Raw genomic sequence first — 72,089 nt, forward strand, 5'->3', positions numbered from 1 at the left:
TGTTGCAGCGCTCACTGGGGCATCAAAGAGGAGAACTGGCACCTGGAGCTCCTCGCGCCTCCCCCCTCCCTTTGGGGATTGTCAGCCGCGGATCGCGCACCTCCCGGGAGGGACACCACATGGCTGCCGGCCGATGCGCGGCCGAAGCGAGGCTTCGCACTTGGAGCCGTCGCCCGCCTCACCTCCTACACTCTGAAGGTGCAGCCGGGACACCAGGCACTCCTCCACAGGCTCTGCCGAGGACAGGGTCGCACTCCGGGGCACGAGCGCCGCGAGCCGATGGCAGTGCTCGCTGTCACCTCACCGGAGGATAGATGCACGCGGCGAGGGCATGCCCACCCTTATCGCCAGCTGTTGTTTTCTCAAGTCTGCCCCGCTAATAGGGCTGGGGGACACAGTTGCGGAGCGCACTTTAAGGGACTGATGGTGATTGCCTTTAAATAATGCAGGGACACGGGAGTGCTTGTATGCTGGTCACCACACCGTCGCCAACTGGCGTAAGTGAGTGCTTAGACCTCTTTTATTATTCACAGGTCACATGGTGCTGACGTGTTACGCCTGTTACGCCACAGGCTAAAACACTACACCAGCCTGCTTACCCTACCACAATATTCACTGGAGCGTCAACGCATCCAAACGCCAGCATAATACGCCTTCACCCTGTCCCAAACCCCAGCACCCAAATGAAATCTGGCTCACAGGCTGCCCAGCCCTACTGGTGTCTCTGGAGAGCGACCTCAGCACTTCCATTACCTGTGTCAGAACGAACCACCCAGGGACGTTCTGGAGCGTGAAATGAAAACTTGTATTGCTCAAAGGGAAGAAATTCAGCTATGGGGGTAGAAAACGCCGATGTTATTTCAACTGCCAGTCCACCACTGCTCAGGCCCGTCAAAATTATGATGTATTTCCTCGGAAAACCTTTGCAAATGCTAAGCAACATAAATGTTGCAAGTAGAAATTACAACCAACACATTCTGTTAAGATAATTACCTAACAATTGGTCATAGAAGCCCATAAGAAGTCACAGGCCAAACTTTGAAATACTATTCCCAGACTCATCACCTGAACACATTTTCTTTATCCAAATACTCCTGATTACAACTAGCACCTAATTGAACAACCCGGTCAGTTTGGGATTCATACAGCTCCGCACTAGGACAAGACTCTCCCCTCCTAAAACCCTGAAGCTAAACAGGAAGAGATAAACAACGTCCCTTTATACTTGTGATGGTTCAAAGTTCACCATGTCTTGCATGATTTGCAATCTGGCTTCTGTGCTGGTAGCAGTACAAAAAACTACTAAAGTGCAAATCCTTTTCAAAGCCCTACAGGCCTGGAAACAGCCACCCTTTCTTATTGATTCTTCTTTATCAATTGGTGTCTTTTGCTCATTGATATCGTACTCTGAACTTTATGGATTTGCATGAGCTATGACGGCACAGGGGCATATTTATAAGCCCCTATCGCCATCACAACGTCACTTTCCACTTGCCTTATTTACAAGTCAGCATTAAGCCACTTAACGTTGCTTAATGCTGCCTTGTAAATAAGGCTCCCTTTCACTCTATGCTTAGCGTAAAAGGGGCGAGCAGTGGGTGTTGCTATGGGCGTTCCACTGCAACATTGATTGATTTTGACGCTATCCCCTATTTACATGGGCAAAGTAAATAGGAGACAGCACCAAAATTCAGACCAGGGAGAACCTTGTCTTAAACCGACAAAACAAGGATAAATGCTTTATTTTTCCTTGTTTTTGCTGTTTCCATGTGTGCTTCCTTGTGCAGCACACATAGAAACAGCAAATTACCTATGATTGTTTATGTGCAGGAAGGTCCCCCTTCCTGCACATAAACATTCATCTTAAAAAAATGTTGTTTTGCAACTTCTATATGTGCTGCATTAAGCAGCACACAAAGAAGTTACAAAACTGCATTTAACTATTATTTATGTTCAGGAAGGGGGACCTTCCTGCAAATAAACAATCTCCCTCTCAACGAAGATACCCTTGCACTACGGTGCAAGGGTGCTACATTGGCACTAGGCAGCTAAACTTAGCGCCAGCGCAGGGGGAAATGCAGGGCTGTACCAGATTCTAGTAAATATGGTGCAGCACTGCATTTCTAAAGCGACAAAGCGTGTCATTAGCCTTCTTGGCTTACCGACACGCTTTGCCACTTAATTGTAAATATGCCCCACAGTCCTGTAATGGGTTGGAGCCTACGTAACACATTCACAACAAGTTATGCTAAATGGTTCTTCTTAAGCCACACTCATTCACCACAAGAAGTCCTTGAATGATCAATATTCGAACATGTATGTTACTATATTTTGAAATCTATGAATGACTTCCAACTTTATTTTTAGGTGTCTTACCCTGGTGATATCTTCCATCTGGCCAAGACTCTAGAAAGCATTCACTCCTGGGTGGCATTCCAAGCTTCTCTTTTTCAGATACTACTCTACTGAATAGAGAAAATGATTCTTGATGTGTTAAGACAATTTGTATTTGATCGTGTGATTATGTACATTCCCTTTTGTAACACACCAGAAGACTGCATTTCTCCATGTTAAGCATACACTTTTGTTTCTGTCGAACTTAATGTATATTTTTCATGATTGATGACCGTGTGAACGTAATTATGGCCAGTATGACGTATCTTTGTAAACATAATGTGAGCATCGGATTTGAATAACTGAATTACTGTAGTCCAATCTTTCTCCCCTCTTACCCCCTAAACTGTTGGAGAAGGCTTTGATGAGACTAGTCCAATGGTGTATCGAGAGTAATCTATAACTGGACCAAGTCATCATCATCATCATCATCAACAACTTTATTAGGTTTACACAAGAAAACCATAAGGGTCAAACGACACCTTAAAAAAGACTACATAAAATATTTTAACACAAACAATACATAATACATACTTAAATAGCAAACACTTCTAATGGATCTATAATAAAAACAACTTCATATTACCACTGTAACCCAGATTAACCACAAAAATGAATCGCAGGTGAATCTAAGCTTAATTGCATAATACTGAGTTGCTTAGAAGCAGTTGTAAAAAGATAAAAGCCAGTCTACCTTCCTAAAATTGACTTTCTTAAGAATGAACAAAGTCATGAAAGGGTTTCAGATAAGTAACAACTGACTACTGCTATTGGATGATCTGAGGTGGCAAGCAGATGGCTGCCGTGTTGGGGAATTTGCCCTCTTGGACCTGTATAACGTTCTAAGCAACACTGACAGATTCTTTCTCTGGAAGCATCTGGAGCTAGTAGGCCTCATAGCACAGTACTGGAATGATTTACCTTCTTTCTGGCTGATAATACTTAAGTTGTGGTGCTGCCCCCTATATTTCTGACTCCAAGAGTTTGAATTAGTGTACCACAGGAATCCATCCTGTGCATCTGCATGTCTTGCATTCATTTGTGCATATTGGCTGTCTTGATATATGAGGTGGGGTCTAGGTTCTATTTAAATGCCCCACTCATTCTTAGGTAGTAAAAAACTTGGGCCAGATTACTGATGATACATTGTGTTTGGAAAATCAGGTCTCGAACGTCTCATCCCAGACTGGATGATGGCAATGGAATTTCCCTGACAGGGATGGAGAGGTTTATAAACTGGCTACAATTGGTTACAAATGTTGACTTTAGAGTAATTCTGCACCTCCACAAGGATGATCACATGCCTTTTTTCTTATGTAGGACTCACTGGTTATACTTGAGTCTTCGCACACTTAAGTATATGTTTTAGTACTAAATGTGGTAAGGACAGAGGGGAATGATTGCAAAATAGGAAATACTTACTATGAAAGAGGAGGGATTAAGGGGGTAAAGGAATGGACATATACCCACCCACAAAAGAGTAATCGCATTGCTCTTCACAAACTGCAAGTCTAAAGTTACTAGAGCCAAGAAGGGACCCAAAATAATAGTAACTCAATTCAGCTCAGAGCTGAATTAAGTCAAGCACCAAATATGCCAACAACTGGTACTGCAACCCCCTACTATAGAGGTAAACAGAGTTAATGACTTATAATAAAACTCCATATTCATTTAAAGTGTTAAAATAAAAATAATTTATAATTAAATGTTTTTAAAAAAAATATAAAAATACTGCATTTCAAATCTATTTTAATAACTGTTTAGCTAATAAATTCATATAGCCAAAGATTATATTAAATAAACTTAAGTTACTTTTAAATAATTTTAGACCTCAATGTTATAATAAATGAACATCTTTTTTTAACTTTAGGTCTGAATTTCTTTTCATCTAAACTGACAGAAATATGTTTGAATACAACACAAATATATATATATATATATATATATACATGAAGGTCCGTACACAAAATGACACACGCTCTCAGTGACAGCCAAAGTAACACCAACAGCAAAGGTCCAAGGGTGTTTAATCGTCTGCTACATGTTTCGGCTTCTCACAAGCCTTGATCACGCCTTGTTCGGCTTGTGAGAAGCCGAAACATGTAGCAGACGATTAAACACCCTTGGACCTTTGCTGTTGGTGTTACTTTGGCTGTCACTGAGAGCGTGTGTCATTTTGTGTACGGACCTTCATTGAATTTCCGGCGTGCTCGACCGGAGTACACGCCACCTCCCGAGGGGCCCCAGGCAATCTTCAGAGCAACTCGTGATTTTGAATATATATATATATATATATATATATATATATATATATATATATATATATATATATATATATATATATATACACACACATTCTATTGATATTTATTATAAAAAATGTTTTTTTAACTTTTTCAGAGTTCAAAAAACATATTTACTTTTATCTATACTTCACCATAGGAAGACTACAGTCGGAGCGGAGATCTTCACATGGTAAAGTATAAGGAAAAGTAAAACAGTTTATTACATTTGTAAAAATGGATTGTGAAATATTGTTGTGTTAAATTTTGTCATAGATTTATCTTAAATGTAGAGTTAAAGAAATAATAGGTAGACTCCTCCAATAAAAGGCTGTTTCATGTTTGAACCTGGGGAAATTAGTGTTTGCCATTCTTTATTACAACCAAATGCTTGACATGTACATTACAAGGATTACAACACTGGCAGCACACCTGGCAAAGAAATGAGTGATTGTTCTCTGATTTACCACCCATCTACAGATGAAGCTCATTTAACACAACAACCAATCACAGCCAGGCTAACTGCATAAGAACGGAACCAACACACCAAGTCTCTTTTCTAGCTTTCACTATGTCTTTGAATATCTTTGTAGGTTTGTCTGGTCTTTTGAGGAGAAATTATTTGAGGAGGTTGAGAGAGAGAGGATTGATAACAAAGAATCAACATCTTTAGTATGTCACATTACATTAATTCGACTACGATACTGACAAAAAATGTTCTTTGACTAGATATCAGCAGAGTCACAAAAACAAACAAACTAAAAAGGAAAGTTTATTTAACATAGTTTCCAAATGTTAAAATGCTACTGTACCAATCCATGATGCAATCACATGTAGCATAATCTTCCAATTGCAGATAACAAATTATTCAATTTTAACATGATACAGGCTTCAAATTTCGATTTAAACAGCCAACATATGTGTCACAGGAAACCATGCTTCTTCAGGCCTACAATGCAATCAATAACATTCAATTGGAAGATACAGATATGATTTGACCATATCAGATGTTACATTTCTAGTCTATTGAATCCCCATGTCATGTGCATTCCAGCTAGCTGTAAATTTTTAATTTAAATAGTAAGTAACTGAGAGTAGCTCAACTACTCCCCTATATCAGGTGGGTAAAATAGGATGCATTAGAGTGTGTCTTAATATTCTTAATATTGTAATTGAAATTGCATTTATCTAATGCTTACTACCCCTGATGAGGCATAATTGCGCTTTTCGGTGAGTAGCATGCAAGTCTGGAACCCAAAAAGGATAAATGGTGAATTAGTATAGTGAAATATGAAATTAATTTGAGCGGTGGGCATAGGAGTCTGTTATTAGGGTTAAAAAGGATAGTGGAGGGTTAGAAGAGGGAGGGCTTGCATTTATATAGTGCTTGGTACCCCTGATGAGTCATCAAAGTGATTTTTGAGGAATAGCATGCTACTCCTGAACCCAAACAGGATTAGTGGTGATTTAGTATAGGGAAATCTGAAATTAATTTGAGCGGTGGACAAGTGAGTCTTTCAGTTGGATTGGAAATTATAGTAGTGGGATAGGAGAGGGAATGGTCTAGAAAGAGTTTATTTGGAGATCATAGCAGCAGGAGTAGGTTTGGGATGAGTAGCAGGTAAGAGTCACAGGGAAGGGTTTAGAAAGGCTTGTTTTGGAGATCTAAATACCAAAAGAGGTTTGAGATGATGGAAGGGAGGGAGGGGTAGAGGTGGGGTAGAAAGGATTATTTTTACGGATCATAGTATTCAAGGAGTAGAGGTAGAGGTTATATTGAGAGAGGTATAGAGTGAGAAATAGAGTATTGAGTTGGAGAGAGTTGTAGATTGAGGTTTGGAATGAGTCAGAGTTGAGGTAGAGGATATTTCGAGAGGTATGGGGTGTGATATAGGGTAGTGGATTGGAAATGCTGAATTAGTAGTAAGGTAATAAATATAAAGATATACAAGTACATGGAAGGTATGTATTAGACCTGGCTTCCTGGGCACCAGGGTACTAAGGGGTAACTGCGCTCGAATCGCATCAACTGGAGTGTTCCCTCACTGGTGTCCTGGGGCCTCAGTACTAGTGGACCCAAAACTGGATAACTAAGTACTGCTCTCCAGCACTTGACTCTCTCAGGGTAGCGAGACAGAGCAGTCCAAGGCTTACTCAAGGAGGTGAGGTGGGGTTAGACATTCAGAATACAGTGTAAACCGTACCACCAGCTGATAAACTCAATGTCCAGTCAGTGCTTTACTTTTTCTAAAATAAAAGTACTTTAATATACACAAGATAATTATACTACACATAAAACTAGGATAGAACAGTGAAAACCAGATGTCTCTACTACCCTCTCGGACAGAGTTCTGACCCCAAACAGTATTATTGCGCCTACACGCCAACCACAATAAAAACACAGTTAACATGAAAACACACAGTAAGCATTGCATATTACAGATCATGTTACACAGGGCTGCTCTCATTCACTAAAGCCTTGATACCCATCTTTGGATTGAAAGGATATAGTTTCAGCATATGATGTGAAGTCAAATGTTCTTAATCAGCCCCATAACCCCCCACCCAAAGCAACAGAAGTGCCTTCCCGTTGTGAGTGAGGACACCACTCTAGTGGTGTCAGGGATCTGATCACAGGTGCCTGATGTCTTGGCACAGTTTACTGGAGTCCCACTAGTCCAGTAGCCACTGGCTAGCTGTAGGAGGGTAGTGGCTGGACAGAGTGCCAGTTCACCCTGATACCCTCAGAGATCACAAAAAGAAAGGTGGGGGCCTGCTTCACTGGCCTCTATTCCCAGTTACTGCTTGTACAGGCTCCCACAGCGCAAGGGAGGAGCCTAGAGGGGATTTGATCTCACCTTCAAAGACTAGAATCAAGCTTCCTCCTCTCTGGCTCTCGTCATGTGCTGCAAGCTTCTTTCCACCAGCTTTTCTTGATGTGCCGCAAGCTTCTTTCCACACCTTGGGTGATGTGCTGCAAGCTTCCTTTCCACACTTTGGGCAGCTGTCTGTAATTTCCTTGGTCCAAAGCGCAGGCTCCCCCAAGCCTCAGAGTACAGCTGGTCCTTAATGTTGCCGATGCCTACCTTTCAGACGCAGTGAACAGAGTCTTATCTCCTGTCTTCACACTGCGGGTCGCGTCTGGCTATCTTCTCCATCATAGACCAGTCTTTCAACAACAGCTGGCCACTCAGGCCAGACTTTTATCACCTCTGATTGATAGGCTCATCCAATCAGAGAGTCTGCTACTTTTGCATCCTGAATCCACCTCCAATCACAAACCATTCACCGCGTGTTCAAAGCATGGGTAAAGCACGTACCAGGTCCCTTCCTGGTATCATGCTGTGCAACTCCCTAGAGATGAATTTTAATTAACTCCAGCCCAGGAGGCCCTGACCAGTGGGGGAGGGTCTTCTCCACACAGTTGGTGCAGCTAAACCCAGATAAGAGCTGAGTGTCTCCCCCAGCCCACCAGGCCTTTCCAAGGAAATAGGGAGGGGCCCGGGGGAGCTGGGATGTCCAGCAGAACAGCTCTCATTCCTCACACTGGCTCAAATCACCATTCTTCCCCTGTACACCCATGGGCTCTCAACCATACATCAGTCAGACACAGGAAACAGGCCCACAGGCATGGCAAACTGCACAGACTTGGTCAGGAAGGTGCCTAGGGACTCACCCCTCCTGACTGTAGATTTATTGCTGCCACCACTGTCAGTTTACCACAGCCTTAATAGAGAGGGCAGTAGCCACTCTCTGAAAAATAGGGGTGCACTAGGCATGCCCCCTCGACCTCAGAGCCAAGCTCTAGGGTCTCAATCCATGTAAACAGGGAGACCCTCAGTGGACATGTATGATTGTCATGCTCACTGAGGTAGGGATCTTGAAACTATACAGTAGCTTTTGAGAGACTTGCCTAGAGATTAGCATAAGGCATGGGAAGCACTCTTTCCAGAGACATGCAGGAGACTTCCCGTCCCAACATATGCCCTCCCCAGATCAGAATGGCCGGTACTTACTTCCCATCGGGAGAAGACCTATCATCTGATTGGATAAACAGGCAGGAAAGTCAATCTGCATTACCGTGCTGTAAGCCTGCTTTATGTTCCACAGTAAAATCTAGTCCCTGCAGAGATATGGACCACCTGAGCAACTTTGGGTTCTCCCCCTTCATTGCCATGAGCCACTTGAGGGGCTTGTGATCTGTCTGAACCACAAACCTTGCACCAAATAAGTAAGGTCTGAATCTTCGAAGGGCCCACACTATGGCAAAGCATTCTTTTTCAACTGCAGACCAGTTCTGCTCCTGGGGAGTGATCGGCGGCTGATAAAGGCCACCGGATGCTCCCTTCCCTTTTTATTGAGCTGGGCAAGAACTGCCCCAACTCCCTTGTCTGAAGCATCTGTCTGCACAATGAAGGTCTGACTGTAATCAGGGGCATTGCATAGTGCAGCCTTCAATCCATCAAATGCCTTCTGACATTCTTCAGTCCAGATCACCTTCCTGGGCTGCTTCTGAGCAAGCAGGGTGTCCCCCGTGTCTGTGTCAAGCACACAGACAGGCGTCAGCCCAGGGGTAAGTGAAAAGAGATGGGACAGTCTCCCCAGCAGCTCTTTACACTCTACCTGCTGTTCAGGTATCAGTTCAGAGGCAAGATTAACTCCCTCAAATGAAACATCCTTCTCATCACCTTGCAATAAGTCAGGGAGGGACTCACTCTCCTCTTCCAACTCTTCAGCCATTGCAAGTAAAGAAACCGTGTCATTCCTGGGAAGACACACCACCCTCTCTAAGGGTACCTCCACGACTGGTAGGGGAACCAAGGGTGTCTTCATCGGGCCACCAGACATGCTGCTGGCCTGACAGACCAGACAGGTATGGAAAAACTTCTTCACATCCTGACCTACTCCAGGCCAGTAAAACAGAGGTGCTAACCTGTCCTTTGTCTTTTTGATGCCCAAGTGACCGGCTAGGGGTACCTTATGGGCTAGATGCAGCAGTAAATTCCTGTGCACCTGAGGAACCACCAACCTTTTGCTGGTTCCTGGCTCTGGGTCAGGAGGCATACTGTAAAGGAGCCCATCTTCCCAAGCCACCTTGTGCTTTCCGACTACTCCAGTGGAGACCTGCTCCTGAGTAGTCGTCCGCAGGCCAACAAGTGTAGGACACTCAGCCTGTGACTTATAAAACTCCTCACGGGACGGTCCACCTGCCACAAGCAGCTCCTGCAGCTCTGGCAGGGACCCAGACTCCAACACCTTATCCGCCTCTGGATGCTCACCCTCCTCTCCAACTGGAGCAAACGGTGCAGACACCAGGACAGGTGCCTTCTCAGAATCTGCCCTTAGTTCTTGTTCTGGCCTGTTCCCCTCTAGTGTCTCTTCCACTAGAGTGGTCCCCACTTCACTAGGAAGCAGTTTTTCAGTCTGTGCCCTAGTGAGCACTGCTGATGAAATCCAGGCCATATAGGCATCAGGGCCTGGTACTAACCCTGGTTTAACAAGATTATTCCCCAGAAAGCACCCAGCACCCTGCTTCTCTCGCACCCTGACATTGACCATGGCCTTCTTGCCATTCACCCCTACCTATACTCTAGCAAGAGGGTACTCCATGTCATCACCACTAGCTACAAGTCCATACCCCTTGGAACCAGGAATGATCTCTTCGGGTTTGAGATATTTGCGTTCAACAATAGTCCTGTGGGCACCAGTATCCCTCATGGTAGGAACCTTCCTTCTATTGATACTTGCCACACTCATATACCCCATTGAGTTAGGGGGAATATGCTTTGGGGCGTCTGGGTCAAGTTCCCAGATGTCCCTGGTGACTAATTTAAACAAGAAGGAGGAGTTTGCCGTATTTGATCTGCACATCAACATGTGTCTCTTTGTTAGCCAAGAACAACAATTGTGACAATATACCGATTTTGGAGTGCAACTAAGATGTAAAAATGCTCATCCTCCTAAAGCATTGACCATAGATAGTCTGCCCTCCTTCCGTGTTACAGAGTGTCACATCCATTAATCAACAAACACACATCTGTGCACATCATCAATAGTCTCTTTTATCCATGTGCATTAAGCATGTAAGTACATGACTTCTTAATCCAAAGGAATCATGTAGTGTAGACAACTTCCAGATTTTATTTCTTTTACAACAAGGTTCTTCCCAGCTGACGCGCGTTTCGCCCCCTATGGGGTTTCTCAAGGCTGTAAGTCATACATACACAAATAAATTACAGTCTTTTTTCCAAAAATATAATTTCTAATACATATTACTTTTATGATTATTCCATCAATTTCATTAGATGTAATAATCACCTCTTGCAATTTTGTGTAAAACCATCTATACAACACCCATCATTGGTTGCTTTAAAAACACCATGACGCTTGGTACCATGCCTCATGCGCTACAGTCAATAATTATGCTGCAACATATGACGCACGAGAGTGCAGAGAGAACAGCCACCACGCGAGACCACCAACACAAAAACCATGCATGTGACCTGGCTCTACCAAAACATAACCAAACCTGTTCCAAAAGAAGATAAGAAGATAAGAAATAAGAAGATAGCCCTGATTTGGAAATTCACCACGGCTCCAAAAGTCATGTGCTCAATACCCAACTCTGTGCACTGTGAAACACGTCTATAGGAAATGCTCACCTGAATCCAATTTATACAGTTCTCTATATATTGACGCCTATGCCATTCAAAACACTCCCTATGAAGAATAAAACACAATATTGTGTAAAATAATCAATTATTTTTGCATTATTTTAAAAAACATTTGTGTTATTTCCAACGTACATGCACACTGTCACCGTTTGCCCATGTTTCAGGATCTTACCTTAGAAGATGATCCTCACTTTCACACTATTAAAAATGACAGTTGTCCTCATTCATTGCAGTTGTGGAGCCATGATAAGTTCCAACTGCGATAAAAACAGAGTCAATGTATCAGCCCGACCTCAGTATAAAAACACGTAACCTGAGAACCCTCAGAGCGCCCAGTTTTCTATGGCTTCCCTTATATGTTCGATATTCAACATGCTCACCCCCTCATATGTCTAGATATTTATTCAGGATTCCCAATAGTATGTATACATCCAGTACAAAGACATCTGCAATTCAAGCCATTTAACCAACTTAATCCGTACGCTTCCTCTATATCCACAATGCATTTCCCAAATATGCCTCTAAACTAATTGCAAGTTCTTCCCGGAGGTTATATTAAGACTCCTTGTCGCATATTCATTGTAATTCATTTAGTGCCACAATAGACATTCCTGTTTTGCCTTCTTATGCTTCACATTTAATTGTACGCGGATTTTATTTCATCTCTTTAAACGCTCCTGACACTTGCTAAGGTACACTTTGCTATCCTCAGGGTCTGTGTATTAAACAAGTGCTTTTGGAATTCGACCAATACATGTTTGTAATAGTATGCATGATAAATGCACTAGACCACACACGTTAATCCACTGCCCCACACCACAAAGTTATCTTACCGCTCGTATTCTACTCACCATAGGTCCCAAAACGTGTCTCCGACCGATATATAAAAGCGCGACCGGGTTCCATCTTGTCCCTCTCCGTCGTGCATATTTATCTATGACCACTTCCTGTTATTGCGCTCAAAGTAGGACTATTTTTTCACCCGATATTGAAAGGGTCGAGTATTCCGCGGCCATCTTGGGCTGGCTAGTATAAGCATCTCGGGACATATGATATACATCCTTATCATTGATCCCTCTTCATAGCACGACATATTTTAAGGGCCCGTATACGTAGGCTTATATGTTGAGCATAGTACCCAGAGCTAAAGTCACACATAGATAACGTTCATCGTTTATGGCGACCTCACTATATATAACAAATCGAAAGGAGAGGGTATAGGCCAACTAATACCACTTATGGTGGCAGGTTGTTATCTTTTACTTCCAAATAAGGCAAAACATGGCACAATATATTGGCACTCACACCCGGTGGCTGCTCCATCTACCGAACATATCCCATACCGTAACTGAACATATCATTATCATATATCTTTTCATTTAGCATTTAAATTCTATGTCCCACCTGACCGTACATTGCTATTGCAAATTACGCATGTATCTAAAATATGTTTGTGTATCTAGTGATTAGTTATGTGCAAGCATCATTTTGCAGCTAATGACATATATTAAAACTTATGTTGTTATGGACATGTGTAGATTTTCTAATCATGATTTGTCCATTTTTTTAAAAAACAATAAAGAATATATATTTCATTTATACCTTATTCAATACTTGCTTTGTCCCTTTACACTTCATGGTATGTGTAAATCTAATGCAACAACTTATTCTTGTGTTTAGTATTCGAGAATGCCACCTCATCCCTGTTACCTAGCACTTTTTCCCTTTTATATGCTATTTAACTCTCATTGCTCTTGACACCTTATTCTCAATATGTATTTAGACATTTTTTTATATACATTTTGTTATGTTATTCAACCAACTCATTTGGATAGAAATCTACCCTTTTAGTTATTACCACAGATATCTTATGTTCTCAGTAAAGGGTTCTTACCATCTTAGTAGATAGTGCCCAAAATCAGAGATTTTGCGTGTTGTTTAAGCAAATCCTTCTATATACTATAGGAATTCAAACATCTCTTTATCTATATTGGTGCCCAGTACAACCGCCCATAGAGCAATAATCCATTTGCTCTCCATTTGGCGTAATTTCAGGATCCAATTGCCTCCTCTCATACCTGCCACTGCCACATCTATCCCATGGAATCCTATTCTATGCAGTTCATTATGGGCATGTTTTGTATTAAAATGTACCGCAAACGGATATTGCATGTTGTTGTTTCGTATTGCTCGGATATGCTCTTGTATTCTCTCTTTTAGTGGCCTTATTGTACTGCCTATGTATATTTGGTTACAAATACATTTAAGGCAGTAGACCGTATAAGTAGTATTACAGTTGATGAAATGATTTATGTTATATATTCTGAGACTGTTGTACTGAAATTTAGTGATTTTGTTCATCGCAAAACAGCAAATACTCCATCCTCCACATTTATAGAACCCCTTAGGGGCTATTGGTAACCATGTATTTGATCTTCTGGGAACAATGGAACTCAAGCATAATTCTTGTCTTAATGTCTTCCCTTTACTAAAGGTGATTGATGGTTTAACACCTATCTTATCATGTATACTAGTATCCTCGGTTAGGAGGTGCCAGTGCTTTTTCAATATCCTATACAGATCTGTACTTGCTGAGCGTATGGCGTGATGAATCGTATTTTGTTTATACTGGTTTTCTTCTTTTTACGTTTAAGTAGTGAATTCCTCTTTTTCTTTCCGATCAACTTTCGGGCCTTCGAAATAGGGGCTATCCCCTATGGGAAGATGATACGAACCAAGAGAAACTGCAGTGATGAGAGCATATTAAATGATGAACTACTACTGGTAGAAAAGATATTTTTAGCTATAGGATATAAGAGGACTCCTGATTCGAAGGCCCGAAAGTTGAGAAGAAGCAGTAATATCGAACTTTATCCCAAGATTGCTACATAAGGTGGTAGGGGTAAGTGGCGGGGGACTTACTTGGGCCAATCAATGGTCATTGTCCCAGCTGAACAGGGGACCCCCGAAGAGCAGAATTTCTGTCTTGTTAGTGTTGCATTGGAGGCCGCTATTCTGCATCGACTGAAACACAGATGTCAAGCAGGCCCAGAAGCTATGCAGTGCATTGGGTAAATTTCTATCGAGGTTGAGGAGCAGTTCCATATCACTTGCATAAGATACTGTTTATACTCGAAAAGATTTTATTAGGGATGCCAACTAGGTCAAACACACATTAAACAAAGTGGGGCCTAGTGCGGACCCTTAAGGGACCACATGTCCCAATGGTTTAAGATCAGAAGGCAAATGGGGCCCTCCAAACTGACTGGAACCTGTCTGTCAAAGAGGAGTGGAGACATGCCAGGGCTGAACCACAGACACCTATGGCTTCAAGGCTCTGCAGGAGTGTTGAATGTGAGAAATTGTCAAAATCCGCGGATAGATCAAACAGTATCAGTGCCCCCTGCTTCCCCTGATCCACCGCTAGCCTAATTGTGTCTGACACCTCTAGCAGTGTGGTCTTGGTGCTGACCCCTGTGCGAAAGACAAAATGGGTAGTGGTGAAGTAGCATAATATGGTCTAAGAAGGCAGAGACCTGCATATTTATGAGCCACTCTAAAATCTTGGTAAAGGATGGCAAGAGGGAGATGGAAGGGGAGTTGTCAAGAATGGTCTTATCTGCCGATGGTTTTTTAAAGGGGAATCAACATGGCCTGCCTCCAACTACTGGGCACAGTGACCACATGTATTGACTGATTCAGGAGCTGGTTTAGAGTAGCCATACAGTTGTCGTGAGAATATGAGGAGGACATGGGTCATCCGGCAACCCTAATTTGCAGGCTCTCAAAGCCTGGGCGGACTCCTCTAGTGAAATCAAGTCAAATTCCTGTAGCAATTGGCCATAGTGTACTATGTCCACCTGCAGTGCTGTGTAGTCAATAATCCTCTTCAAAGCTGCATGTGTATGATGTAGGGCATCCACGATGATTTGTATTTTAGCATTGAAGAAGTTGGAAAGTTGGGTGTATAATTTAAGAGAGGGTGTCAAAGGCTCAAGTAAGGCTTCAGGTGCATGAACATTTTCACAATTTTAAATATATCCCTGGGCTTGTTTTGAGACACGTCTATTCAAACTGTAAAAAAGTCAGACTGAGTTTTCCTAATTACACAATGATAGATATTTAAAGCCATTTTGTGGAGCAGTTTGTCAGTGGAAAGGTAATACCGTCTCCAATCCCTTTCCATTTTCTTACAGTGCTTACAAAGCCCCTTAAACTCCTCATTGAACCATGAGAATGACTTAGTTGAGGGATTAGCACCTCTGTGTTTAAGGAATGCAATGTAGTCAACGGACTGTATAAGCCAGGAGTCAACCAATCTAAAATAGACCCCCATGTCTCCGGTCGTAGTCAGGTATTGCTTGATCAAGGTGAGACTAAACTCTGTAGGAGAGATCGCGGCCCAATTGCAGTGAGGTAAGAGGCCCATAGTCTGAGTCCTGAGGGTCGTGGACCAATGACCAACGGAAGTGAATGCGAGCATAGTCGGACCGAGTCAGGGGACCAATGTCAAGTACCGAAACTTGAGTTTTAGAAAAAATGGTGTGTGGGGATGTAAGTGGCCTGAGTCACAAACTGCAACATGTCCCAAGATGACATTTACTCCATTAAAAGTTGACCATGCGGGTCACAGGAAGTGTCCACATGTAGATTAAAGTCCCCTAGGACCATCACATTTCAGTATTTCAACATGTACTTTTGATAGGAACTCATCCAGGAAGCCAAAACTCCCCTCCATGTCTGGAGGGGCAATAGATCAGCACCCCAGCCAGGATTTTATTAGGAAACAATGAGATGCAGAAATCCATAGACTCTGCCACAAAAAGCTCCTTCGTGCTAAAGGTAACACAACTAAGAGACTGGTTGTTCATAATAGCACTACCTCTCCCATTTTCCCTACTCTGTCAAGGTGAACACAGAGTAACTAACTGAGATGACCAAAACTACATCAGGCACTGAGCTTTCAGACATTCAAGATTCTGTCAAGAAAAATAAGTTGCATTTGTCCTTCCCAAAATGTCATGAATGTATATAGCATTTTATTGGAGTGACCAACTATTGCAGAGTGGAGTGTCACCTGACGCTTAAGGGGTTGTGAGGGCTGCAAAAGATTGGACCCTAGGAGACACACCTGGCCCCTGGAAGTCAACCGAACATTGCTGACAAGAACGGGGTAGGAGTCGAACCGGGGAGTTGGATCTGTCTGAGCAGAGTGGCTCCCATCTCAGGGAGAGAAGCTGCAAGTCCATATATGTGATATGTTGATCATGGTTATTTAGATGGGCATAATGGCTGGTGCATAGTGTCGGTCGAGCACAGAGGGTCGGAAAGGGCTTGCCTTAGGAACGCCAGTGGTGCATCCAGGCACCGGCCCACTTTAAAGGAAGTGCTGGCATTCAAACTGGCTCAATACTAGACCACTGACCGGCCCAAAATAACGGCACGAGAAGATAAAGGAATAGTTGAGCCCCCTCCAACGCCTTGGTAAACTGCAACAGGTTATTGCAATAAATTCAGCAATGTGTTCTAAAATGAGGCAAAATTCATAATTTTGGCAGCTTTCTAAGACAAGAGCAAATAATAGTACCCTACACAGTACTACACAGAATTTTAAAAAACAACTAAAAGATCCAAACAGAATTCTTTAAAAAAACAGTGCTCTTAGCGCTGTTCGGCAACGTTAAAAGAGAATCAGAACTTACTGCCTGTGCACCAGCCTGCCTTACCCGAAGTGCCAGCATTCAAACTGGCTTGGCACTAGACTGCGGAGTGGCCCAAAATGGTGCAGGAGCGGATAAAAGACTAAGGGGCATATTTACGAGCCCCTTGTGCCAACAGAGCATCACTTTTTGGGACGGCCTGCCTGCACAGATTACAAAATCATGACTATAAGGCCACGCAAAGCCACCATGCATGGTTTGAATCACCTCATAGATATGGAGTAAGGCAAGGAAGCATACATCGCTGCGTTGCCTAACTCTGCACTCAAGAAGCATTCCATGGGCATTGTGGTGGGTGTCCCTCACAACGCCCATATTTTTTTTAATTTATTTATGATTTTGGAACTCATAGAGATCCACATAAAAAGGCGACAACACAAATACATTTTCAATACAGTCACGAGTGAAAATTACAAAAAAGAATAAACATTAAAAACCATCTAATATATTTCTAGAAAACTTTTTAAAAAGTTACATTTTTTATAAAAGAACATTTCATTAGGGGGATTATAAATGGAATCTAACAGTGCAGGGGCTGAGAGAATACTTAATTGAAGACAGATTGGTCTCAGCCATTTGCGCCTATAAGGAATTAGGGCTGGACATACAAAGAGCACATGGGTGACATCCTGAGTAGGAACATTACAAAGATTACACCTAACAGAGGAGCCATACCATCTGGACAATAATTTATTCAGTGGGAGTAGATCCTGCCTTAATAAAAATATAAATCTACGCACACCATGGGGGAGATTCCAGGTAACATATGGTTGCGCTTTCTTTATTAGGCAGGTATCAATGATCATGGAGACATCTTTCTTCATGATACGAGTTTCCCTATCCATCTTAAAACTTAATTCCCAAGATGCCAACTTTAGGGTAGATTTCAGTTGGTATGCAGATAAGGAAAATAAAGTCGATTCATCAAGATGCAGAAGATCAACTGCAGTTCTGAAATTTTTCACAATTAAAGAATACTCTTTGAAATTTCCTAATAGTTCTTTTTGAATAAGGTATCTTAATGTGCCAGATTCTCCCCTTGCAAGGTTATAGACCCATCGCACTATCCCTGCTAGGCCCTGGACCCAGCTACTACGCAGGCTGAATTCCAACCTAAGGGCGGCTGTGGAACAAGCTGTATTGACTGTAGTTAAATACCGCAGAATTTTGCCTTCCGTAGTATTTAAGAAACCCCAATTACTTATATCAAGTAATTCAATTCCGTATAGTAATGATGCTGGGATTTTAGCGCGGTAGACTTCTAACAAAATAGCAAAATGTCTTTTACCTGTAGAGTTGTAGAGGGAGAATAAACTTTTACCTTGAGCAATTGCTTTCCGGGAGTTATTTGCTATGTGAGCCTTCTCACTTAAGTTACCAACAATAGTTTTTCCGAGGAAGACATAGGATTTTACCACTTCTAATCTTTGTCCACCTACAGACCAGGGAAAGCTCACATATTTTGGTTTTTTTCCTTACCGTCATGCACATTACTTTACTTTTTGATACATTTATCTTTAAATAATGTGCCTCAGCATATACATAGAGTCCTTGCAGGCGATTATTTAATCCTTTTGGAGTTAGATTCAGAATTAATATATCGTCTGCATATAACATACAAACAATTGATGAACCCCCCAAGATAGGTGCAATTCCTTCACTTGTGGACAAAACATAAGGTAGATCAGATATATAAAGGGAAAATAATAAAGGGGCCAGTAAACAGCCTTGTTTCAACCCATTGGCAGAAGGGATTACTTTGGATAGTCCTCTTTCCCCACCTAACAAGATTCTACACCAAGTGTTAGAGTGGAGAGCCTGAACTAAATCCAAAAGAATGGACGGCATACCAAGGTCCGATAGCTTCCTCCACAGCAATGACCGATCTACTTTGTCAAAAGCTGTGGAGAAATCTATGAATGCACCGTAAACTCTCCCTCCTCGAACCTTGATATATTTCTCACTTATAATTTGCAATGCCGTCAAATTGTCCATGGTGCCATGTCTTTGCCTAAAACCCGTTTGCTCAAGGGGCAAGATTTTCTCCTTAACCACCCAGTCAATAATCAACTTAAGCAGACATTTCGCAAAGACCTTACCTATGGCATCCAAAAGGGCAACTTGACGGTAATTGTTTGGAGCATCCCGTTTTCCCTTCTTATGAAGGGGAACCAATATGCTCCCCTTCCAGGAGGGAAGAACCAATCTACGGGTGAAACATACACTAAAGACCGGGAAGAGAATTTTGCTCCATAGCTCACTATTTTGTTTTATAACTGAGATAGGAAGCTCATCCGGACCCATTGCTCCAGAGGATCGCAAGCCCCTAATAGCCAATTCAATGTCCTTTTCAGATGGAGGACCATATAGGGAGTTAGCTGCTTTAATATTACTTGTAGGATAGGATTTTTTTGCCATGGAAATAACTCTAGTCATAAAATCAGTGAAGCACATAAATTCGGAGTCCTTCCAATAAATCAGATCCTCCACAGTAGCCTCTAAGATAGTTGCCAACCCCTTAACAGCCCTGAAATTCCAATAGCATTTTCCTGATTTGTCTCCAAAGCTTACCAGTTCACTATTTAATGACCACGAGCCTGTAGACAGTAAGTTCAAATTTACTGTAATAGTAAGTATCTTGTGATCACTAAATACGGTATTGGAGACCGACAAGTCCTTCAAAATGGAAAAATAAGAATTTCCTACTACCACATAATCAAGGATAGATTCACTATTATTGGACTTATGAGTATAATTAGCCGGGGTATCAGAGGCCATTCTTCCTTTAACTATAATACCATCTACTTCAGACAATTCTTCCAGAAATAGTTTCCCTCTCTTATTAGTTTTTATGTTGCCCGGAAAAATGGCTTGAGGTATCTGTAAAGACTCTTCCTTAAGCGCATTTCTAAAGAGCTCCAAACTGCAATTAGAGATTTTATAATTAAAATCCCCTGTTAAAATTATGCGGGGGGAAAGTTCAGAGTCAAGAATTTTCTTTATATAAGAGAAAACCTTCTTTAGGCCTACATTATAACAAGTTTCAGGGAGAATATAAACATTTATCACTATAATTTGTTTGCCTGGGTTGTCATTAGTGACGTTGCGCAGTGTTATTGCTTGAAAACTGGGATCTAAATAATGAGCAAAATTCCATTGTATCTTGTTAGACAACAAGCAAGCTACTCCACCCTTAGCATGGCCTCTCCTAGAGGAAGTTGCTCTACCATCTAGCGAATAATAGTCCTTACCCGCAAAAAATTTCACATCGCACCGGGGGCCAGATGTAGGAGGCCATTTACCGACCGGTAAATGGGTATTTGGGATGTAGGGGCATCATTTTACAGATTCGGTAAATTTACCGAATCGGTAAATTTACCGATTCTGTAAAATACCGAATCAGTATTTTTACCGATTCGGTAAATCCCAGATGTAGGTGGGACTCTTCTGAGTCCCAAAGGCCTTACAGATTCGGTATTTTACCACCCAATCCAATTGGGTGGTACAATACCGAATCCAGGTGTGCATGCACATGTGTGGATGCACACCTAGCCACCTAGCCATGTGGCTATGGGCATGTCTGTGTGCCACATGGCACACATGCCCGTCTTTGGGGTGCTAGAGGGTGTCAAAGTGACACCCCCTGCACCCTTGCTGGAATCGGTATTTACCGAATCGGTAAATACCGATTCGGTAATGCCCATTGATTCCTCTGGGCTTTAATGCCCATAGGAATCAATGGGCATTCCCGAATCGGTATTTACAGAATCGGTAAATACCGAATCTTAACGATTCTGTATTTACCGAGTCTGTGTTACCTACCTCCCCCCCTCTATTTTACCACTTCTTAAATACCGAATCGGTAAAATTCGGTATATAAAAGTGGTAAAATAGAATTACCTACATCTGGCTCCAGGTCTCTTGGAGACAGATCATTTTGGATTCTAGTGTATGCAGGTATTGTAATTTTTCTGGGCTGTTCTTTATTCCGGCCATATTCCAAGATATTATTTTTAGGTCAGTGCTAAAGATGACAGTACAATTTGGAATTGACCTTAGATTTACTTGACAAAACACCAGGCAACCAATTCCATTTAAGACACTCCTCTGTCATACTCAATTGACAGGGAGGGGGATTTAAGTATGTTACGTGCCTTACGTTTTGCGAAATACAGATTTTTAAATCATCGGTTACCCCAGCCTTTTTTATACTACTCCTTGGAGCCTCCGCGGCATTTCTATTTCGAGAATCCGCTAAATAAGGAATAACATCAATCCACCTACTTTGTAGACCTTCAGACCAATGTAAAATATAGTTTACAACCAATTTAAAGTAAAATCTAACCCTTGCTAGATTCCCAGTCTCTAGTTGTACAATGGTAACTATATCTATATCATTTATTTGAATGAGTTTCAAACTTTCAATCTCCCAGAAACATTTGAGGAGCGAGGATCTGTTTAATATGACATCCAGATCAAACAACGGGACAAAATCAAGATGAAAAGTGTCTATATTTTCCTTTCCAAAGACGGTATTTGACTGTAAAGTATCTATATTTTCCTTGTCACAAGCAGTATTCCTTAGCTTAATTACCTTCTCACGTTCTATCTTAGCGGGGAATGGTTTAGCTAGAGGGTTAAGAGCTGTTAGAAGAGGGCTAACTGGTGTTATTTGATCCACTAAACGAATACTATTAGAAAGCCCCTCTAGTTTGAATTGATCGACTAAACTAATACTGTTAGAAGGCCCCTCTGCTACGGAGATCATAAGTTCTGGATTTGATTTAGTTTGCCCGGTCGAATCGTATGATATATTAGGCAAAATGTTTAGAGTGGAGTTTTTTCTTATGGAGGTATCTAGGTTTTCTCCAAAGTTAATTTTTCTCAATCTTTTTTTTGCAATTCTTAGATTAGCTTTCCTCTTTTTTCCTCTAACCTTTATATTTTTCCCTTTTTCCCCCCTTTTACCCTCATATGAGGCATCCAGTGTACCCTCTATCTCTTCCTTTATTTGGGGTTTAAATATAGGAAATGGCTCCTTATCTATCATTTTTTCGGGGCCCGTCAGGATTTCGATTTCCTGATTAAGCTCAACAGCACAGTTGGTTACTGCTGTTTTTAATGTGATTGCCTGGGGATTCCCTAAAGTAGATCCTATCGATAGGAAGAGGAATCTCATTTTGTCCTATTTGTACTGATCCTAAATTTTGAGAAGTACTCTCAGGCTTGTTCTCTACCATCTGATCTTTCAATACATGCACCTCTACTGGAAGGGGATCTTGTTGTGCACTAGATTTAAATCCTGAATTACTTAACAGTAATACGTTGAGAATTTGTGTCACAGTTTCCAGCACACAATCTGAGCCACCAACAAATTTTTCCAATAAAAGTAAAATAGAAGAAAGTAGATGTTCTAGGGAGATCAAGGATTCAGAAAAAGGTTTGTCCTGCCTAATGGAATAGTTAGCATGCGTATCAACAATGTTAAACTCAGGACTTGTAGAGATGTTTGACTGAGACATAGAAAAATGAGATTTATTGGAAGGGGTACTGCTAAAAATTTGGAGCCCTTTCGGGACTGGGGCTACTGGAGTATTTTCTAGATCTATTACCTTGCTAGAAAGGACATCAACCTCTATTACATTTACCAAAGCAATAGAAGTGTCTTGATTGCTATTCTCTCCCCGTTATTATACTACCTTGTTCTATACTTTTTTTATTAGTGTTTGCTGCCATTAAATCCCTAGTCTGGACCATATCCTTACCTCTTTCCCATAAGTTATATAATTGACATTGTCCCTTTAACTGCATGACAGCAACGTCCTTATTTCGTAGGGGATTTGATTTGGTCTTAGAGCAAGTCTTACCCACCAATAACTGGCCCGACCTTCACTTTTTAGCCGTCATTTCAAAAGTCACAAAATCCAAGAATAAAGGGAGCTACAGCTTACACCTATTGGGTATTCCCTGCTTACAGTGGTATTACAAATCACAACTACCTCTAGGAAAAGCAGCCTTCAGTGCACATAGACCACAATACAATATTAATACAGTCACCAAAGAGGGTAACGTTAAAATGTAGATACTAAAGGGGAGAGCACCAGCCCAGCCGTCTTCAGCCTCGGAGGGCCTCAGAGGGCCCGCCCTTTGCCCGGGCTTAGCCCCGGGCTGAGTCCCGCGACGCGCGGTGGGAGAGACAGTTATGTACAGGAAGGGGGCGGGACACGCCCGGGAAGAGGCACCAGCTGTATATGATCAAAGGGATGCTGGTCCTCGCAGTCCCGGGCGCCCGCTGTGGTTCCTAGTTGTCAGGGTCCGCCACGAATTAACACCTCCTCATCAAGCACGGCCAGAGAAACAGCAGAGATGTCTCTGAACTCCAATATGGTCAGCAAAAGTCCGAAACCAGCAAAGTTCTACTGCGAGCGGCACAACGCCCATAGATTTTGATGCTTCCCCAGACTTACAAGACCATGTAAACCTATGGAAGTGTCAAATCATTACACCTACAGAGGTAAGGCGTAGCTAGGAGAAATACGTTTATTTCTCCTCATTTTTTCCTTTTTCTGTGTGTGCTGCACCCTGCAGCACACATAGACAGAGGAAATTGCCTCTTAGGATTGTTTATGTGCAGGAAGGGCCACCTTCCAACAACACAGGCACCCTTGCACCATGGTGCACTGGTGTCTGCATTGGCGCTAAGCTGCTGATTCGGCACCAGTAGAGGGGGAAAGGACAAGAATGCACTGTATTGCATAAATACAGTACAACCCTTCCCTTTCACTTTGGCGTATGGCATTGCAGTAAGCTGACTTTCTGCGCTCTCCATAAATGAGGGTTCTTGGTGAGCCCTCTTCACCCCCCTCAGTAATGAGCAACAGGTCAAAGTAAAGGGACGCCTACCCGTTTATGATGTGGGCGGACCTCAAATTTTACAATGGCGGTGACTGCTCCATCACCAGCATTGCAAAACTTCGTACTCTGTTAGGCCATCTGAGAAGTGGAAATACGTTCACCCGCCCAATCAGGATGGGCAGACAAATAGCCAGTTTTTTATTATTCATCTGGGACAGTAAAAGGGTAAAAATGCTCCTCTCACCAAGGTAGCTTTCTCCCATGGTGAGGGGTGCATTCAATTTTTTATTTAAAAACGATAAGAATTTTCTTTTTGAAAATAAAACAATAAAACTGTTTGTTGCAGGGCTCACACTGCCCTGCACCAAACAGTGAAATGCATTGGCAGGAACTGCCATGATGGCGATTCATGTTGCATGCATTATAAATCATCGCCAGCTTGGTGGTCGTTATGAATGTGGCGGACGGTCCACCCCATCAGGAGGATGGAGCAATTTGCTCTGACCCTCTGGCGGGGCAGGGGGCGGTCTGACCATATATAAATGTGCCCCTAAGTGAGCAGATACTGTTATCCTAGTTAGCATGTGCTGAAAACATTAATGCAGCCCTATAATTTCAATCTTTTCCCGTTTCTAGAATGTCAGCCTGATCTGTGGAGGAAGTTAGGAGGAAGGCAACGAGGTGTTTTGTGCAACATTTGAACATTTTCTCTGAAATGCAAAATGTAAACATCTTTCTTTTTGTCCATATGCTAGCACAAAAGTTACCTCTGAGTGAAAAAGTCTCATATTTTTGTCAGATTTCTAAAAAAGTCAATGTGATGCATTATTGGGAATCTATTTAACATAATTTCATACATGTTGCGATTGGGTTCAACGAATACGGGGGCAAATGCATTATTAGCAAGCTCATACATTCAGGAGCTCTATTTGCAACTCTTCTGTAACACAGTCAAATCTTTGCACTGTGAAGGGTGTATGAATCCGGCAAGAACACAAATGATCTATTGACAGGCTGTAACAGACATCCTGCACTATGAACATAAATGAGGTACCATGAGTTCCAATAAAAATTATTAATGGTTGCAACTGAAGAGAAGGAGGCCTGCAAGGGACAGCGTACCTCCATCTCCGCATTTGCGTTAGCAAATTGATTGCATCATAATTCGGTCCAACACCAAAGAGCAGAGCCACGTAGCAAGATTAACATCAGAGGGGCTGATTTACAAGAAACTGACGCATCTCTGCTACATACATTGGAACATGCTAGTATAACAACTACAATGTAGGACTTTATCATTTGTCAGCAAAGGGAGGGCAAGAAAAAGGAATAAAGAGCAAGTACGAATTTATTCAAAGCAAGGAAATGGAGAATGCAAAAATGGTTCCCTCAGATTTATATTTACCTAGAACGGTGTGGAGACCAACCCTGGCCACAGGTCAGTCAAGGACAGGAGAAACCCCAAGGAAGGACAGTCGCCAGTAGGCCAGCAGGTGCAGAATGGACACCCCAGGACAGGGCAGGAAAACCAGAGTAGGATCAGGACAGGACCACCAAGATAAGACCAGCACCCGCAGTTCGGGAGCAACGCCTGGACTCCACCCTCTCTGCAGCTATCAGTCAGAACCCCGATTGGGTTATCGAGTTTCCCAGCAAAGCGCTCCGCCAGCACTTAAGGTTCTCAAAACCCCGCTTGGGTCTGTGGAAATTTCGGACAGAGTGCTCCGCAGCTCTCTATATCAGTCACCTATTGAGTGCGTTGGGTCAGTGACAGGTCAGCTATTCGGACAAGTTGGACAATTTCTCTAGCTAAACCTAGGCTAGTTATACTGTTTTTGGGTCAGTGTACCACCCCCCAAATGTTGCAAGTGTATGAATCCCCAATTTCGATTGGTCCTCAAGTAGGACAGGTCAACACACCAACCAGGATTAAACTTCTACAAGCCCCAATTTGCATCTTCTGGGACCGCCTATTGAATTTGGGGTTCCCATGACATATTCTACAAAATACAATGGAGAATGCAAAGATTATATACAATTGTGTCAACTGCAGGACCGTTCAGCTTCTTCTACTAGGCGAAGGTGCATCTTCCCAGGCGCATCTTGGCGGGGACCTCTGGGTTGGCACACGTTCAATGTCACAGAGTTCATCCTCTGGCAGAAACTGTCATGCGCAGAAAGGCTGTTCAATATGGAGTATTCCCATCCCTCATGCCCAAGGATTATGATACATGAAAAGTAAAGGAAAACAATTTAGAACACCGAAATAAATGAATACACTGTATACCAGGAATCCCTATATGACTCCCCTTACTTTATATTAACTATAGTATTAATATTAATGCAAAACTAACAGCAATGCAGAAAGCGGCAGGGCAAGCTTCAGCATGTGAGAACTCAAAGCGGCCATTTTGAAGCTAGTGCGCAAGCGCAAAGATTCCCACCAGAACTGCGAGTACGTCACGTCACGTGAGTGTGACCAACGCATGCGCAGAAGAAATTCCCGCTAAGCAGCGGCCCTTTTAGTGGCAAGCTTATTACGGTTAGTAAATACATATGCAAGCTTCTCTGGGACACCCCAAATGTCAGAATAAATGGGAAATTAGTGAGACAAACAGATTGATTTAGTTCATTAAAGTTATTCGAGGTTCTTGAATACAAGCAAGCCGCTTTACGTGCAAATCTTGCTCCATCAATCCCCTCTTTGATGATATTTTATATCATCACAAATCAAAAATAGAACCAGATGCCAACTTTTCACAATTTGCCCAATTCAATTTCTTCAAACATTCGATTCAGCTTTTCCTTTGTCTCTTTATTAGGGTGAGAATTTTTCCCCCTTTTATAAATCTGATTAATCATTTCCTCTAATTCAAGTTCATCCACATTTCTCTTCACTCCTCTCTGGTTTACAGTGTACTTCTTTTGGTGCTTTCGACATTTACAACAGATGAATATGATGAATATCACTAAACCTATTCCCGCAATTGGCATCAGTACAGTAATCAACAAACTTTTACCTAAATTAGCAAACCAATGACCTACTCGCGGAGAGACCATCAGTAAGTCTCTTCCAGGCACTGTCAACCTCCAGTGGTTTGAGTTCCTTCGCCAAATTAGTAATGTTCCTCACATACCCTTTGATTTCCACACTTTTATCAGGTATGTAAGTGCAACAATGTTGCGCTTTCAGCATTCTGCAGACTCCGCCCTCTTTTACCAATAGGGTGTCAAGAGCAAGTCTATTCTGTAAAACCATTGATCTGACCGCAACCATTTCGGTATTGACCATCAGGAAACCTCCAGCAGTGTCAGTAGATAACCGATCCACTACTGTTGACAATTTGCAGATTCTGTGTGTATTCAGAAGCACTCCCACTGCAGGTATCATTGCACTGAAAATATCTCCTACAATTTCACCAGCACATTCTCTTTTAGTACGCACTAATTGGTTAGTCTTTTCAGTGCTTCCAGTGATTTTCCCCACATAGTATATCTTTGGGAAGACAATACCAAGATAACAACTCCCGTACCAATGGTCGGGCAATTTGAAGTAAGCCTTATTCCCACAAATAAAACAAATTCCAGGAAACACAGGCTCTGTCCCATCTTTGAAACCCCAACCTCCAATTACCTTGTAATTATGTTCGCATTCACTGGAACCAATGAAAATATTGTTATAATAACTAGTCATTTCTCTTTTAAGACAGAGTTTCCCTTTCTTTTCGAAATCCAGAAGCATCGCAGCATTAGCTCCACCATTTGAGGTGCTCCCTATACTTTCTGCCCACTTAGGAACCTTCTGGTTCTTGTCTTTGGCTTTCTTTTGGAAACCTTCTCTTCTCTTTTCTACCATGTCTAGAAATTCTTTCTCTTTTTCATGTAAAGAACAGGTCAAGTTATTTTTGTGTGCATCATCTATAATAATTTTTCCTACAGTTAGAAAATAATCACTCATGTATTTAGCTACATCTCTAGTCGTATGTACAGGGTTCAGGTTTCTTCGGACAGGAAGTTCGGAAAATGTCACTTCAAAGTTTAAGTAATAATACTGTAACGGTCCTCTTTTATAAAATAAACTAGTTAGTATACTACAGGAAATTCCATAAGTTAAGGGCAAGTGGTGGTAAGTCACACCTTCAGCTACGGAAGTGGGTAGCTTCATACAGACATAACAGTCGTCTATTTCCATAGTTTCTACATAATGCAATAACAGGTTTGCAAAAACATTTAAATGCGTTTTGTTCTTAATTTTGTTAAAGTGTAATCCTTCCTCATCTGATGCTTCTAAATCTAATTGTCTCCGTTTCAGGCTAAGTGGTTTGTCCAACGCGTCTACTCTTTGTGGTGTAATCCTAGTGTGTGTTTCTACAGTGTCGTCAGGTAGGTTATTATTTGGGTATAGGCTAGGGTTTTTACTCATCATAGAAGGAATAGTTATTGTTAGTCCTATCCAAAGGATCAGTACTATGGCTACACTACATAAACATACTTGGCAGCATGTTTTACAACAACTTCGTCTCGGTCTCCCATTCTCAGAAGAATCAGACATTTTTGGCTCAAAAGAAGCTTCAACCCCTCTTTGTAACTCTGCACAGCTTGCTTATTCGAGTAACCTTTCAGGTTGGGTTTGCTTCTTCACTGGTCTGTTCAGCAATCAATTCTTCAGCACTTTCATCACTTTCGTCACTTATTTCCAGATTCTCGAATTCTTCCAATACAAAGTGAGTCCACTCAGGACTGGCGTATTTGTTGTTAAGTTTCTTGATACGAGCACTTCTTCTCTTTTGTTTTGTCACCACTGGGTCAGTTTGACTCGAGACCTCATTTATTTGTACAGGCTCCTCGGTTATTGTCTTCAGACGCAATCTCAGCCTTTTCACAAATCTAGGTACTGAGTCACCTTTCTTTAGTCTTTTAACTGGCACTGTGTCCTGGCCTTCTTCAAACACTCTTTTGTTTTCATTCAGTTGAGGCACATTGGGATCAAGTTCGTCCTCTGTATTGTTCCCTAACTGACTAGGTCCAGGTCTTTCATCTGTTTCTTCTGCCTGGTCCCTAAACTGGCCTTGTTCAGGTGTATGCTGATTTTGGCTTTGATCTGTTTCGATCTCTTCTTCCTGAACACAATTGTCTAATTCTACCTGTTCCTGTTCAAGCTCTTTGAGCTCTTGATTTTCTTCCGCTTGAACTTCCGCCCTAGTTTCTATCTGTCCCTTTTCAGGTGCAGGTGTCCTTGGTGGAGTGTCAATTACCTGCTCTTTCCCTATCTGGTCCTCCTCAGAATCAGATTTAATGTGGATTTTGATGATCTGAGTAGCTTCTTCTTCTCCTGTCTCGTCCTCACTATCCCACTGTCTATCTAACTGGGCTTGTCTTCTAGTTCGTATGGGGTCGATTGTTAGATCGATTAATGGTACCCACTCTTCTTGACTGGAGCTCGGTTGAACTTCTTCAGCTACTTCAGGACCGATGTCTTGGGATCCTTCAGCTATGCAACCTTCAGCCTCAGTTTTGTCAGGTTCAGTCACTTTCTTCATGTGGCTGGCATGGATCCAGCGAGGTACTCCTGCACACTTTACAGCTGTGGTGGTTACCAGAATCACCTGTCGTGGCTTTCCCCACCTGGGTTCAAGGCAACTTTTCCGAGTGTGCTTCTTTATTACGACCTAGTCACCTGGATTCAGGGCATGTGCTGGAGTCATTGGCCTGGCGACGTCTTCTCCCCCAACCTGGCGAGAGATAGAACGTACTTGGTCAGCCAGATCTTTACAGTATTCCAGTACCAAATCATCAGATATGCTTATTATTTTGTATCCTGGCACCCATGCTTGCCGCATTGCTCTTCCCATCAGGATTTCATGGGGACTCAAGCCCGTGTTCCGATCTGGAATACTTCTGAGTCCCATCAACACAAGAGGCAGAGCATCTGGCCATTCCAGTTGAGTGTATTCACACATCTTTCCCAATCTTGATTTGATTGTGCCATTTATCTGTTCTACCACTCCAGAAGCCTCTGGACGATATGCACAGTGCAGTTTTTGCGTGATTTTGAATGCTTCACAGATTTGACTTATTATTTCATTCTGGAAATGACTTCCTCTGTCAGATTCAATTAAGACTGGGAAACCGTAACGAGGTATAAGTTCCCTAAGTAACAATTTGGCTACTGTGATGCTGTCATTTCTTCGTGCAGGGAAAGCTTCCACCCATTTTGAAAACAGTCAGACAATGACAAGTAGGTATTTCATTCCTCGACAAGGGGGTAACTGAATGAAGTCAAGTTGTAGTCTAATAAAAGGGCCTTCTGCCTTTCCAATTTTCCCTGGCAAGACTATTGTCTTCATTCCAGGGTTAAATTGCTGACAGGTCAAACACCTCTGGCAGAGTGCCTCTGCTACTCTTCTGAACTTCGAATTGAACCATGTCTGGCGGAACATGCGAATCATCGCATCTCTGCCTACATGTGCATTTCCATGGATTAGCCTAGCCATAGGAGCAAGCATACAGTCTGGTAACACAGGCATATCATCAAGGTAAACAATGACACCATCTGCACCCCTCCTACGACAACCGAAGCTTCTCCATCTTTGTTTTTCCTGTGGCTCGTCTGCTTCCTGTAAATCTCTCACTTCCTCCCATGTATTCACTCCCTCTAGCATCAAAAGTTGGCAGCTGTTTCTGTTTCCCCCCACCTTTATATTGATTGAAATTCTGTATTTTGCACAATGTTGGGCTAACTGGTCAGCATATTGATTACCTGCTGTCACATTGTCATTGTCAGATTCGTGAGCAGCACACTTGACCACAGCCAATTCTTTTGGTAACTGGATTGATTCCAGTAAATCCTGCACATATTTTCCATTTCGGATAGGAGTGCCTGAAGAAGTCATGAACTCCCTTTGTAGCCACAACTGGCCAAAGTCATGCACAACCCCATAACCATACTGGCTATCAGTATATATGGTTATTCTCAAATTTCTTACAAATTTACAAGCTTTTGTTAATGCAATTAATTCGGCTATTTGTGCAGACTTGACTCCATACAAGTAGGATGCTTCCACTGGACGATCTAGGGTGCACACGGAGTAGGCAGCACTTAGGCCACCATCCTCATGTCTCATGCATGAGCCATCTACAAACAGTTCATGATCTTCACTGTACAGAGGGTCCTCTCTGATGTCTGGGCGTGGTTTGGTACTGAATTCAGTCAAGTCAATGCAATCATGTGCAAATTCTTCCCTCACTTCTGCTGCAAATGAATTTGGTAGTAAGGTAGCTGGATTCAGAATGTTACATCGTTCAAGGGTCACGTTTCCTACACCTACAAGGATTCTCTCGTACTTAGTCAGCCGACTAGGCATGAGATACTGGGTTTTTGTTCTTGTCAGTAAAATTACAACAGAATGTGGAACATACACAGTTACCGGATGTCCCATAACAATGGACTCACTCTGTTCAAGACTCATGCAAGTTGCAGCTACAGCTTTCAAACATCCAGGTAATCCAGCTGCTACTGGGTCCAATGTGGAAGAAAAATATGCCACTGGACGTCGAGTCAAACCATGAATTTGGGTCAGGACTGAAAGTGCACAATTATCTCGTGTGTCACAAAACAGTGCAAATTCTTTTGAACAATCAGGCATTCCTAATGCAGGAGCAGTACACAGGCATTTTCGTAATTTGGTAAAGGCTGTCATGCTTTCGTCATCCCACTCCACTGGGTCACTTGCTCCTTTCTTTGTCATTTTTATCAATGGTCTAGCTAGGACTGCAAATCCCACAATCCACTGCCTACAGTACCCTACAACTCCAAGGAACATTCAGATTTCCTTCTGGGTATTGGGCAATTCCATGTTTCGAATTATCCTGATTCTTTCCGAGGTGACTTTTCTGATACCTCTCTCTATCTGGTGCCCCAGATATTTTACTGATGTGGTACAGAATTGCAGCTTTTCTGGTGATACTTTATGTCCTCCTTCACCTAAATGGTTCAGCAAGGCAATGGTGTCAGTTACACAGTCTCTTCGACTTTTAGACGCCACCGATAGGTCGTGTATGTATTGCACCAAAACTGATTTTCCGGGCAAAATTAGGGTTTCAAGGCACTTTTTCCGAATCTGATTAAAGATTGAGGGGCTTTCTGTATACCCCTGAGGGACGCGATTCCTGACGTACACGTGACTGTCAAATTCAAATGAGAAAAGAAATTTGCTATTTGGATGCAATGGAATTGAAAAGAATGCATGACATAAGTCAATGACGGTAAACCATCCAGCATTCCATGGAATTTGGTACAAAATCACAGCAGGGTTTGGCACGACAGGACGACAAGGAACCACAATTTTGTTAACCTTGCGCAGGTCCTGTACTACCCTGTACTTACCACTAGGTTTCTTGATTCCAATTATGGGTGAATTACATGGGCTGCTCATCACTTCCTGAATGATTTTTGCTTCTAACAATCTGTTTATTTCAATGGCGACTCCTGCTTTTACTTCTGCACTCATTTTGTACTGTTTAATATTTGGGTATACTGCATTTTCTTTTATGGCTATTTTAATTGGGTCAACATTTTCCATCAATCCTACATCTTTTCCAGTAAAATCCCATAATTCTGGTTTCGCTGTTTCTTGGAGCTCTTCAGGTAAGTCTTGTATTGTCAGTCTTTTAATTTCTGAGTCAGGTCTTGCTAACATTAATTTGTAAATTCCATCTTCGTCTGGGGTTTGAATTTCAACGCCATTTGGTGTGCAAAAGATAGTGCAGTTCATTTTACACAACAAATCTCGTCCTAGCAAGTTTACAGGACTGGAATCACAGACAACAAACCTATGCATTTCTTTAAAATTCCCAATTTTAATCTCCATAGGTTTTGTAACTGGGGTACTAATTAGCTGATTTGAAACGCCCACTACTTGGATCGCTTCTCCCGAGAGGGGCAGGTTTGGAACGTCTGCTGTTCTCACAGTAGAACGGGTAGCACCAGTATCCAACAGAAAGGTGACGTCATTTCCTTCAACCTTTCCTTCAATGTATGGCCCTGACTGGTCCACCGGCAAGGAGGCGCCAAGCACGCACTCCTCGTCCTCCCCCCTCAGGCACCGTCAGTAGGTGTCATCACAGAGAAACGTGTCATTCAACAGAAATTGTGAAGTTGCTGCATTTCTATTCTCCCTTCCTTCCCATACCTCGGTATCTTCACCCTGTTGTGATTTGCTCCTATAATTTTGTCTAGGTGCACGGGGCAACTGATTCTGCTTTACCTGTTGCTGGGTCTTTCGTGGTTTCTCATTCTGCGTCTGTGGATTTAAATCAGTTATTTGAACATTACCATTCTGTACATGTGGACACTCGTCTCTCCAGTGACCTATCTGTCCGCACCCGTGACAGGGAAATTTCTTTTTGGCTTCTTCTCTGCTCATTTTTACTCTGGGTTTTCCTCCACCCCCGGGGCCTTGATTCTGATTACTGGTCAATTTATTTAGCTGCTGTTCTTGGTGTTCGGCTAATTTCACCTGAGCCCACATGACTTTTTCCTTTAACTCTTTTCGTTTATCTGCCAATTCATCCTCACTATACTTGGCATACTTCAGGACTTCATCAATTGGTTTAGACTGCCAGCAGATTTTATTGTCTTTGATCCACTGTGAAATTTCAGGTCTTAATCCTAGCTCAAATCTATGAATGAAATGGGTCATGTCTTTCATTTCAATGTTGTCTTGACCACTGTACGTCTTGAACACCTGTAACAGTCGTTCATAATAGGAGTGCACAGTTTCATCTCTATTCTGGGTAGTTCTGTCTATTCGGGTCCAATCAGTTTCTTTTGCAGGCACTTTTCCTTTTAAATGTAATATTACCTGATTGTACTTTTTCATTACTTCTGCAGAAGGAGCTTTTGTGTTTGGGTCTCTCGGGTATTCCTCACTAGGCCAATCAATAGCAATTTTACATTCTGTCCACAAATCTACGGGAACTACAATGTCAAAGAACCCATCTAAATCTTTCCACAGACACTTCTGGACCTTCACAAATCTCTCGACCTGTCGGTACCAATCTACAGGTTTTTCTCTTAATTTTGGGAAGTCATTTGTAAAGGACACAATATCCTGTCGGGACCATGGAACATGGACATACTTTCCACCTGGCACTTCTCTCATAGGATAACATTTTTCTGTCTTGTCTGCTTCTTTTAACACGTACTCAGAAGTCATTTGTTTTGATCTAATTTCCTCCTTTTTCTTTGCCCACCTGACTTTCCATTTTTCTAATTCTCCCCATTTTTGCAACAGGTTCAATAACTCTCTGATCTGTACCTTTTTCCCTGACACATTCACGTTTTCTAAGTCTCTGTCTGAGAACTCTGCTCTGTAGGGTTTCTGCAATATTTTAGATTTTCCAATATGTATTCCCATACTAGCCGCGGTGTCCATTAATTTCTCATGGAACACTCTGGTATTACGGGTGATACTTTTGCAAATAAACAGCAATTCTTCTTCAGTAAAGGTATTCAAACCCCACATTTCCAGCCATCAGTTCTTCCAATTCTATTCTTAATTTGTAAATATCCAATGGTTTCGTCTGGGGATTTTGGGGCATATTACCAACAACTAGCGATAATTATCACTATGTCGGCTTAGCGGCAATATTTTTATCGCCGAGCTGCGGCGTTTTTTATCGCTTAGGAACATTGCTATTATCAAGGTTTATCTCCTAAGAGATAAAAATTGGCCTAAATGCATGAATATCGCTGAAAAGTCAGCGATATTCATGCATTACCGAGCTAATGCTCTTAGCCATGTTATCCACCTACCATTGGATAACATGGCTAAGAACTGCTCAGGGGCAGGTGTTAGCTTTTGGAGATATTTGCGCTTAGCGTGAATATCTCCAAAAGTTGGTAATAGGAGATAGCGATGTTAGCGACTGTTTCCAGTCGCTAACATCTTGGCACGCCCACTTTGCATGTCATTAGTGATAAATTTCACTGACATGCAAAGCGGGGCCCAAGATGGTCGCTATCTCCTACTAGCTGTCGCTAACTGGTGTTAGCGACAGCTAGGTAATAGGGAGATAATTTTATCTCCGCTTTCTTGGCTTTTAAAGCCAAAAAAGCGGAGATAAACCCCCTTGATAATATGCCCCTTTGTTTCTCTAATTCTTGACTCTATCTTTCAATTTCTTCAGGAGTCACTATTGTGGCACTACTAGTACCCGTACAGGACTCAATCTGCACTTCTCTTGAAGTGAAAGGAGTATTATTTCTCTGTGAACCCCTCTCTGGCTCCCTCAATGGTAAATCCATTAAAGAAATCACGGATTCACATTCACTTGCCTGATCATCTACAATTAATGGCTCTTTTCTCGGCTGTACTACAGATGGGGTAATAATTGGAGTCTTTGGATTTCCCTGTTTATCCCCATACAAAGGAACAACTGGTCCGATAGTTACTGGGATTGTCAAGGCTTCAGGACTTGTATTTAGTTGGGAGATTTTCTGAATTAACTCTGTTCTCTGTTTAACTAGAGCCTCTCGCTCACTATCCTGTAGAACTCTTTCCATATTGGTTTCATGCAATATTTGCGGAGTTAGGGTTGGAGTATAATTCGGGGCAGTCGGATTTGTCATACTTGGTCCTTCACCATAATTTGGTTTTAGGAATGGATTTCCTGTACTTAAAGGTCTTATCTTCTCCCGATAAGGAGGTCGTAGACAGGTATCTCTCGCTTCTAGGGATATTGATCCCTCCTGGTAAGCTGGTCTAAGGCAGGTATCTCCTACACTTGAGGATCTGGGTCCCTCATTATAAGGAGGAGGATTCTTCATTAATAATTCCTCCAAATAATCATCATCTGAATCCCCACAGGTCATCAAATGTTTTGTTTTCTCTGTCTTTTTCTCTCCCAGGGGTGCTTCTGGGGCTATCACAGGGTACAATCCTTCTACTATCATATTCTGTCTCCATTTTTTCATTTTGCTTTCTCTGGTTTCTTTATTTACTTTAGGATACCATTTTGTCAACCCCTTGTCTATTCTAGGTATGTCTCGCTCAAAAGCCTCTATCTCCCATTCTTCTAAGACCTCATATTGCGTTAGTGTGGGTCTGGGATGTAAATCATTAATCCGGGTTCTCAAATTGAACAGAATCCTACTATTAAATGTACCGTCTAACGGAAATGCCAAAATTCCGTCATTCTTTGTATATTCCACCCAATTTTCCAACCACACGCAAGCATGGTAGCCTCTGTCAAACATCATAAATGATGCGGGAGTATTTGGTGGTGGAATGACAACTCCTTCTCTAGTTTTGATAGGGTGTCTCTCTTGAAATAATTTTTTACTTTGCTTACTAAGGTCATTTTCCTTTTTTCTCCGTACATAACACTTTTATGACCTTTCCACTTATCTTTTCCGAAATCTATATATTTTGGATCAGGTCTTGTCTCTGGATTAGACGGATGCCACATATACTTTTCCACAAGCGACTTTGTTTACAAAATCCCTTCCAATCCAAATGCGTCTCTTATTTTTCTGCAACTAATCAAATGCGCGATTTCAAAATAATTCAACCAATGGGAGCGCGGCGTTTCTCGTGGACGAGTTCTCACACTCTTGTGCTCACCCCTCCTTTACAATTCCATCTCTGCTACACGCCCGCTGTCTTGACCAATACCAGCGCTGCACTGAGTGACGTCAGCGCAGCTCCGCAACTGACTCCCTCCTTCACAAGGTAAGAAACGCTTCAATTTCTACCTTTTAAAGTGCAAGTGCTTTATTTAATTTACAACGTAAACACATTCGCCACTGTACTCGAGTGTCTAGATGTGGTAAATAAAAATATTAAACTGGCATAATTTCTAGGCATTAACAATTAGCATGTATCAAATGAGAGGCAGAGAGTCCGTGGTGTCCAAGTTAAAAGGGCTTTATTCCAATAACTCGAGTTAAGGGAGAATCTGTTCCATCACCACTGAGGTTCAGGAAGGGTCTTCTAACATTATTTACAGAGAACAACACATATATACATTTCTCCTTGTACATAGGGAGGAGCGCTCCAGGCAGAGCATGAAAGAAAGAGATAAGAGCATGTGGGCGTACATGTGGGTGTACACTTTATGAGTCATAGGTAGGTGATAGGTAGGTGTCATAGGTGGGTGGTACACAGAGGAGGAGTTTGCATGACCAGCTGGAACTTTGCCCTACTTGTGTGCAACTTGGTCATGACGTGCAATTGACGTGTAACTGGGAGGAGAGCTGACTTTAAGTCTAGTAGAGAAACCTTCAGTGTCAGGGCGACCAGCACGTCTTGTACTATCTGATATCTTAGAGATATCTAGAGTCGGGGATGTATTATCTGAAGTAAAGGTTGCTCGTCACTAGGAATCAGAAAAAGCATATATTTCTTCGTTCATTGCGTGGGGGCTGTGAGCAAGCACTGTGATTTCATTGAAACGGAGACAGGAAAGCTAGGCCCTATCTTTACAGACGGGTTCTGTTTACTTTTTTCACCGGGCATGCAGATAACTGTTAAGCAAAATATACTGTCTTGGCAACCCTTGCTCAGCTGAGCTAGAAGTATGCGAGGTCAGAGATACGTAACTGCAGTTTTCAGTGTGTCAGGAGTCAGGAAAACCCTGATTCAGAAAGTGGTTCATTACGATATTTATTTAAAAGTGCACAATGCAAATACATGGGCCTTCATGTTAGCTTAACGTTTGGGAAACTTGATGACAGGCACCTTAATACAGGACTTGATTGCAGAGGCCTTGTGATTCAGGCCACTGAGAGAAATATGCATGGGTGACATGCACACATATGTAACATAGGGTACACGTAGGGGGCATCTTGGTCAGGCAAAATTTCATTTTCCTCATTCCCTCCTTGTCCCCTACGTAACCCTTTAGGATACATCTATATTCATGAGACCGTATAGTTGATCATACAGCATCATTTGTTCGTCCTTAACCCTTTGTATACTTGGATGTGGAACACATGCTGTTGCACACAGGCCGCAAATGGCCGGGCCACACTGCAGACAGAGACAGCAACCAAATATCATAAGTAGGATCATTCCTAGGAAGGACAACACTTTCCATCCCCAAGCAGATATCACACCCCAGAGCCAACTGGACCAAGTCCATGTGCCTGGGTCTTGATGTATATCATGAGCGATCTTGTGGAGCCTTGTTATCGCTGCATACACAGATGGCGCGTTATTTGGGATGAAAACGCAACAACTAGATCGGATCACGCTACATGCTCTGCCCCTATCCGCCAAGATGACGTCTAGAACGAGACGATTTTGAAGAACAACAAGTCTCATAGCAGACTGTTCCTGGTTCAAGTTCGCCAGGGCAGATGCAGTCACATTCACTACTGCTTCAAGAGTCCTTGTTAACTTGCGTATCAGTTTACTGTTTTGGACAGGACCTATGAAGAAAAAGAATCCTTTGTTGAAATCTGTATATTGCTCCCAAGCTGTTTCAGTCTGATCAATCCCTGAGGCATCTGTCTCTCTCCTTACTCTAACATGTTCTAGTCGTGAATCTCTATGATAATGGGATGGGGCCAAGAATACAGGTGGCAATAAGAATGCTATATAACAAGTCCCACCCCAGTCTAAGGGCAGATGTACATAGGCTGTCTGACCGCAAATGAAATAGGTATGGCGTGATGTTTTGAAAGAAGAAAGTCCTTCATCATTAAACTCTACTACAACTTTACACTCGCTGTGTCCCATATGTACTGAACCTTTCTTTCTAACACATAAATCACCTTTTGCTGGTAGAACTGAAATAAACGGTGGACCTGTATTTTGCTTGGGCTGAACATTTAACATTATAAAATTAACGGATGCATTTCCCTGCTCGTACTCTTCATTCTCTAGATCGGTTCCCTTCCTTTGAGGAAATCCGTCTTTTTCTGGAAAACATGCTTCATTCATTACTTTATTCAGGTTTCCATATATCCAGCCACCTGGATAAGCTATGTACTTTCTATCTATTGAGGTCATTAAGGCAAACCATGCTCCACATGAACCATTGTGTGAGAACGGCAGAGGATAGAAGGGCGGAACTCCCTTCGCCTTTTGATAAGGTGGCAGTTGGCCACATACCCAGCAATTAGTCGCATTGCTGGTCTGATGAGAATGGTGTAACATTTGAATAAAAGTATTGTTACGCAATGCAAGTCGATATGACAATTCATGAGGTGGCAGTTCACTAAATGTATGCTCTATGGTGCTGTTACTGGAAGAGTGTATATGTAAGGAAATAGGAAAGAAAACATGTAGTAATAAACTGACACAGATTATAACAATGCACAGAATAAAAAGAATGATCAAAGTAACTATACATCTACTGCGTAATAACTTGCAGTACTTTTCTCTCATTTTGCTCTTCTTACTATTCTCGTATGTGATCTTATACATGTCAGAAATCTAGTCTAACCGATTCACCACCGAGTGGACTTAGACAATTAAACTACGTCTGACTTACTAGATCTTAACTTAGATTTATACTCCTGCTGTGGAGTCTTTTCTAGCAAAGGCGGCGCAAGCGGCGCAAGCGGCGCAAAGTCTGTATTTTCCAAAGTTCCAGATTGTCCAAAGTGTCTTTTACAGTGTTGAGCATGAAGTTTCCCTTGCGTCCTTCGACTTTCAGCGCGGTCCTCGTGGTCAGTAGCACCAACTTCGGCGTCTTCCAACGTGGCTCAAGGGGGCTTGATCGATCAAAGTTCCGGACACAAACGAAGTCCCCAGGGACTATGGCGTGTTCCTTGACCTGGGTGTTGTCAGGGAAGGCGGCAGCAACCTGTGAACGACAAGAGAGTAGTGCAGACATCAAGGAAGCCAGGTAATCTGTCAGCATGTTACTGTCAACATCAGTTATTTTTTTTGGCATAGGCGTACCCCACATATTTGGCGGTCTACCGAAGACTACTTCATACGGGGATAGGCCTGTACTGGAATGAGCTACCATACGCATGTAAAAGAGGGCAACCGGTACCATCCAATCCACGCCTTTTTCTGCACATATCTTAGCAAGTTTTGTTTTGATTGTCTGATTATGTCTTTCTACAAGGCCTGCTGCTTCAGGGTGTCTTACACAATGGAATTTCCAAGTATATCCTAACAGAAGAGACACTTGTTTCATTAATTCAGAGGAGAATGGCTGACCGTTATCAGAATAGACGACCTGAGGTAATCCATACCTGGGGAAGTACTCGCGCACTAATTGCCTGGCTGTTGTCACAGCAGTATAATCTGGAAATGGATATGCTTCTGTCCATCTAGATAGTGCACACACAACTACCAAGACATACTTGTAACCTCTACATCTGTTCATTTGGATATAATCCATCTGGAGGACCTCAAAAGGGTGGTCAGGAGGATGAAATCCGCCTTGTTCCACCGGAATGCCTTTACCTGGATTGAACTGGCAACAGATCATACATGTTCGTACTTTCTGTCTAGCTGCTGCACGCATGTGCTTGTTAAACCAGATATTCTGTAAGCTGTCTATCATTGCCTTTTCTCCCAAGTGTGCTGGACTATGTGCTGTGTTTATGATTACTTGTACCATAGAATCTGGAAGAAACCATGTACCTTTTCCCTTAGTCATCCAACCTTGTTCAGTCTAGACCCCTCCTTGTTCAGTCCATTTCTTTATCTCATCTGCAGTGGCATGTGTCTGTATGTCGAGTACATCTTGAGTGGGATCCCTGACTGTCATACATGGTGTCAGTAATGGTACCTCTGTCCTTGTCGTGTCTGTTGGTGTCTGGGCTGTCTGGGCTGTAAGTTTAGCTGTTCGGTCTGCCAGGTCATTACCCTGGGAAATGGTGTCTGTAACTTTGGTGTGAGCTTTGCACTTCAGGATAGAAATAGCTGTAGGTAAATGTATTGCTTCCAACAGGGCTTGAATGAGCGGGCCGTGCTGGATCTTGGTCCCATGGGAGGTCAAGAAACCTCTTTCCCTCCAAAGTACCCCGAAATCATGAACAACGCCAAAAGCATATTGTGAATCGGTATAAATGTTTACTTTCAAGTGCTTAGCTCTTATGCAGGCTTGTGTCAGAGTGATGAGCTCTGCTGCTTGTGCTGATAGTGTGTCTATTTTCTGTGTCTCTATGACTTTAGTAGCAGTGGTCACAGCATAGGCTGCTACTAACTCTCCTGCACTCGTTCTCATGCATGATCCATCTACATAGAGCGTTAAGTCAGGGTCTGGAAGTGCAATATCTGTCAGGTCTTGTCTTGGTTTTGTCACTATATTCATTACTTCCACACAGTTATGTGGTGGTACATTTACTGTACTTGAGGGCAAAAGTGTTGCAGGATTTAGAATATTACAACGTCTGATCTCTATGTGTGGTTGAAATAATGTCAGTTCATATCCTGTCAGTCTTGCTACAGTCAAATGTTGTGTCTGTGTCCTGTTTAAGAGAACTTCCACTGCATGTGGTACACTAAAACATGTGGTCGCTAAAACTGGCGCTTGACATAATGCTCTTTTTAATTCCTCAAATGCCAAGGTATGTTCTTGTGTCCAAGGGAGGACAGTCGAAGTGGCTGCCTCCTGTGTTGTCAATTGTATGAGTGGTTTGGCTAGATAGGCATACTGGGGAATCCATTGCCTACAGTATGAAGTGAGGCCAATGAATGCACGTACTTCTTTCTGTGTCTTGGGCTGTGAAAGGCTAGAAATTAACTGAATGAAAGGCTTGTGTTAGCTGTCTACCCTCCTTGGAAAGTAAGTGTCCAAGGTACACCACTTGCTTTTCACAGAATTGCAACTTTGAAGGGGACACCTTGTGCCCCTTGTCAGCCAGAAAATATAAAACTGTCAGTGATGCATTTGCGCATTCTGGTTCTGAACGTGCTGTAATTAGGATGTCATCTACGTACTGTAGTAGGGCAGTGTTGGCAGGTATATAAATACTGTCTGCGTAACGAGACTGAGCATGTGTGAGACCGCACTACAGGACGCACGGCTCTAACTGAGTGAGCTGCAGAGCGGGGGGGCGAGACTGATGCACCTCACACAGGGCTCTACCTGAGACTGAGCTCCAGGGCTGAAGGGTGTGTGAGACTGGGCTGCAGGGCCCTGGCTGTGCATCTTCCCAGCTGTGCATCCAAGGGGCAGGTCCCAGCTGTCTTTTTTAATGCCTGACTGTAAATACTAGGGCTCATTGCAAGAGCGAAACTCCTGCCAATTATTCTGTTTACACTACGAGGGAAAAACTATTCATTTGCAAGCATGCTCTTATCTGAAGTCAATGAAGCTTTCTGTGCTGGCTGTAAGGAAGAGCAACTTGACCCCCACCTTTTATAAACATTTTCTCCGCGGCTCATCAAGTTTTTTCTCTACACTGCCTTCCCCTTCACCATGATGTCACCCACAGGGCGGTTCCTCCACCCTTTTAAAACTCTGAGAGCTAAGAACAGCTGCCAAGTTACTGACGAGAGACCTTAGTCAAATTGCAAGCATTCTTTATCTGCATGCGAAGGAAGCCTGAGTCAGTTGGAGGACTGCCAATAACTGTCCGCGGAAGAGAATTGGGGAATGGCCAATAATAACAAGACAGGCACTGCTCGGTGCTCCAAGAGGGAAAAGCCCTCCCTTTACAAAATATCTTTCCCTGCGAGTCAGGCAACCTCAAGGTCGAAAAACACATTCTCTGTAATTCAAAACATATCTGTACCCATGCCAGGGAGCTAATCAACATTCTCTAACTTAACTGAAACAAATTAAAAACGTGATAAAAAGCATCCTAAAATCAGTAATTAATAAGGACATATTTTATTTTTGTAACCTAGACACATGCTAGCATTTTAAAATAATTATATCATAAAATATTGTTACTAGCTGCAAAGGAAAAAAAGAAACAGAACATGACATGGAAACACATCACATTTTACTTTTTGAAAATAACATGTGAAAACTCCATAATTTTGCATTGCAGAACCAAGATTTTCATAATTAAGTGTGCAAGCTCTTCTATTCTACCTATTAAAAGGGCCAGATTCATCATTTTTCAAAGAACCATGTTTTCTAATTGAGGTAAAAAAAAAAAAACATGTTGTCTAATTGAGTGGATTAACTGTCACACGCTATACTAAAGGGCAGCTTGCATTGGGAAATAATAATAATGTGTATTTTGTAGAACACATTTCTATTTAAAAAACAACACACGGTTGCATTACACTAATTAAAAGCACATTCTATGATGGGTCTGTTTTATATTTCCTTCTCAACCGTGAAAACATTAAAGCACCCTCCGTGCAAACCCTTATCTCAATCCGACTGGTTTATTTACAGCTTACCGACCTCTGAGTCAAAACACATTAAATCAAGTGTTCCAAGGCAAACCTACACAAATACACGGACACATTTGAAATAGAATGTTAAATGAACACTTCTTTACTCTCCATGCAAGATGTTACCATTCAGTCAGCAAACTGACAAAGCACATAGGCAGACCCAGCAACCAATGAAAAAAGTTAAATCAAACCATCAATCACTGACTTTTAGTGTCAGCTCACATAACCATGCATGTGAGCTACACAGCCATGAAATCGTGCCAAAACGCACTTCCAAACTACGCCAAAAAGACACCTTCCCCTCCACCAATTTCCTTCAAACTACTTTGCCGCAAAACTAGACACTCCCAAGTTTCAGCCGATCCCGCAGACTCAGTTAAGAACTACTTAGCACACCACGAAATCTCGGCCTAAAAGCACGCACAAATAAAAACAGCTCCATTTTCCAAAAATACACATTAGCCAAACACACCCTTCCGCCCAAGCCAAAAATCCCCAAAATTCAGCACACCTGGCCATCCACCTCCTCTACCGCTGATCCAACCCCCGGGCCGCTAGCGCACCTGGAACACCCCCAAAATAATTTCTCAATTTTCAGAAAAACGCCCATTGGATAACATGGCAAATCGCACCTCCGTGCAAAACATGCTTTTTCCACCACTTCCACAGCTCAGATCCTTTTCAAATTTGGCATCACAGTAGTCCAAGCGATTCCCTAAATCCTCACCAAAAAACAACCAAATCCCTCCACTGGAACGGGTACGAATTTCCGCTCAAAAACACACCCCCCCAAACACCAAAAACGGCCATAAATCGGCCAAATCTCGACCAAAAAACGCCAAAATCCCTCAACACTTTGTTAAACAGCATGTTAAAACAAATACTGCCTTCTCAATACAAGATATTAACTCTTTGGCAGCTGAAGCACAATCTTTCCCCAATGACTGCAGTACATGGGAAAGTCATGAACTCATCTCTCCACGTTATCACATAACACGTACGCACATCTTCAAAACGTTTTCTCCAAGCACTTGAAAGAGATCCAGCTCTCTCCTGCCTAACATAATGATAACAAGCTCTGCACAAACCATAACCACATGGCGCTATTCACAAGCCATATTCACAAGAAACTCAACAAGTTATAATAATGACATGCTCTTCATAAACCATATTTACAAGGAGCTATTTACAAGGAACTCTGATGCTGTCAGCTTCTTTCTACATACTCTAAAGGGTACAGGTGGTGGCGTTCGCGACCTACGGGGTGTTTCTGAGGGGGTCACTCTAGCTAGTTCTTTTTCTTTCGCTTTTTCCGCTGCTTGTTTAGTTCTCTCTACTTTATTAAATTCTTTCTCTATTCTCCTATGTGACTCTTTGCGCCACAATTCAATGGCATTTTTCTGAGAGGGTCTTGACTTCCTTTTCCATAGCGCTTCCTCTACTCTCATAATGCATTCTGAATCCCATGTTCCTGAGATAGGCCATCTATACTTTTCCTCCAGGTCCTTTGTATAGTCTACCCATAAATCTAAAAACAAGATGGCGTCTAATCCATGCTTATTATACATATAATGACCAGGTGTGTCTCTAGGCGGGATGTTAACTGACTCTTCTAGTATACCTTTTCTGGTCCCTATCTGACGCAATTTTGAAAACAGTGGCATGTTGAAACCAACACAATGGAAATACAATACACAAAAATAGACTGAAACAATCAACAATCATTCACACTAAAACATCATAACATTAAAACAGTTACAACCTAAACTGATACAGAGAGCTAAACATGTACTTGAAAAACTATATGCACTGGAATACAGTACAACCATACCGGTCTCAAAAATGAGACACGTCTTGACCGTGCTCGTGTGAACAAACCCGTCTTTACCGTTTTCACGAATAACGTGAACCCGTCTTTACCGTTTCCAAGAATAACGTGGACCCGTCTTGACCGTGTTCATATAAAATGAACCCGTCTTGAAACTTTATGCATTCCCCACAGTGGTACTCACCGGGAAGCAGGACTTGAAGGCCTCGGAAACTTGATACTGGATACTTCTACTTCTACGCATGCGCCTTGGAACAGGTGGACCTCTGGAAACCTCGGACCTTGCTCTCTCACGGGTTGGGCTCTGGTTGGGATGATCCGCGATCCTCACCGCCTTGTGTGGACGCCTGGTCGCAGTCCGTCTCCTCCGTGGGCCTGAGGGAGTAAGCAGGAAATCCCGCTGCGTGCACTTCGGAGTCCGTCACGGCTGTAGAAGGGGGCAAATGCTTGACCTACGTCGCCGGCGTGTGGGGAAAGGGATAGTCCCTGTTCGGGCGCCAAATTAATGTGGTAAATAAAAATATTACCCTGGCGTAATTTCTAGGCATTAACAATTAGCATGTATCAAATGAGAGGCAGAGAGTCCGTGGTGTCCAAGTTAAAAGGGCTTTATTCCAATAACTCGAGTTAAGGGAGAATCTGTTCCATCACCACTGAGGTTCAGGAAGGGTCTTCTAACATTATTTACAGAGAACAACACATATATATACATTTCTCCTTGTACATAGGGAGGAGCGCTCCAGGCAGAGCATGAAAGAAAGAGATAAGAGCATGTGGGCGTACATGTGGGTGTACACTTTCTGAGTCATAGGTAGGTGATAGGTAGGTGTCATAGGTGGGTGGTACACAGAGGAGGAGTTTGCATGACCAGCTGGAACTTTGCCCTACTTGTGTGCAACTTGTTCATGACGTGCAATTGACGTGTAACTGGGAGGAGAGCTGACTTTAAGTCTAGTAGAGAAACCTTCAGTGTCAGGGCGACCAGAACGTCTTGTACTATCTGATATCTTAGAGATATCTAGAGTCGGGGATGTATTATCTGAAGTAAAGGTTGCTCGTCACTAGGAATCAGAAAAAGCATATATTTCTTCGTTCATTGCGTGGGGCCTGTGAGCAAGCACTGTGATTTCATTTAAACGGAGACAGGAAAGCTAGGCCCTATCTTTACAGACGGGTTCTGTTTACTTTTTTCACCGGGCATGCAGATAACTGTTAAGCAAAATATACTGTCTTGGCAACCCTTGCTCAGCTGAGCTAGAAGTATGCGAGGTCAGAGATACGTAACTGCAGTTTTCAGTGTGTCAGGAGTCAGGAAAACCCTGATTCAGAAAGTGGTTCATTACGATATTTATTTAAAAGTGCACAATGCAAATACATGGGCCTTCATGTTAGCTTAATGTTTGGGAAACTTGATGACAGGCACCTTAATACAGGACGTGATTGCAGAGGCCTTGTGATTCAGGCCACTGAGAGAAATATGCATGGGTGACATGCACACATATGTAACATAGGGTACACGTAGGGGGCATCTTGGTCAGGCAAAATTTCATTTTCCTCATAGAAAGAAAAGATTTGTTTCACTGCAAGTAAACCTCTTCTATTTACTTTTCAAATACTATGAGTAGATCCCTTCTGCCTACTCTTCACACAAGCATTAGTGAACCTGCTACTCCTTCGACTCATCCACTTTGGGATATATACTAAGCCAAAGGTGTCACTAGTGAACTCCTGTGCTACCAATCAAGCTTAGACGAACCTGCTACTCCTTCCGTTTGACCCTTACTAGGTTATATCACAATAGAAGTTTTGCCAGCGAACTCTTTGCTACCATTTATTCAAACATTTATTCAGAAAACCCTAATTAGTGTTTCCAGTTCTGCCTAACCTGCACCAATTTTCCCCGAGCCACTGACCTCACTGCGACGTGAATTCTCCTCACCACCCGCTATTCTGCCCCCGGGGATTCCAGACAAACATATAACAGATCACTAACGAGTTTTGTTACAACACGTATCAATATATCAACAAGAAAAACAATTTAAAACATTTCATAATTTTCAAAGCAATAAGCAACAATTGTACAGTCGATCGATCGATTTAGCAACAAATACATTTTCACAGTTAGCAGCAAATAACCTACCTACCTATCCTAACTAGTCCTACCTAACTTTAACTAGTCCCTAACCATCACCTCTGCTACCAGAAAATTACTGATAGAGCGCGCAGGTCACCCGACTCACAATTTTACCACAAGCGCATCGGGCCCATAAATTCAATTCACCATATTTATTAATCGGGTAACCTTACACTCTACTACCAGTAACCCTATTCCTTCCTATTTAATTCCAATGTACCCGACTTACCAATCCACTGTCACGGGTACCTATGATCACAATGGATCAGGGAGCTAACTGTAAAAGAAAGGCAGACACCAAAATACAAAAATCATATATTATAATTTGCACTCATGTAATAACCACAGACTCGGGAAGTTTTAAAATCTTTATCTAGTTTTCATCATCTTCAGTAAGCATAAGGTTCACAGTAAGCAAACTGTCTATAACTAAGATTATAAAGAGCACATATCCATATAGAAAGTAGATGAGACCAACCATTTATGAGTCTAAAGGGAAGGTAACAACAGGGCACATACTAATATAGGTTTCAGAATTTAGACTCAGTATGATGTCTAAAGGACGGGAAAAATAAGGAACATACTAGAATTTCACAGTGAAATATTTCCCCTTGAAGAGGAACTATCGATAAAGTAAGAATGGACCATACTAATAAGACAGTGTAATTACTTGAGTCGACTAAAGGATGGGTAAAGAAAAGGAACATCTATATTGTATGAGCAGTATATAGAACAGTACTTATAGGATGGGGAAAAAATTGGAACATGCTAGTATAACAACTACAATGTAGGACTTTATCATTTGTCAGCAAAGGGAGGGCAAGAAAAAGGAATAAAGAGCAAGTACGAATTTATTCAAAGCAAGGAAATGGAGAATGCAAAAATGGGTTCCCTCAGATTTATATTTACCTAGAACGGTGTGGAGACCAACCCTGGCCACAGGTCAGTCAAGGACAGGAGAAACCCCAAGGAAGGACAGTCGCCAGTAGGCCAGCAGGTGCAGAATGGACACCCCAGGACAGGGCAGGAAAACCAGTTTAGGATCAGGACAGGACCACCAAGGTAAGACCAGCACCCGCAGTTCGGAAGCAACGCCTGCGCTCCACCCTCTCTGCAGCTGTCAGTCAGAACCCCGATTGGGTTATCAAATTTCCCAGCAAAGTGCTCCGCCAGCACTTAAGGTTCTCAAAACCCCGCTTGGGTCTGTGGAAATTGCGTACAGAGTGCTCCGCAGCTCTCTGTATCAGTCACCTATTGAGTGCGTTGGGTCAGTGACAGGTCAGCTATTCGGACAAGCCGGACAATTTCTCTAGCTAAACCTAGGCTAGTTATACTGTTTTCGGGTCAGTGTACCACCCCCCAAATGTTGCAAGTGTAAGAATCCCCAATTTTGATTGGTCCTCAAGTAGGACAGGTCAACACACCAACCAGGATTAAAACTTCTACAAGCCCCAATTTGCATCTTCTGGGACGGCCTATTGAATTTGGGGTTCCCATGACATATTCTACAAAATACAACGGAGAATACAAAGATTATATACAATTGTGTCAACTGCAGGACAGTTCAGCTTCTTCTACTAGGCGAAGGTGCATCTTCCCAGGCGCATCTTGGCGGGGACCGCTGGGTTGGCGCACGTTCAATGTCACAGAGTTCATCCTCTGGCGGAAACTGTCATGCGCAGAAAGGCTGTTCAATATGGAGTATTCTCATCCCTCATGCCCAAGGTTTCCGATACATGAAAAGTAAAGGAAAACAATTTAGAACACCGAAATAAATGAATACACTGTATACCAGGAATCCCTATATGACTCCCCTTACTTTATATTAACTATAGTATTAATATTAATGCAAAACGAACAGCAATGCAGAAAGCGGCAGGGCAAGCTTCAGCATGTGAGAACACAAAGCGGCCATTTTGAAGCTAGTGCGCAAGCGCAAAGATTCCCACCAGAACTGCGAGCACGTCACGTCACGTGAGTGTGACCAACGCATGCGCAGAAGAAATTCCCGCTAAGCAGCGGCCCTTTTAGTGGCAAGCTTATTACGGTTAGTAAACACATATGCAAGCTTCTCTGGGACACCCCAAATGTCAAAATAAATGGGAAATTAGTGGGACAAACAGATTGATTTAGTTCATTAAAGTTATCCGAGGTTCTTGAATACAAGCAAGCCGCTTTACGTGCAAATTCTTGCTCCATCACCGCCAAAGCCTTTCACATTGCAGAAGAGCCTGTTTATCCTTTCTTAATTCTTCCGTCTACCATGGGGCACCCTTAGATCTATCGATTATCTTTTCCCGCCGGGCAGGTGCCATCCTGTCGATGGCTGTCCTCAGCCAATGAGTGAGTTTTCCATACTCCAGATCCACGTCACCGGACAGCGTCCCTGGGTGGGTTATCTCATTCAATGCTACCCTTAAGCTGGCGTTGTCTATCTTATGCCAATTCTGTACCAATCTCCACACAGAAGGTGGTGGTCAGGTCGGCTGCACAACGGGATTTTAAAGCTGATCAGATGGTGATCTGACCAGCTACAAGGACTACACTTTATTGGTATCGTGGCTGAGGATGTGGTCCATATAAGGTCTAAGGTGTGGCCCTTCTCATGAGTGGGGGTCTCCACAAATTGTTTCATCCCCAACATGGTCATAGCCTCTACATAGCCAATACAGAAGCAACCTCCAGGCAATTACTGGATACATGCAGTATACATATATATATATATATTCACTGAAAAAAACATAGGTTTCACACTTGTTATAGTTAGGAATTAGCATTTAAAAAACCTTTCAAATTCACTGAAAAAAACATAGGTTTCACACCAGTTATAGTTAGCTGAACATTTTACTCATACAAAACCATTGAAATTCCCACGTTATAGTTAGTTGGACTCACTATAACTCGCGCGCCCGCAATCCACTGCTGATGATGTCACATATTACATCATTCATGACATGGTCAGTGACATCACTGATGACATCACTGATGACATCTCAAATGACATCACTGATGACATCACTGATGACATCTCTAATGACATCACTGATGACATCACTGATGACATCATCCATGTATAATACGATGCACCTCCCCACACTCTAATCTAACCTTTGATACACCCAGTGTTAAATACAAACTACTATTCCTGAAATTATTGACACACCAATACCCGTAACTACATACGCACTCACTGATTCCTAGGTCTACACAAACATCCACTCATTCACCCATACAATCACTCATACATACAGTCACTCATCAATAGAACACTATCATATCCACTCATACACCTATACAGACACTTACATGCTGACACTCATCCACAAAGTTACTCAAACACCTAGTCAGTTATGCAAAGAACCAATCACACTCCCATTTCCTCAACTACAAAGTTATACACACTAAACCTTAATTATTCAAACATATACTAACACATACTTACTCTCTTTTACAATTACTGATACAAGTACACATTGATCCATACAGTCACTTACGCAATCACAGGCTCTCATGTTTAGTCATTTATATATGCCAACTCTCACATGCACTGTGTTTTACATATGCACTTACTTGGACATGGCGCACTGAGATAGCTATTCACTCACCAACACACCCATGTAGACAGTCAACCACCCATACAGCTCTTTCCACATGCACTGTTGAACACATATACCAAGTGAATCAACTCCTCACACATATTTGCACAGAGTCACACACCTCCCAGCCACCCACACACACACTCACCCTCACATACAAATACTTGGACAACCAATCAATAACCCATATAGCCACTCATATAGTTACTGATCAACACATGCAGCAGCTTACACAACAACAGACATAATGATGCACACATTCAGACAGTTTAGTCACTAACCCATGCATTCAGTAAGACACATTTAATATCCAACTCATACAGTCAGTCACGCCCCTACTAAATCCATTATCCAAACACTCATACATACACTCATTCTACAATATGTTAAACACATTTTTAATTTTTAATTTACAGGAACACACATTTACTGGATGATGTCATCAGTGATGTCATTTGAGATGTCGTCAGTGATGTCATCAGTGATGTCATTTGAGATGTCATCAGTGATGTCATCAGTGATGTCACTGACCATGTCATGAATGATGTAATATGTGACATCATCAGCAGTGGATTGAGGGCGCGCGAGTTATAGTGAGTCCAACTAACTATAACGTGGGAATTTCAATGGTTTTGTTTGAGTAAAATGTTCAGCTAACTATAACTGGTGTGAAACCTATGGTTTTTTCAGTGAATTTGAAAGGTTTTTTAAATGCTAATTCCTAACTATAACGAGTGTGAAACCTATGGTTTTTTCAGTGAATTTCAATGGTTTTTTAAATGCTAATTCCTAACTATAACGATTGTGAAACCTATGTTTTTTTTAGTGAATTTCAAAGGTTTTTTAAAAACGAATTCCTAACTATACCGTTTGTGAAGCCTATGGTTTTTTCAGTGAATTTCATAGTTTTTTAAAAGCTAATTCCTTTGTATATCGACTTTGTAACCTACGATCTTTTTTTTTTATTAGCTGTTTTTTACAACAATTAATTATATTTTTTTAAAAAAAAGAAATTATTTCTTCAATGTATATATATATTTTTTAAATTTTTTCCTGGTGCGCTCAGGGTGCGCGCACCTGTAAGCTCTCCCGGGAGCGCACTGAGAGCGCTATTTCTGCATTCGTAAAACAAAATACGTATGAAAAGTAAATATAAAATGCAAGACGTTTAGTACCATACTTATAAAAACAGTATTTTTGATTTACGAAATGAAAATGATTTTTCATTTCCGTAAAGCTATCAAAACGTCACTCAGGGGCGCCGCGGAAGCGCCCCCGGAAGCGCCTACGTTTGCGCCGCGTAAGCGCCCCTGGAAGCGCTCCGGTGCGCGCAGCGTAAGCGCGTCAAGTCATGTGACCTTAAAATAACTCTTTTCATTGGTTGCTAACTGTTTTTTTTTACAAAGAATGAAATCCCCACCCATTTCCTTCACTTCTTCTTTCACTTTTGTGACTGCAAGACCTCTCTTTTTGCTCTTGAATCTTTGTTGGATTACCATGGCTGCCAGAGCATCCAGCAGCAATGATGACACAGAGGGATTTATAGATGACGAGGTTCCTCAGCCCAGGGTAAAAGAACACTTCAAATAGAAGTTTTTTTCCATTCCAGATGATAAAAAAAGTAAATGCTCCAAAGGTGGAGTGCCGAATTTGTCACACTGTCCTGTCACGGGGTAACCCCAACAGAAAATATTCATTTGGAAATTCCACCATGATTCGCCATGTCGAGAGGAGGCACCCCCAGAACTATGCCCGGGAGAGTGTCAAGGCTCTGGCACGAGAGGCTCCCAGGGATGGTGCCTCTACTTCAACCGGAGGACCAACTACATCGGTGAGGGGGCGACCAGAAGAGCTGATCCCTAATATTCAGCCTGATTTTAATGAAGCCGTAATTAAATGCAGAAAATGTGATCAGCTACTTTGTTATGGGGAACAAAGTGTTATGCTCATGGATCGAGCATTAGACAACCACCGCTGCCGTCCCCAGTCCTAATTTTGATTATTTTTTTTTTGCTCCTGTTGAGCAGTTTCCCATTCCCTGTTTTTGTTTTTGTTCAAAAAAAAGGAAAAAAGAAGAAAAAAAAAAGTTCTTTCCAGAACTACGTCCAATTCTCATCAAAGAGCTGTATTCTTAAAAAAATGAAAAAGAGTAACTGAAGTGGAGTGCAGTGAGAGAGGAGAGGAAAATGAGTGAGAAAGCAAAGAAAGGAACGAGAGGGGAAGGGAAGTGAAGTAGGGGGACTGAAAGAAGGTGAGTGTGGGGAAGGAGAGTGAGGAGAAGGAGAGTGAACATGGGGAATGTGGATAAGTGAAGAAAATGTAGTAAAAGAACGGTGGTGTAGAAGGGTAAGAAAAGAGCAGTGATGTTTAGGAAAGAGTGGAGATACAGACTGGATAAAGACAATGGAGTGTGAGACAAGGTGAGTAAGGCAGTGAAGAAACAGAGAAAGTGAAAGAAAAAGTAAGAGTAGAAGACTGAAGGCCTCATTTATGAGGCCATGCGTCACTTTTACGCCGCCGGTGCGTCACTTTTTGTGACGCACCAGTGGTTTAAAAAATGCACCTTGTTGAGTCATATTTACAAAGTGACGCATCTAGGTAGATGCGTCACTTTGTAAACCCCTGCGCCACATTATACCTGCACCAGGTGTAATGTATGCAAAGGGGGCGTATTGACGCAAGAAAGGGTCGTAGAAGTGACGCAGTGAAATCTATGAGATTTCACTGCGTCACTTTTAGGATACCATTGCGTCAAAATCTTGCACCTGCCTCACAGCAGGCGTAAGACTGATGCAGGCCCTTTCACATAGGGCTGGCCCCATGTGAAAGGATGCATTGCTGGAGTTGCGTCACTTTTGTGACACACTCCCACAAAGCATCACTTTTGCGCTTACAGATACGTCAGAAATACTGACGTATCTGTAACTCCTTGCGACATAATGCGTCATACATTAAATATGATGCATAAGTAGAATACTGAAGGCCTCATTTATGAGGCCATGCGTCACTTTTATGCCACTGGTGCGTCACTTTTACGCCACTGGTGCGTCACTTTTTGTGACGCACCAGTGGTGTAAAAAATGCACCTTGTTGAATCATATTTACAAAGTGACGCATCTAGGTAGATGCGTCACTTTGTAAACCCCTGCGCCACATTATACCTGCGCCATGTGTAATGTATGCAAAGGGGGCGTATTGACATAAGAAAGGGTCGTAGAAGTGACGCAGTGAAATCTATGAGATTTCACTGCGTCACTTTTATGACGCTGTTGCTTCTAAATCTTGCGCCTGCCTCACAGCAGGCATAAGACTGACGCAGGCCCTTTCACATGGGACTGGCCCCATGTGAAAGGATGCATTGCTGGAGTTGCATCATTTTTGTGACACACTCCAGCAATGCATCACTTTCCTCTAAACACTCTACTTAATTTTTTTACTCTCTTTTTTTACACTGTTTTTCCCCGTGGTGCGCTCAGGGTGAGCGTACCGGAGAGCGCACCGGGGAGCGCAGCCAGCGCTTACCCCGTGAAAATGTCCACAAAAAAAAAAGCTTTTTTGCCCTTCAGGGTCCTTCTAGGCCCCCCTCAGAAAACCTAGGGGGTCAGGGGGTGTCTACTCTGCCCCCTTCTAATTATTTCCCCCTTTCTTTTTCACCTCTTGTGTCTCGATTCTACCGAGACACAAGATGGCCGACTCTCCGGACTGTTTAGAATTTTGACAGACACCCGACAGCCAATCAGCTTTCCGCACGCGCACTCCCGTAGCGCGCCGGGTGCGCTCCTTGGTACGCGCACCTGTGAGCGCTCGGAGAGCGCCTATAGATATATATGTGTTTTTGAAGTTAATTTAAAAAAAAAACACTGGAGCAATTTTCAGCAAATATAGCAAAGGCACATCTGCGTACCAGTCCCTACAATTTTGCCAAGTTTGGCGTAATTCCGTTCAGCGAGTCGGGCTGTAGACTTGTCAGACCGTCCTATGGAAATTAACATGGGGAAAACACATTTTGGGACCCCCCTTTTTTCTCAGCCCCACTCCACAAATCCCCCCGAAACTTCCAGGGAAGGAGCGGAGCGGAGCTGGCCAAAATATATATATATATATATATATTTTGCTCTCATACTTCTTAAATAACAAATAAGATGAGTGAAGAGTTGTAAATGACCTAAAATGTATATAATTGTATATAGCAGGTTTTAATACCGACCATAATTTGAAATGTTATACATGTACTTAGGAAAACTTTCTTTTCTTCTCTTTCACTAACATCTCTTTACTTTTATTTGTATGCTTTTGTGTTTTAAAAAATGAAGAAACGGAATATTATCAATGAATTTGGAATTCCCCTCCCCTCCAATACAGTACAAAGGTAGTACTTTACTGAAATGAACAAAAATTATTATTAGTTCACTGTATATAGAAAACTATTTGATCAGATTGTAAATACTTCATTTGTGGTAAAGGGTTTATAATCGTACTTCACGTGAATTGTAAATACTCATTAAATATGTGGAGAAGCGTGGCTCAGTGGTTAGAGGCGGCAGACCCGGAAGCTGAGATCGACCGTGGACCAGGGTTCGATTCCCCGCCTCGGCGGGTCTCGGGCTCAAAAATTCCACGGACTCGACAATTCTCGCTCCGGTGCCTACTCGAAGCACGGGGTCACACTCTGCAACTCTGGGCAATAGCTTGCTTAATCTCCACTACGGCCCCTCGCGGCGGGATGCCTGGCTTTCACCTTGTGGACACCCTGCCGGGGTTTCTCACAGGGGAATACCAGGACGGGTTCCCTAAGCAAGCGCCAGGATGCCCTTTGGGTGACAGGTTTGCGCTATATAAGTACACCTACATTTACATTTACAAATATGACCACGAGTATGTACTAGCCAAAGAACAGACTATGCAGGGTTGGAGGTCTAGATGACCATGGAAAGGGTAGAGGGTACTTTTACACAGCACTGTATTTAAATAAGGTCTAGACCAAGGGACTCTATGGTCCAGTTGAAGGCAGGAAGCCGAAACGCGTAGACCGTTCATTTGATGCACTTTTCTTTGCACATGGTGTGTGAATAAAATCGTGAAGAAAGCTAACTGTTGCTGTGCCGTGTCTTTATCTACGGGACTCGTAGGAGAAGAAGCTGATGTGAAATTTGGCGTGTGCACTGGAACGCGCAACACAGGCACTACAAGAAGAGGCGAGACGGTCGTGAAGGATTGGGAGATCGTAATCCAGTGATTTCTATTTTGGAGGAAAACGACTGACGCTTCTGCTGCAAGCCGGGTGCTCCGGTGAATGAGGCTGCGGGGAAATTCGCAGTAAGAAGACATCAGCGGGAGAGTGCAAAGGCGACCGAATCAGGGGTGAGTGAACCGGCGGGGTGTATGTCGATTTCGCTCGACCCTGCAACGCGGCGGAGGCTGCGTTCGGGCGGGGTGAGGGGACAGCCGCCTGTCGGGAAACAAACCCTTGTGAGTGAAGCCGGGGTTAGCGTATGATTAAACGTAGGACAATTAAATCCTCTTTTATATAAGAACGCTCACCTTAAATGCACGGAGCCTGGCCATACCCGAGTTAAGCGGGAAGGATTAGTAAGTCACCCGGAAAGGAAGCCGAGAATACACGTCATCGGCAAACAATAGAAATTCCTTAAAGGGGCAGTGCAGCATTACTGGAAACCGAGTGAACACAGTGTGTTCAACAGGAAGCAACAGACACGTTCCGGGGATTCAGCATACTTTTGGAAGAAGGGAGCTGATTATCCTTAAAAAATCACAAGAAACAACACACACTTGGCTATTGAAACAGTGTATCAACAAGAAATTTAATAAATTAACTGCTGCATAGTTAAAAAAAATGGCAGATAAATCAAGGAATCGCCAACTAAGGGCGAGCGAGCTTCTGAATGATGATAATCCCCCCTTAATGACCTCTGATGCTAAAGGGGATGGAGGAGCAAGAACAAAAGAAAGAACAATTGTCAACATAGTTAGAGAATTGCAAATACAGCAAATCCAAGAAATCAATAAATGGTGGGAAAAAACATCTTTAGAAAAATATATTGAATACAAGAGGGTCCCGCGAGGTCTGAGGATTCTTATAATGCCAACCTTAAATGACTTGGATACAGACTTGATAAAACTATGGCAGACAGACACAAATGAATGCTCCTTCAAGCTAATGAGAACTTTAATCATCCATGCCGAGAGGAAATTAGAAAAAATCACGAGCACAATAACGGCACTAGAATCAGAACTCGCGGATATCCAAACAACAGAGGAAAGTAAAGAGGCAATTGAGAACATGGAAAAGAAGGTGGCAAAACATGAAATGGAGGTGGAGCAGAGAAAGGCCAATAAGTTCACCAGGGATAGGTTGGACTATATGAACGGACAAATTTATACATTCGCACGTAAGTACGACACCTTAAGAAGTCATGTTGCCATGGATAAAAACACGGATAGAACCAATGAACCAACGGAGGAGGTTAATAGCTCGGAAGTGAGCTCTGTTGAAGGAGAATCCATTGCAACACCATTGGATTTTCGGGGGGAGATCAAGCTAGCACATATGGTCACGCGACAAAGAGGAAGAGGCAGATCCAATGCTTGGGGAAGGGAACAGCGTCCATCAAAGAAACCCCGACAAACCAAAAACCAGAAGGGGTGGAAAAAGAAGTAAAAGCAAAGCGAGGGAAAGGAAAGCAAACGTAGCTATAAAAAAGAGAATGTCAATATCCAACAACATAGTTATAAATCTATCTAATAAACAATTGTCGGATACACAACTGAAACTCTTAAATAGAGGTCTTTCATTTTGCCCAACAAAAACTATAAATGCACCCAATGCACGCATTGACCTTTACAAATTTTGCAGGAAAGTGACATTGAAAAAATATTTTGCCGAAAAAAACCAAAGCAACAAAAAATCATATGTTTTGAAAACAAATGAACCTACATCAACTGTCGCACAAAAAGATTTAACAGCAATGATAACTCTAGCATCAATCAAAGAAACCCCCTCCACCAGCCAAGAGGACAACACAATAACTCCTGAAATGGAAATTGATTTCTGTAAAAACATTGGGATAGCGACAAACCTAGGAGGTAATAGCGGGTTGAAAAGAAGTTCAAAATTCTGCCCGCAACTTCCACCAGGCAATAAAGTGGATCTATTCCAAGAACTTATGGTCGAGGAAATAACAAAAATTGCGGATAAATCTGTAAGAAATGGACAAATGAAGAAACAAAATCTGTCTCCTAAAGAATATACAGCCATGATGGAATTGAAAAACGATACATCGATAATCATTAAATCTTCGGATAAAGGGAGCAACCTCGTCATACAAAATGTTTCAAATTACATTGAGGAAGCAAATAGACAATTGAAAGTTCAGGAACACTATGAAAAGTTGGTTATAAACCCTATGGAAGAATGGACAAATGAATATCATTCTATGCTACTGAACTGGAAAGATAGAGGTCTATTAGATTTTGACGAGTATAGCTACCTGAAAACAGACAATCCAATCATGGCAACTATATATTTTCTACCGAAAATTCATAAGTCACTTGAATGCCCACCAGGGAGACCAATTGTGAGTTCAATAGGATCCCTCTTGGAATCTACATCAAGATTCATAGACATTTTTCTTATGAATTATATGACAGACCTACCTTCATTTCTGAGGGACACAATGGACTTTTTACAAAAAATCACCACATGTGAATGGAAACCATCTTACCTAATGGCGACAATTGATGTTGCATCGCTCTATACCTCAATTCGCCACGAGGACGGCATTGAGGTAGTGAGGGAAGTACTCAAAGCACGTTCTGTGAATTTATTGGAACATACAATCATGTTACTTGACATGCTCCGCTACTGCTTGACCCATAATGCTTTTCTGTTTTTGGGGGGGATATATCTCCAGAAGCAGGGGACCGCTATGGGGACATCATTTGCACCCACTTATGCAAACCTTCTGATGGGGGCGTGGGAGAGCGACGTGATAAAAAAAGATCAAGAGGATCCGGAGGGGCCAAAAATCAAGCTTTGGTGTCGTTTCATAGACGACTTGTTTGTCATATGGGACGGAAATAAAAACTCTTTGGAAAACTTTATCGGATCTCTAGACAATAACAAATACAACTTAAGATTCACATCAACAATCAGCTCTCACTCTCTGATCTTCCTGGATGTGGAAATATTTGTGAAAAACAACAAACTTTGCTCGAAAATCCACAGAAAGCCAACCGCATGTAATAGCATTTTACATGCGAATAGCGGACATCCCATTAGACTAAAATGGAGTATACCTTATGGCCAAATGTTGAGAGCGAAAAGGAATTGTTCCGAACAGGAAGATCTAGTAGAAGAAATAGAGAAAATGAGTGCCAGATTCCTAGAAAGGGGATACGCAAAAGAAGTAATTTCATCTGCACGAAGTAGGATGCATCTGAAAAAGAGGGATGAGTTACTAACTCCGAAAAACAAGAGGCCAAAAACTAATCAGGAACATGAGATAAGTCAAGGGAATGAGACAACCAGACTCATTATGGACTTTAACAACCAAAGTACCAATATGAAGAAAGCCCTTCAGAAACATTGGCAAGTCCTACTTTTAGATAACACTTTAAAAGAAACCTTGACAAAAAACCCAAGTATCACGTACCGGAAGACCTCTTCCTTAAGGGACATACTAACACAGAGTCACTTGGAACTAAGGGAAGAGAGGAAACAGACGTGGCTAACAACACCAGGTTTCTGGAAATGCCACAAGTGTAAAGCCTGTGAACATGGAATTAACATCAAGAACTATAAATTACAGAATGGCAAAACGGAAACCATCCAAGAGCACATTACATGTGATTCAAAATGTGTGGTCTACAGGCTACAGTGTCCTTGTGGAAAGTTCTATATCGGGAGCACTGTGAATAAATTAAAACTGAGAATACTCCAGCATTTAAGGGCCATTAAGAACAAGGACCCGTGCTACCCGATGGCCACACATTTTGCTCAACATCATCAAAGCAATCCCGCCCTCCTGAAGTACTCGGGGATCAAGATGAGCAAAATCCCAGAGAGGGGCGGGGATCAAATGGTACAACTAAGACGCCTGGAATCCAGGATGATATTGAGTATGGGAACAGAGGTACCGTTCGGCCATAATTTGGATGCCGAATTACATGTACATTTGTAAAATTGACATAGATAATATAGATGAAAGAATAAGATTGGAATCCGTCACTGTAGAACTATGTGGAATTTTGTATATATGTATATATTGAAACCTTAGATGTTGGACAAAGTACATACCTGTAACCACAATGAAATTAGTCCAGTTTAGAAATCTAAACTGATTATAAGAAAAGATTGGGGAAGGTGAGAATTAACAACTAAATCCATAATAAGAGGTAACAGAGAACAAGTTTGAAAAAGTACTTCACAGATACTATGCTCTCATACTTCTTAAATAACAAATAAGATGAGTGAAGAGTTGTAAATGACCTAAAATGTATATAATTGTATATAGCAGGTTTTAATACCGACCATAATTTGAAATGTTATACATATACTTAGGAAAACTTTCTTTTCTTCTCTTTCACTAACATCTCTTTACTTTTATTTGTATGCTTTTGTGTTTTAAAAAATGAAGAAACTGAATATTATCAATGAATTTGGAATTCCCCTCCCCTCCAATACAGTACAAAGGTAGTACTTTACTGAAATGAACAAAAATTATTATTAGTTCACTGTATATAGAAAACTATTTGATCAGATTGTAAATACTTCATTTGTGGTAAAGGGTTTATAATCGTACTTCACGTGAATTGTAAATACTCATTAAATATGACCACGAGTATGTACTAGCCAAAGAACAGACTATGCAGGGTTGGAGGTCTAGATGACCATGGAAAGGGTAGAGGGTTCTTATACACAGCACTGTATTTAAATAAGGTCTAGACCAAGGGACTCTATGGTCCAGTTGAAGGCAGGAAGCCGAAACGCGCAGACCGTCCATTTGATGCACTTTTCTTTGCACATGGTGTGTGAATAAAATCGTGAAGAAAGCTAACTGTTGCTGTGCCGTGTCTTTATCTACAGGACTCGTAGGAGAAGAAGCTGATGTGATATATATATATATATATACCTGGCACAACAGGTGCGTTCCCCCAGTCCTGCACTAAATAGGCTGAATGATCTGAATCCGTCCATGGGAATGGAGGGGAGAAATACAAATACATAAAAGGATTTACCTGGGTGCCCCCCAGCTGCTGCCTCTCTGTCTCGTCCTCTACTCTTCTCTGGCAGCAGGAAGCACACAGCCTCCCAGAATCCTCTAGCCAATCACAACGCTACCCTACAGCAGCATTGTGTTTGGTCTGAGTGCGAGACGAACTGGGAGGCTGTGCATGTTCTCCACACAGGCTGTGCAATACAGCCTGGTGGAGAACATGCTAAGGGTGCATGACTCTTTGGCCAGCCCAAGACGGCCAGCTAAACTGTCATGCGCACTTAGAAAGTGCCTATAACTCCCCCCCCAGCTCTCAACAGCCCAGCTCCACCCCAGCGCCAACTAACTGAGCCAGTATGGTAAAATAAAATTATAATAACGTTGCGCTATTATCATTTTATTTTTCCCTTTTGAACTGCTCAGTGAGCAGTGGAGCGATTGTCCTTCGCCTTGCAGGAGGGGCTGCCGGTGCTATTCTCTTGGCACCCACCTACCCAACCTCCTTTTGTGGCAGATTTTCGCCCTTCCCTTCCTTTCACTCCCCATGTCCCTCCCTCATCCCCACCCCAAACAAAGGCCCTACTCCCATCCAGCACCTTCTCACAACAGTTGGTAAATGGTAGCGTTAAACCACATGCAACTGTGATTTGTGAGTATGAAATACATTGGTAAATTGTGCTATCATTTTAAACATTGCAATTTGAGATTTCAATCTCGCATTACCAGTACTTTGCATAATGCAGCCTTTGTAAGGGTAAAAAGATTTTTATAGATTGGCTCCCATATTTGCACTGAGTCAGATATTTGAAACAAAAATTCAAACTATAACAAATTATTTCTAATGATAGTGAATGAACTTACGCTTTTGCATGTGAGAAGTTAGCCTGGCATATGATGTCCACTAGTTCTAGAGGGCACCTTGCACCAGTCTAATCGACCCATATTGATGGTGGTTGTAAAGTCAACCTTATAGAAAGCTATGAACCAGCAGTCATCAGGCTAAGACTTCAGTAGGCATGTTAAGCAAGTTTTTTTACCAATTATATTCCCTTGAGTACCAAATGAAAGGACACCACACAAGGTTATACGTTATGCCCAAGGGGCCTCACAAACCATATACTAAGTAAGTAGTATAAGAACAGCAAGATAATTAGAAAGCAGGCCTGGGGCCTGTGGAATCGCTGTGGCTACTATAATCGACCAAAGGTTAGGAATTAGGAGGCCCACGGGAGACGCGTGCAGTGTCTAAACACAGGCGCGGGTTCCCATTGACTTTCTATGGAGATCGTAAAAGTTACAAATATACAATTTAAGGACACTTCCGGATGGACTAGGATGGAACCCTTTTAAACTAGGACACTTCGATAGTCAAGACCCACGGGAGCACCGAAGTACTCGTGTTACCTCACCCAGGGAAGCCGGGTGCATAGGTGTCTTTTCTGGTCGGGTTTTGTCGCCATTTTCTATGGACAGCTGCAAAGAAATGCTGCAGGCGACCAGAGGAAAAGTGTCCGGTGGATCCAAGGGTGGATCAAAGATCAGAATAAACTGAAGCAGAAGGGACAGAGTCTGGGTCACTAGCCAGTGACCAGGAAGGAACCAGGAAAGAACCAGGCGATGTCGGATGATTTCAGGTGAAGTAGTCGAACTTGTCTCTTCAGCCCCGAGGTCCAGGAGGCATGGATGATAAACAGACACTGGATCTTCGCCCTCCACCTGGGACGACTCCTGGTGGCCCCCTGCCCTGGGCAGCGCACCCAAACCAACGGACCACGCACGAAACCTGGGCTTCATCCTGGACTCCTCCCTCTCCATGACCAGACAAGTCAACGCCGTCTCCTCGTCATGCTTCAACACCCTGCGCATGCTACGCAAGATCTTCCGGTGGATCCCCACCGAGACTAGGAAGACGGTCACCCAGGCCCTCGTCACCAGCCGACTGGACTACGGCAACTCCCTCTACGCCGGAACCACTGCCAAACTCCAGAAGAGACTCCAGCGGATCCAGAACGCCTCAGCAAGACTCATCCTGGACATCCCCCGACACAGCCACATCTCCGGACACCTGAGAGACCTGCACTGGCTCCCGATCAACAAGAGAATCACGTTCCGACTCCTCACCCACACGCACAAAGCCCTGCACAACCAAGGCCCAGGATACCTCAACAACCGACTCAACTTCTACACTCCGACCCGCCAGCTTCGATCGACCAACCACGCCCTCGCCGCCGTCCCCCGCATCCGAAGAGCCACCACAGGAGGAAGGTCCTTCTCCTACCTGGCCGCCAAGACATGGAACTCCCTCTCCACCCACCTTCGCCTCACCCAGGACCACCTCTCCTTCAGGAAGCAGCTCAAGACCTGGCTGTTCGAGCAGTAGCGGACCCCCCCCCCAAGCGCCTTGAGACCCTCTGGGTGAGTAGCGCGCTATATAAATACCTTGATTGATTGATTGATTGATTCAAGCTGTCCCCCAATGGATCTAGTTGACTGCGGTGTCGGTATCTGGATTGGGCCCAACAAGCCCTGGCAACCGCAACCCATGCAGGATGTTGAGATTGGCTCTGTTGCAGACCAGCACGGTCTGTGGCACTTCTCCTTTGCAGGGAAGCTGGAGAAAGCCTGGAGCAACCAAGAAAGCGACTTAGCTTCAAAATGGAGTCTCCTAGGTGTGGCCCTGAGAAGGGGGTGGTTACACCCCATTCCCATTGTCTAGTTTCGCGCCAGAGCTGGGGCTGAGTGCCCCAGCAACTGGTTTGAACCGGGCTATGCATGGAGCACCTTGTGTGCCCTAGGCTGTGTCTGGAAAAGCATCTGCTGATGCAGCCCTCACTGCCCCAATACACAAAACCCTGTCTGGGGAGGTGTTGACACCTTCCTGGTCAGGAAACCTATTGTCCAGATCTCCCCTGCCGGAGTTTCATCCAGCAGCAGGAGGTCAGACTCGTGTCTGTTGCAGCAGCATCCATTTTGTGATGCTGAATGTCTGTTTAACTTTAACAAGGTAAAGCAGTAACTACATGTCTTCTCCCTCTAGAAGGGTGGAATGCTACCCCCGCACCAGGACTGGCGGGGGGGTAGTAAGTGTTTGACACCTTACATGACATGTTTTGATAAAGCCAAACCAAAGTTAGCATTAACCGCGAGGGTTATAATGCACTTAAGAGTTTATGGTATGGCTATATCACAGAACAGATATAAGGAGATGGTTACAAAAGCTGCAGAGGGGCTCAGCTCATGCTAGGGCACCATCTCACATAAAACCAAGCACTCTGCCTCCAGGATTGTCAAGGCCTACCATAGCAGTGACTTATAGGTGTATATGTGTCTATATATAAAGGTAGATATAGGGATACTATATCTAAGTAAGGGGTGATTACACCACCTTACTCAGGCTGTGTGAACAGACCTGTGGTGTCAGTTTGGAATGCAAACCAGGGCTGGCACAACGCATGCTGCAGCCCCTGGTAGGCCTAAGGTGCACCTATGCCCTGGGTACCTATGGTACACTATACAGGGGCTCACAAGGGTGACCCAGTAACCAATATGGTATGTACCTAAAATACATGGTATCAATTTAGAGAGCGAACAGGTGGGCTGTGGGTCTGATTGGCAGGCCCACAGCCACACTAAAGTCGAAAAACCAGAGAATCACAGCAAAAAGTGGGGGTGACCATAGGAAGCAGACCCTACTCTCCTACATTGCAGACCTAATCATCAGCTTGTAGTTAAAGTATTTTCATAAGGCCATTGAAGTCAAGAGAACAATTTTGTTTCTGACTTACAAAACAATATACAAAAATACATTAAAATAAGATATAGTTCACCTTAAATATATACAAACAATCACTAAAATCAATTAAAAATTAAAACAACAAATAATTAGCCAGAGCATTAAAGGTCTTCTAGACTTTTTGGTTCAGGGAGTTAATGCATTTAGAGGGCACACTCAAATATCTACTAGTGAGAATCTTTGCCACAATCCACCGACAAATTAAACCCATGAATACTGCAGCTTGTTTCTTAAAGACTTGTCAGTGAATATAGATATCGATAGGGTATATTCTCCAGAAAGAAAGTTTCAAATGTATTCATCAGTTAACACGTGCCAAAGCAAAATGCATTAAGAAAACAAACTAGGAACTATACTCAAAATACGAATCGTCTTATACTAAATAGAAATATTATCTACATACCATAGCCCTGCATTGTAGTTATGAACTGTTGGAGTAGTGGCCTTAGTTTAGCTTCAGTTAAGCAAAACATTTATAGAGCGTTCAAATTCTCTCTCTATGGATAATATTGCAAAGAAATGACATAGCATAATATCGCCAATGTAAGAAATTGAGTTGTTGGTTGACTGGGGTGTAGGTCATGGTAAAACATGCAACAAACAATCCTTGTCTGCGAAGGGCACAAGCAAACTCCAAATTAACCTGTGCTTACCCCCTATGGTAGCTTGGCACGGAGCAGTCAGGCTTTACTTAGAGGCAATGTGTAACACATTTATGCAATACTTCACACAGTAATACAGTGAGAATATAGCAAAAAAAAAAAATGACCAAAACAACAGAAATCTGATTCGTAGAACTGGAGGTATTGGATTTTAAACTTTAGAGTGAAAATAACACCAAAAAGCATAAAGTGCCACTTGGGGATATCTGGTCATGCTGGACCGGGACAAAGTCACAAGTTCAGGCCAACTGCAAAGGAGCATGGGCTGGCTACATGGGCCCTGTTAAGGCTGCTACACGGAGCACCTTAAATCCTGGTTGGAGAGCGTTGCGTGGATCCGTAACGAAGATGCGCTGTGCAGCCAAAGCGATGAGTCAGTACAAAGATGCAGTGAGGCTATGGTGCAAGGTCCTGTTGCGTCATCGTTGAGGATCCCGTCAAAAGGGGCTGGTGATGAAAAGTCCGGAGTTGGGGATGTGGCGCTCAGCCGGTGATGCATCGGTTCCGAGGAGCTGCAAGGCTACTATGTGAAATACAGCATCATAGCCGAGGCTGTCGTTGATGAGAGACGTGAGGAGCTGGGATGTGGCTGCGCTGTGCCGTTGGGTGATGCTCCTGTGTCAATGACGGCATTGGGTGATGTGGGTCTTGGTAACAGGTCCAATCTACACAGAAGCAGCAATGCACTGGCTCTGCCAGGGATGCGCCGCTCAGCCGAGGAGATGCATCCATTCCGCTCAGGGATGCGTGGCTTAGCAGAGAAGATGCGTTGGTTCTGCTGGCAAGCACCTTAGGCCCAATCACAAGGGTTTGGGACTGTGTTGGCACCACTTGAAATGGCAGACTCCCAGATGACAGAATCCAGGTGCAGGTGCTAGAAGGTTGGAAGCCTGTTATGTTCCTGAGGCTTCAGATCAGGAGGCCAGTCAACTAGCCTTTGGAGTCACTCTGGGTTCTGGGTTCAAAAATGAAGGTCCAGTCCTTCTCATCCAGAAAAGAGAGCAGGACAGTGATTCCTTCAGAGCAGCAGTCCAGCAGAGTGGCAGTCTGTCAGCAGCATATCAGTCCTTCTTCCTGGCAGAGTAGCCACAGGTCAACAAGTGTACTGAAGAGTCACTGTCAGTTGGTGTCTAAGGTCCAGGATTTATACCTAGTTGTGCCTTTGAAGTAGGGAGAATCTTCTAGAGGCATGCCTTTGAAGTGCATAGGTGCCCTGACATCCTGGTCCTGGCTTCAGACTAACTACAGGGGGTATGCAGCCCTTTGGGTGGGGACAGGACATAGCCTATTCAAGTGTAAGTGTGGATTGGCTGAGCTCCTCACTCCCATCCTGACAGTTATGCCCATTCATTCATATGTAAGCTTCCCATTGTGTGTTGTTGTCTAGTAGGAATACAGAAAGCATTTTCAAAATTTTAATTTTAATTCCTACATCACCGTTAGCTAGGATTTTAAATTTCAATTCCAGAGACACTCTGCTGACAGTCTAAAATTAGAAAAGAGAGCTATGGCAGAAAAGTTTCACAAGGTGAAGTTAATAGCAGATAACGTTGCGCTACACGCAAGGAATATAAACAACCTATCATGGAGGCTAAATGAGCAGAGAGAGAGAGAGCAAGCATTAGTAACATAAAACTAAATAAGCAAAAATAAATACTCAAAAAGTTTCAGCGCATATCAACTGTATTAAACAGCCCAGCTAAGAGTATGGCAGGCAACAACATCCCAGTCAACTTGTGTGGAAAATTGCTGCCTTGTATTATTGCAACCTGACTATTAATAATTCATTTGTGCACATCATTTGCTTGAAAGCCTGAAACTGACCTTTGGGCTGATTTATTGCTCTCCGTGCCGGTCTCCCTTCCCCGGTCCATCGCGGGTCTTAGTCCTGTTTGTGTGGAGGGAAGAGGTACTTCCGGCGGCAGTTGGCGATCTAGCTTCCAGACCGGGCCTCATTACAAAAGGGGTATGCAGAGCGTAGCGCGCAGCGGATGAGCGTGAAAGTGGCTGCACATTTCTAGGAAACTGCCCTGCGCTAGCTGCTTACGCTATTGCCTGAAACTGCAAAATTTTAAAGTACTCCTATTTTGTTTTTAATCTGACTATTAATAATTAATTTGTGCACATCATTTGCTTGAAAGCCTGACACTGACCTTTGGGCTGATTTATTGCTCTCCGTGCCGGTCTCCCTTCCCCGGTCCATCGCGGGTCTTAGTCCCGTTTGTGTGGCGGGAAGATGTACTTCCGCTGCGGTTGGCGGTCGAGCTTCCAGACCGGGCCTCATTACAGAGGCATGCAGAGAGTTGCGGGAAGCGGACGTGCGCAGCGGGCGTGCTGGCAGCGCGCCAAAGGCAAGCCCGTCTGTGCCCGTCCACACCAGAACGCCAGCAGGAGCCGGGGACCATGGTCTTTTACATATAAAACTCAACCATCCCACACAACGTTTATATAGCAGACAAGAGCTTTTGAACTTACAGACCAAACTGCCTTACACCTGTAAAACAGAGTCTTGGCCTTACCCTGAAGGCCCATTCTCCTGCTGAGGTTGCCACTTCCAATCAACCCGTAATCTAATTAGCTGTTCAAGTGATCACTCCTCTAAAACCTCTTACAGAGGGTGGAAAAATGTATTGTGCAACATCAGGTCTCTGCCTAAGCATTCGATCGAATTCTGGGACCTTGTGTCCTCAGTACAACCTGAGATAGGTTTTCTTCACTGAAACTTGGATGAAATCCCACGCGGTCCCGGACATAATTCTAGGGATACCAGAGGGATATGAAATGATTAGATTAGATAGGCCCATAACAACTGGGGGGGGGGGCTTAGCCATTGTACACAAAGACGGTACCACATTTCTGTCTTAGATCAACGCAGCGATGTGATAGTAGAGATGCTAATTTTTAAAATAGACCTGCCCCTGCAGGAGAGCTGGAAAGGGGCGCTAATTTATCACCCACCAGGACGGCTATTGGACTTCTTCATACAACTGGTAGAGTGTCTCGCTCCCCATGTGAAAGGGGGAAATCATTTCCTATTATTAGGAGATGTTAATGTCCATAGCGAATGCCACTCCAATCCCGATGTCCAGACTCTTTTGGTGGATCTATCCCTCCTAGGTCTGGTGCAGCTAAATGAAGGGCCAACCCATACAGCTGGCCACACTCCTGACATTCTTTTCTCTAACTCTCCTATGATTAAGTGTAAACCTCCTCAACAACTTACCTGGTCAGCTATAGAATTTGATATCCAGCACATCAGTAACCCCAAAACCCCTAATCAAGCTATATCCCATATCTGCGGAGGCAGTGGCATAAGGTATCAGCAGAAAACTTTCAAAGTACATTCATGAAACCACAATTTTCGCATCAGACCATACCGAGGAATCCCTGTTAAAGTTTAACTCAGCGGTTATTACAGCTATCGATCATATTGCACCGCTTAAATCATTTCTGAGTCAACCCAAACATCCGCAAGCAGCTTAGTTTACTCCCCTCTTACGAAGTTTCCTGCAAAGAGTGTAGCGCTCATCGCATAATGAGGTAGATAGGGAAAAGTATTGCACCTCTTTGACCAGCTACCATAAAAACTTAAAGGCAGCTCGAAAGATGCATCTTATATCTCAGTCAATCAATCAATCAGGTCACTTGTAGAGCGCACTACTCACCCGTAGGGTCTCAAGGCGCTGGGAGGGGGGGGGGGGTGCCGCTACTGCTCGAACAGCCAGGTCTTGAGCTTCTTCCTGAAGGAGAGGTGGTCTTGGGTCAGGCGCAGATTGGTCGGAAGTGAGTTCCAGGTCTTGGCGGCCAGGTAGGAGAAGGATCTTCCTCCTGTTGTCGCTCTTCGGATGCGGGGGACGGCGGCGAGGGCGTGGTTGGTGGATCTGAGGAGGCGCTTGGGAGTGTAGAAGTTGATCCGGTTGTTGAGGTAGCTCGGGCCTTGGTCGTGTAGGGCTTTGTGCGCGTGGGTGAGGAGCCGGAAGGTGATTCTCTTGTTGACCGGGAGCCAGTGCAGATCTCTCAGGTGTCCGGAGATGTGGCTGCGTCGGGGGATGTCGAGGATGAGTCTCGCCGAGGCGTTCTGGATCCGCTGGAGTCTCTTCTGGAGTTTGGCGGTGGTTCCGGCGTAGAGGGCGTTGCCGTAGTCCAGTCGGCTGGTGACGAGGGCCTGGGTGACCGTCTTCCTCGTCTCGGTGGGGATCCACCGGAAGATCTTACGTAGCATGCGCAGGATGTTGAAGCATGACGAGGAGACGGTGTTGACTTGTCTGGTCATGGAGAGGGAGGAGTCCAGTATGAAGCCCAGGTTGCGTGCGTGGTTGACTCAGGCTGGCAATTCGTCTAAAATTTTGTACCGAATTCTCCATTCCTTTACTAACCCAAAAACATGTGAGAGCTTGGAAACCCCTTCCCAAAAATTATGTGATGACATTGCCTCATACTTTGCCCAGAAAATTGAACTCATATACGAGAAAATAATAGTAGCAGGTAATTCGTCACAGATCCCTATGGCCTTGGTTCATTTAGAAATGACGAATCAGCATAAGTTATAGTTCTTTCCCTCCATTACCTTAGCTGAGGTTGAAACCTTGATTCACAGGATAAAATCTGGATCTCCCACGGATCACATCCCAGCTAAATTTATTCCATCCTTGGAGAATCAGTTGTCCCCCGCGGCGGTGCAGCATATCATCAATCTCTCTCTCTCAGAGAGATATGTCCCACGAGAATGGAAGGTTGCCCAGGTCAGACCTATCCACAAGAAATCCAATATTCCGTGGACAGACCTCTCTAACCTTCGTCCCATCTCTCTTCTCCCATTCTGGAGAAAGATAATGGAAAAATATGTGAACATCCACTTGTCTCACTATGTCGAACTGTCTGGAAACTTAGATCGTTCCCAGTCCGGATTTAGGCCCAAATATAGCACCGAATCTGCGTTACTTATAGTAACGGATAACATCAGAATGACCCTAGATTAGGGCCATTCTGTGATTCTGTTGCTTCTGGACCTATCCGCGGCGTTTGACTTGGTTTCCCATAGTGTCTTGCTCAGAGGACTGGAGGAAGTTGGATTAAGAGACTCAGCCTTATCCTGGATGGAACGTTTCTTGTCAGATCACTTTCAGACTGCTAAACTGGGCCCATATCAGTCGGCTCCGGTGGGCATGACCAAGGGAGTACCACAGGGTTTGTGTTTGAGCCCAACTCTTTTTAACATCTATATTGCTCCCTTGGCCAACCTTGTGAGGATGTATAGGTTCATCCCCATATTGTATGCCGATGATACTCAGCTTCTCTTCCCTTTCGATGTGGGGAAAACTGAGATCATGATTCTGGGAGAAGCTCCCCTCTTGTGGACCCAGGATTGGTGGCCAACAGATCTGGGCCCTCTCCCATCTCCCAAACTTACAGTCAAAAATCTGGTGATCCGCCTTTACCACGATCTTAGTCTGAAAGAACATGTTACCCAAACAGCGGGTGCATGCTTTCTTGTAATCAGTCTGTTACGTCGAGTCTTCCCCCTACTCCCCGACTCTGCACGAAAAACCTTAGTCCAGGCCATGGTATTAAGTTGCCTGGACTATTGTAATGGTCTGCTGATCTTGGCAAATGATGCATCGCTCAGCAGACTACAGGTGGTGAAGAACACGGCAGCTGGGCTGGTCCTCCATGCCCCACCCCGGACCCCTTCACTACCTCTTCTTGCGGAATTGCATTGGCTCCCTATCCGTCAACGGATTGAGTTTAAAATATGCTGTATCATTCACAAGACTTTGGATAATCTGGGACCTTCTTATCTTGCTGAAAAATTCCTGCCTTACGTTCCCTCCAGACCCCTACGATCTGGTGCTCAACATATTTTGGTGGTTCCACGAGTAAAATGGGCCAGATCAGGAGGTAGAGCTCTTTCATATCGGGGACCACAATTATGGAACAAACTTCTGCTTCCCTTAAGACAGTGCTCTGAACACTTGCAGTTCAGGAAAATGCTTAAGACCTTGCTCTTCTTCCATTACTGATTCTGTTAAATGTGCTGCCATCTCTTTACGGTCCTGCTGAAGCGCAGAGATACCCCTTCGGGGGTCGATTCTAGCGCTATACAAACAATTACAAATAAAAATAAAAATACAAATTTAGTGAATGCCCTATATTAAACAGACCTCTTTGAAACTCCATGGGAAATCACAAGGCTGTAATCAGGCCAGTAGGATCTAGTCATCTCCATAATGGCAAAGAGGAAGACATAAATTGAGGTCTGTTAAATTCAGTATCCAACATTAGAGGACAAGTAAGGTTTGATGGCGCACCAGAGCCAAAAAAATACAAGTCATTTTATTTAAATCAGGCAGAGAAGGCTGATCTTCTTAACTGCATCTTTTACAAAACCGCTGCTACTTCTCATTGGTGCTGCCAACTTCATGGAATGACTTAAAGGATGATCCCAGCAATCACAGAATCACAGAATGATAGCACAACTAGCAAACAAAATGAATCTGAATGGCTGACACAAATAATGTATATTATTTCTATGGTATCAAACTGGATTCTGGGAAAAGAGTGGCACAACTGATAATGTCATAGCACTCT

This window comes from Lissotriton helveticus, chromosome 2_1 (genome assembly GCF_964261635.1).
Source record: "Lissotriton helveticus chromosome 2_1, aLisHel1.1, whole genome shotgun sequence".
NCBI classification, from domain to species: Eukaryota; Metazoa; Chordata; class Amphibia; order Caudata; family Salamandridae; genus Lissotriton; species Lissotriton helveticus.